The 70,601-nt window shown below is 50.9% G+C and overlaps 1 protein-coding gene and 2 long non-coding RNA genes across 4 annotated transcripts; all 3 read left to right on the top strand.

The window, feature by feature from the left end:
• Positions 1-12,123: 12,123 nt before the first annotated feature.
• LOC139358764 (non-POU domain-containing octamer-binding protein) lies at positions 12,124-13,823 on the top strand. The gene has a single exon (XM_071080776.1). The coding sequence runs from the start codon at positions 12,223-12,225 to the stop codon at positions 13,636-13,638; it is 1,416 nt and encodes a 471-aa protein (XP_070936877.1). The 5' UTR covers positions 12,124-12,222; the 3' UTR covers positions 13,639-13,823.
• Positions 13,824-21,232: 7,409 nt separating this feature from the next.
• LOC105489774 (uncharacterized) lies at positions 21,233-41,464 on the top strand. Of its 2 annotated transcripts, XR_003019881.2 has the most exons (4): positions 21,233-21,445; positions 21,532-21,597; positions 40,211-40,539; positions 41,068-41,464. It is a non-coding gene; the product is annotated as an uncharacterized lncRNA (long non-coding RNA). The 2 variants fall into 2 exon arrangements; XR_011614252.1 differs by lacking the exons at positions 40,211-40,539; positions 41,068-41,464 and adding an exon at positions 33,153-34,217.
• A 3,811-nt stretch (positions 41,465-45,275) lies between these two features.
• Positions 45,276-48,632, top strand: LOC139358968 (uncharacterized). Its single transcript, XR_011614469.1, has 3 exons — positions 45,276-45,340; positions 45,622-45,830; positions 48,427-48,632. It is a non-coding gene; the product is annotated as an uncharacterized lncRNA (long non-coding RNA).
• Positions 48,633-70,601: the final 21,969 nt, after the last annotated feature.

The raw sequence follows: 70,601 nt of genomic DNA, 5'->3' as shown, positions 1-70,601 counted from the left end.
GTTCTTCATGATAGATCACATACTAGACCACCAAATCAGCCTCACTAACTTTCTTTTTTTAATTTTTAATTTTGCTTTAAGTTCTGAGACACTGTACTTGAATGTGCAGGTTTGTTGCATAGGTATACATGTGCCATGGTGGTTTGCTGCACCTATCAACCCATCATCTAGGTTTTAAGCCCGCATGCATTAGGTATTTGTCCTAATGCTCTGCCTCCCGTTGCCCCCCACCCTCCAAAAGGCGCTGGTGTGTGATGTTCCCTTCCCTGTGTCCATGTGATCTCATTGTTCAACTTCCACTTATGCGTGAGAACATGTGGTGTTTGGTTTTCTGTTCCTGTGTTAGTTTGCTGAGAATGATGGCTTCTATCTGCATCCATGTCTCTGAAAAGGACATGAACTCATTCTTTTTTTAATGGCTGCATAGTATTCCATGGTATATATGTGCTACATTTTCTTTATTCAGTCTATCACTGATGGGCATTTGGGTTGGTTCCAAGTCTTTGCCATTGCAAATAGTGCTGCAATAAACATACGTGTGCATGTGTCTTTATAGTAGTATGATTTATAATCCTTTGGGTATATACCCAGTAATGGGATTGCTGGCTCAAATGGTATTTCTGGTTCTAGATCCTTGAGGGATTGCCACACTGTCTTCCACAATGGTTGAACTAGTTTACAATCCCACCAACAGTGTAAAAGCATTCCTATTTCTCCACAGCCTTGCCAGCATCTGTTGTTTCCTGACTTTTTAATAGTTGCCATTCGAACTGGTGTGAGATTTCTCTAATGACCAGTGATGATTAGCTTTTTTTTCATATGTTTATTGGCCACATAAATGTCTTCTTTTGAGAAGTGTCTGTTCATATCCTTTGCCCACTTTTTGATGTGGTTGTTTGTTTTCCTCTTGCAAATTTAAGTTCCTTGTAGATTCTGGATATTAGACCTTTGTCAGATGCATAGATTGCAAAAATTTTCTCCCACTCTGTAGGTTGGCTGGTCACCCTGATAGTTTCTTTTGCTTGCAGAAACTCTTTAGTTTAATTAGATCCCATTTGTCAATTTTGGCTTTTGTTGCAATTGCTTTCGGTGTTTTAGTCAGGAAGTCTTTGCCCATGCCTATGTCCTGAACAGTGTTGCCTAGGTTTTCTTCTAGGGTTTTTATGGTTTTAGGTTTTACATTTAAGTTTTTAATCCATCTTGAGTTAATTTTTGTATAAAGTGTAAGGAAGGGGTCCAGTTTCTGTTTTCTGCATGTGGCTAGCTAGCCAGTTCTCCCCAGCGCCATTTATTAAATGGGGAATCCTTTCCCCATTGCTTTTGTCAGGTTTGTCAAAGATCAAATGGTTGTAGATGTGTGGTACTATTTCTGAGGTCTTTGTTCTGTTCCATTGATCTATATCTCTGTTTTGGTACCAGTACCATGCTGTTTTGGTTACTGTAGCCTTGTAGTAAAGTTTGAAATCAGGTAGTGTGATGCCACCAGCTTCGTTGTTTTTGTTTAGGATTGGCTTGGCTATACAGGCTCTTTTTTGGTTCCATATGAGATTTAAAGTAGTTTTTTTCTGATTATGCAAAGAAAGTCAATGGTAGCTTGATGAGAATAGCATTGAATCTATACATTACTTTGGGCAGTATGGCCATTTTCATGATATTGATTCTTCCTATTCATGAGCATGGAATTTTTTTTCCCATTTGTTTGTGTACTCTCTTATTTCCTTGAGCAGTTGTTTGTAGTTTTCCTTGAAGAGGTCCTTCATGTCCCTTGTAAGTTGTATTCCTAAGTATTTTATTCTCTTTGTAGCAACTGTGAATGGGAGTTCACTCATGATTTGGCTCTCTGCTTGTCTATTATTGGTGTATAGGAATGCCTGGGATTTTTGCACATTGATTTTCTATCCTGAGACTTTGCTGAAGTTACTTATCAGCTTAAAAAGATTTTGGGCTGAGACGATGGAGTTTTCTAAATATAGAATCATGTCATCTGCAAATAGAGACAATTTGACTTCCTCTCTTCCTATTCAAATACCTTTTTTTCTTTCTATTGCCTGATTGTCCTGGCCAGAACTTCCAATACTATGTTGAATAGGAGAGGGCTTCCTTGTCTTGTGTCAGTTTTCAAAGGGAATGCTTCCAGCTTTTGCCCATTCAGTATGATATTGGCTATGGGTCTGTCATAAATAGCTCTTATTATTTTGAGATATGTTCCATCCATACCTAGTTTATTGAGAGTTTTCAGCAAGAAGGAATGTTGAATTTTATCAAAGCCTTTTCCTGGATCTATCGAGATAATCATGTGGTTTTTGTCGTTGGCGCTGTTTACGTGGTGGATTATGTTTATTGATTTGCATATGTTGAACCAGCCTTGCATCCCAGGGATGAAGCTGACTTGATTGTGGTGGATAAGCTTTTTGATGTGCTGCTGAATTCGGTTTGCCAGTATTTTATTGAGGATTTTTGCATTGATGTTCATCAGGGATATTGGCCTGAAATTTTCTTTCTTTGTTGTGTCTCTGCTAGGTTTTGGTATCAGGATGATGCTGGCCTCATAAAATGAGTTAGGAAGGAGTCCCTTTCTTTCTATTGTTTGAAACAGTTTCAGAAGGAATGGTATCAGCTCCTCTTTGTACCTTTGGTAGAATTTGGCTGTAAATCCATTGGCCTCATTAACTTTCAAGGGATTGAAACCATTCAAAACACAATCACTGAGTATAATGGAGTGAAATTAGGAATAAAACATAGAAAGGAACTTGGGAAATTCACAAATATGTGTACATTATGCAACACACATTCATTCCTAAATAACAAAACAGATTAATGACAAAATTACAAGGAAAATAAGAAAATACTTTGAGATGAATGAAATTGGAGATGTAACATACCAAAACGTATGGGATGCAGCTAAAGCAGGGCAGAGAGGAAGTTTACGTCTGAGAACACTTACATTTAAAAAGAAGAAAGCTCTCATATCCACAACCTAACCTCCCAACTTGAGACAGTGACAAAAGAAGAGCAAACTAAACCTCAGGCAGGACAAAGGAAGGAAATAGAAAAGAATAGAAAAAAGTTAGTGAAATATAGATTAGAAAATAGAGAAAATCAGTAAAATAAAAGCTGATTCTTCCAAAAGATCAGCAAAACTGACAAACCTTTAGCTAGACTAAGAAAAAAAGAGAGAAGACTGGGCTTACTAAAATCAGAAATAAAAGATGGAATATCATTTAAGAATACGTTTAACAAGACAGTGGAGACCCTAAACTCTGAAAACATCAAAACGTTGCTGAAAGCAATTAAATTAAACCTAAATAAATGAAAGACATTTCAAGTTCATGGACCATAAGATTGATACTGAATAGATGGTAATACTCTCCAAGTTGATCTGCAGAATCAGTGCAATCCCTATCCAAACCCAAGTTGACCTGTTTGCAGAAACAGAAAAAAATCCATCCTAAAATTAGTATGGAATCTAAAAAGACTCTGAGTATAACCTCAACACTCAAAACTTTACAAAGAACAAAGTTGGGGGATTCACACTTCCTTATTTCAAAACTGAATACAAAACACCAGTAATGGAGACAGTGTGACAATGCTACAAGGCTGGACACACAGATCAGTGGAATGGAGAGCCCAGAAATTAAACCCTTAGTTGGTTTTTGACAAAGACATTAAGACCATTTATTGAGGGAAAAGAATAGTTTTTCAACTAACCCTGTTGGGACTGCTGTATATCCATATGCAAAGTAATAAATTTGAGTTCCTACCTCACACATACAAAAAATTAAGTCAAAGCAGGTCAAAGATCCAACTGCAAGAGATAAAACTATAAGACTCTCAGAAGGAAACACACGTGTAAATCTTTGGATTAGGTAATGGTGTCTTACATATGATACCAAAACCACAAGCAACAAAAGAAAAAACACCTATGTTGACCTTCATCAAAAAAAATTTTTTTTTTTTTGAGACGGAGTCTCGCTCTGTCGCCCAGGCTGGAGTGCAGTGGCCGGATCTCAGCTCACTGCAAGCTCCGCCTCCCGGGTTTACGCCATTCTCCTGCCTCAGCCTCCCGAGTAGCTGGGACTACAGGCGCCCGCCACCTCGCCTGGCTAGTTTTTTGTATTTTTAGTAGAGACGGGGTTTCACCATGTTAGCCAGGATGGTCTCGATCTCCTGACCTTGTGATCCGCCCGTCTCGGCCTCCCAAAGTGCTGGGATTACAGGCTTGAGCCACCGCGCCCGGCCGACCTTCATCAAAATTAAAAACGTTTGTGCATCAAAGGACACTATGTCTATTATAGCAAATGAAAGACAACCCAGTGAATGGGAGAAAATATTTGCAAATCAAATATTTGATAATTTACATCTAGAATGTATAAGAATTATATATGGTACAATTACAGCAGTAATAGTTTCCATACATCTTCTGAAATCTAGGTGGAGGTTTCCAAACCTCAATTCTTGACTTTTGTGCACTCCCAGGCTCAACACCAAGTGGAGGCTGCTAAGACTTGGGGCTTCCACCCTCTGAAGCCACAGCCCGAGCTCTGCATTGGCCCCTTTCAGTGACAGCCGGAGTGGCTGGGATGCAGGGCACTAAGTCCCTGGGTCGCACACAACACGGGGATCCTGGGCCCAGCCCATGAAACGTCTTTTGCCTCCTAAACCTCCAGGCCTGTGAAAGCAGGGGCTGCCATGAAGATCTCTGACATGCCCTGGAGACATTTTGTTCATTGTCTTGGGGATGAACATTTGCTCCTTGCTACTTACGCAAATTTTTGCAGCCGGCTTGAATTTCTCCTCAGAAAATGGGATTTTCTTTTCTATCGATGGCTGCAAATTTCCCAAACTTGTATGCTCTGTTTCCCTTTTATTTTTTATTTTTATTTATTTATTTTTTTTTTGAGACGGAGTCTCGCTCTGTCGCCCAGGCTGGAGTGCAGTGGCGCGATCTCGGCTCACTGCAAGCTCCGCCTCCCGGGTTTACGCCATTCTCCTGCCTCAGCCTCCCAAGTAGCTGGGACTACAGGCGCCGCCACCACGCCCGGCTAATTTTTTGTATTTTTAGTAGAGACGGGGTTTCACCGTGGTCTCGATCTCCTGACCTTGTGATCCGCCCGCCTCGGCCTCCCAAAGCGCTGGGATTACAGGCGTGAGCCACCGTGCCCGGCCATCTGTTTCTCTTTTAAAACTGAATGCCTTTAACAGCACCCAAGTCACCACTTGAATGTTTTGCTGCTTAGAAATTTCTTCCGCCAGATGCCCTAAATCATCTCTCTCAAGCTCAAAGTTTCACATGTCTCTAGGGCAGGGGCAAAATGCTGCCAGTCTGTTTGCTAAAACATAACAAGAGTCACCTTTGCTCCAGTTCTCAACAAGTTCCTCATCTCCATCTGAGACCACCTCAGCCTGGGTTTCATTGTCCATATCACGATCAACATTTTTGTCAAAGCCATTCAACAACTCTCTACGGAGTCTGAAACTTTCCCACGTTTTCCTGTCTTCTTCTGAGCCCTCCAGACTGTTCCAACCCCTGCCTGTTACCCAGTTCAAAGTCACTTCCACGTTTTCGGGTAACTCTTCAGCAATGCCCCCCGCCACAGGTACCAATTTACTGTATTAGTCTGTTTTCATGCTGGTGATAAAAACATACCCAAGACTGGGAAGCAAAAGAGGTTTAATTGGACTTACAGTTCCACACGGCTGGGGAGGCCTCAGAATCATGGTGGGAGGTGAAAGGCACTTCTTATATGGCAGTGGCCAGAGAAAATGAGTGCTAAGCATAACAGGTTTCCCTTTATCAGACCATCAAATCTCATGAGACTTATTCACTACCACGAGAACAGTGCGGGAAAGACCCACCCTCAAAATTCAGTCATCTCCTACTGGGTCGCTCCCACAACATGTGGGAATTATGGGAGCTACAAGATGAGATTTGGGTGGGGACCTACTGGGTCGCGTCCACAACATGTGGGAATTACTGGAGCTACAAGATGAGATTTGGGTGGGGACACACAACCAAACCACACCAATGACCAATAGGGACGTGGACTTATGCTCAACATCAGCAGCCCTCAGGAACAGGCAAATCAAAGCCACAAAGGGGCAGTGCTTCACACCCACTGGGACGGCTGTCGTCTAACGGGCACAATGACAGGTGTTGGGAGGATGTGGAGAACCAGATCCCTCATCCGTCACTGGCAGGAGTGGCAAATGGTGCAGTCACTGTGGAAAACAGTCTCGTTTTCCCTCCAATGTCAAATGTAGAGTTACCAGATGACCCGGGAATTCTACTCCTAGGCATTTACCCAGGAGAAGGGCAGGCGTGTCCACGGGCAAAGCTGTACATCCGTGTTCACAGCAGCATTGATTACTGATAGCCAAAAAGTGGAAACGACCCCAATTTCTGCCAAGGGATTAGTGGTTACACAAAATGTGATGTAATCCATACGATAGAATTGTATTAAACCCTAAAAGGCAACAGAGGTCTGAGTTCAGTTGTACCATGGATGGACCTCGAGAGCTTCTTTGGAGATTCTAGCAGGGGAGTGTGGCTGCTCGGACATCCCGGACTGAAGAATGGTCCTTCTCTGTTTGGGAAGGTCATTTTCTTTGGCTGAGCACACAATTTTGGGAAGGAGGCACATGGAACGGTGAGGCGGGAAGGGAACAGCGCTGAGCTGGCCACATCAGTGGAATCAACCCTGGTAATCAATGGGGTGACAGATGCCGCAGCCAGATCGCTCCCACAGAGTCTCGAAAGCATCACACTGAGTGAACAAAGCTGGTCTCCATGGACCACGTGGTGTATGACTGAATTGATGTGAAACGTCCTGAACAGACACATCTACAGAGACAGAGAGTGGCTTCATGATGGACAGGGGCTGGGGAAAACGGGGGACTCAGAGTGATGGCTGGGGGAAGCAGGATTTCTTTTCTTTTTGAGGTGATAAAATGTTCTAAAATTGTGGTGATAGACGCACAGCTCTGTGAATATACTAAAAAGCACTGAATTGGACACGTTAAGTGTGTGAGTTTGAGGATATGCAAATGATATCCCCATGCAGCCCTTAAAAAACCTGGCAGCTCAAAGATGATAACCAGAACCAACGTCCTTTATCCATTCACCCCACTGAGGAGGCAGGGCAGGCGGGGTGGGGATGCGAAGGGGTCGCTGCCTCGGGCCGGGGTGAAAAGTGGCACTGACGGCTGTGGGTGCCTCCGAGGCAGGTTCTCATTGCAGGTGTCTCCCGGGCAGGTTCTCACCATGGATGCCTCCGAGGCAGGTTCTCACTGCAGGTGTCTCCGAGGCAGGTTCTCACTGCAGGTGCCTCCCGGGCAGGTTCTCACTGCAGGTGGCTCCCGGGCAGGTTCTCACCATGGATGCCTCCGAGGCAGGTTCTCACTGCAGGTGGCTCCCGGGCAGGTTCTCACTGCCGGTGCCTCCCAGGCAGGTTCTCACTGCAGGTGGCTCCCGGGCAGGTTCTCACTGCAGGTGGCTCCCGGGCAGGTTCTCACTGCAGGTGCCTCCCGGGCAGGTTCTCAGTGAGGATGACTCTGCTCAGGTTCTCACAGCAGCTTGAGCCAAATCATCGCTTTTAGGGAGTGGCTTTTCCAAGTATGGCCATATTCGTAATTAGTTTGGAAATCATTAAATGACTTCTTACTCTTGTTTTTTTAAGAAAAAATTCTGTGCTAATTACTAACCATAATTTTAAAGACAGAAGGGACATCGCTGGAAAGAGCTGCGAGTCACTTACTGCCCGTGCACATGCACGCCCGGGGCTTCTCATCAGCATGCAATGAGGTTACGCATGTGCGCGAAGGGTGCACTCTCCTCTTTGTGTATGCGGGAACGGAACCCTCTCCTCTCTGTGTATGCGGGAATGATACAGTCTCCTATCTGTATATGCGGGAACGGCTCGCTCTCCTCTCTGTATATGCGGGAATGATACAGTCTCCTATCTGTATATGCGGGAACGGCTTGCTCTCCTCTCTCACATATGCAGGAGCGCAGTCCAGGGGTGATGGTCCTCCTCCCACTCCCAGCTCCGCTCTGACCCACCTCCAGGAAGCCCTCCTAGGTTCGGTGCCCTCCCCAGGGCTCTGCCAGTCCTTGTCATGGGTGTAGGGCCTATGGTAGATGCCTGGCGGGGTTGACCAGCAGCGGGAGGGAGAGACCAGCGCAAATGCGCTGACTGACGTGTGCAGATGCGACACCTGGGGCGGGAAGAGGAAGGTGTGGACTGAGAGGCACCTGGACACCAAGGAAACCTTCGGGGAGGTGACAGGCGAGGAGAGACCACCAGCAAGTGAGGAACTGGGGGACCGACATGAGGGAGCCCGCAGACACCTGGGGTCTTCAAGGGTCCTGTGGGCAGGGTGGGCATGGCACGGGGGGCGTCAGACTTGCCTCTGAGGCCTCTGAGGCCATGATGTAGGGGAGGCGGCTCAGGCATGATGTAGGGGAGGCGGCTCAGGCATGATGCAGGGGAGGCGGCTCAGGCATGATGCAGGGGAGGCGGCTCAGGCATTGCCGAGCAGGGTGGGCAGAGCGAACTCGGGCATTGCTGCGGCGGGGGGAGGGGGCACGTGGGAGGGCTGTGGGAGGCAGCAGGTGGGTCACCCGATGGTGGGGAGGCGTCACCTGCCCGGGGGTGTTCCCTTTAACCTCTACATGAGGCTGAGCGAGAGTTAAAGGGAAATGTGGGGTGGGGGACAAACCGGGGATGGGGGACAAGCCAGGGATGGGGGACAAGCTGGGGGTGGGCAACATGCACCTCCCTGGAAGGCTTCAACGGCATGGCTGGGTTTCCAGGTTCCCAGGGGAGGGTGAGGATGTTTGTCTTGCTATGGGGACCCCGGAACCTCTACATCCTACTGCTGGGCCAGTGCACCTGAGGCTTTGGTCAGGGTGGAGGTGGCGTCCCCCCTGCCACCATGGCAGCCAGCCTTGCCCCTGCCACCAAGCCTGTGGCCACGGAGCTGTGTCTGGGGACTCCACTGCACCGGGCCTACGGCGTCAGGGTGTGTCTGGGATGCGAGCACTGCCTCCCCCACAGGTAGAACGCCCACTGAGGGCTTTGAAATCCCTCTAGAATTTGAGGGGAAGAAATCTGTCAACACACAGCTTCTTTTTACAAAACAAGACATTTTCTCTAAATGATATTTGCAGCTGAAAGTGAACTTGGTTTTTCAGATCTGTAATCTGTAATCCTATTCAGAAACAGACTTCCATTTGGCCTCATCCTGTGTTTTATGAAATAAAGTCAAAATTGCTAACACATTTCCTTATATTTCCGTTTGGGAAGGAGGCATATAAATAACTGGGCTTGGTAGAAGTGGCTTCCGATATAGACACACAGCTGTGAGCTATTCCCGTCAAGAGCAGAAAACCAGGCCCCTGGCGTCAGGCCTGGCTTCAGGGATCAGCACGTCTGACTTTTGGGATGAGGGCTTAATGGCTTGGAAGGGGCCTAAGGTCTCCCAGTGGGGCCCGGGTAGGGGGTCTGGGTGCCACTCCACGTGGAGACCACACTTCTCTGTCTTCTGACTTGGGTATATCTGCCAGCTTGGGGAGCCACAGAGCTGACGGGGAGCCCATTCCTCCAGGCAGACGCCTGGCCCGTTTGTGGGCAGCCTCCCAGGGGGCTGAGTCTCCCAGAAGGCTGAAGTGCAGCCGGGCCGCCAAGCCCAGTACTCCTTCCCTCCGTTCTGGACCCCAGGCCGCTGTCACGTCCCCGGCCGGCCGGCTCTCCTCCAGGAGATAAACCCTTTCTCCTTCCAAGGCTGGTGTCCCTTCCGTGTCCACCACCACTGGCCTCTCTGGTGGGGGCTCTGTCCAGTCCTGCACTGCCCCTGGCCGGAGCTCCAGGTTGGGTTGACTCACACCGCGTGGGGACTTGTGAGTGCCGTGGGTGGAGGCAGCCCTGAGGCCGCTCAGTCCCTAGACCTGGCCAGATCCCTGAACCTGTCTTGACCCCATGGCCCCTGAGTATCAGAGATGCCCAGGAGCCCCGAGTCTGCACGACAGGTGCTGCTGTGAGCCCCATCTGCCCCGTCTCTGCCACCTCGGACCCCTCTGTTCTCGCTGCGGCACAGGTCCTCTGAGTCCTGAACCTGACATAGACAGGTCCTCCAGGGAGGGTCAGGACCTCGGACAGCGCCCCACATTTCCCCTGCCGCCCCCTCATTCTGGAACTGGTGCTCACCAGATCTCACCAGGCGCCTCCTGCCACCGTCCCCTCCCCAGAACCCTGGAGGAGGCTGATCCTCTCTGCGGGCAGTGGGCCTCCGTCCGAAATGGCTCAGCCCTACCCAGACTTTGCAGTGAGAGTATGAGGGCAGGGGAAGTTTTCTCCTCTTGGGTGCCCTGAGGGAGAATAAGCCCTGGAGGGCAGGGACAGGCCGCCAGGCCGCAGGGGTGTTCCTGGCCACATGGCGGAGCTGGGACTTGCTGCATACTCTCCTCTCCAGTATTCTCCACCACCCCCTCCCTGGAACCTGCTGCTGGTTCCTCCCTCCGGGTCATCCTGGCCTCCCCTGCAGCCCCAGCAGCCGAGCCGAGGCTGAGCTTTCTCAGTGAGCCTGAGACTTCACGTGTGGATGTGGCTTCAGATGCACTGGACCACACAGGTGACCCCTGGGTCCTCGGCTGAGACCTCTGAGGCCGTCACGTAGGGGAGGCGGCTCAGGCGTCCGGAGCAGGGTGGGCAGAGGGGTGTTGGGGGTGTTGCTGCAGGAGGGTGCGTGGGATGGGCTGCCCGGGTTCACCTTCCTCATCTGTAAATAAGGAAAATGACATCTCCTCAATTCGTGGGAGTTGATATTAAAACAGAGCAGTTGTGGAAACTGCAGCATTATTATCTCTGGGTGAGTCTTGCAAGCGCCTTCCTTTGTGCTGCTGTTCAGGTTCGGCCCCTGTGTGGAAGCAGCACCTGGACTTTTTCTAGAGGCTCCGCCGTGTTCCCTTTTCTAGAGGCTCCGCCATGTTCCCTTTTCTAGAGGCTCCGCCGTGATCCCTTTTCTAGAGGCTCCGCCGTGATCCCTTTTCTAGAGGCTCCACCGTGATCCCTTTTCTAGAGGCTCCGCCGTGATCCCTTTTCTAGAGGCTCCGCCGTGATCCCTTTTCTAGAGGCTCCGCTGTGATCCCTTTTCTAGAGGCTCCACTGTGTTCCTTTTCTAGAGGCTCCACTGTGTTCCCGTGGGGCAGGTGTACAACCGAAGGGGTGGGGTGGGTACAGTAGCGGGGAGGTGGGAGAATGACTGGGTCCCCAGAGGCGTGAGGCTGAGTCAGTTCCCCAACGTTTCTCCACCTGAGAGACTGAGGTTCCCCTTCTCCTCTGTAGCCCTGGCCTTGGGACACAGCCTAGCAGGCAGCAGAGCCAGGCGAGAGGGGACAGGGAGGTCAGAGTGTTTCAGAAGGAAGAGAACTGAGAGGCCAGAGTGCTCCAGAAGGAAGGGCCAGTGCAGCTCAACACCCAGAGATGGTGGCACGGATACCTGGGTTAATACCTCAGTGAGGATAATAGAAAACCCTAACAATCTCTGCTGCCGCACACAGTCAAGTGTATTTTGCTCTTGAGTCCAATTCTGCTCATGGATGGCTCTGTTCCTAACGGTCAGGAACGGGATTCCTTCTCCTAGGGTTCCTCCACCTTCTATACGGGGTTCCAGACATGGCCCTGGGATCACCTTGGTTCCAGACAGAGGGGAAAAGAACCTGGGGGCAGCTTCCCAGGGTGTCCTGGAGACCAGGCTGGCACACCCAATGCCCATACTCCTTTGCCAGAACTCAGTCCTGTGATAATCTTCAAACTCAAGGGAGGCTGGAAAACATAGTTTGGTTGTGTGCCTAAGCACAACAGGAAGTGGCTTTGGTGACACCTGCCAGCTCCTGCCACCCACACTCTTCTGATCATCAGATGATCAAGTCGTGGCTTCACCACTTTTCCCATACGTGGAACCCACAGGACCCCATCCTCACCGCCACAGGACGCCCCAGGGGCCTGGCCAGTCCTGCATCCAGCTCAAAGCCCTGGGTCTCCGGGGATCTCTGCCTCTCTGTGACTCTCTCTTGCTCTTGGTCACAGGGATACCGAAGACACATATGAAAGGGATTCCAGGTCGCCGTTACTCCGAGGAGAGACCAGTCGGTAGAGGAGAAGTCGAGGTTAGAGAGAACTGGGAGGCACTTTGCTGTCTTTAATCGAAGTTGAGGGTGCAAAAATGCAGAGTAATAAAACTTTTAACTTGGAGAAGCAAAACCATACTCCAAGAAAGCATCATCAACACCACCACCAGCAGCAGCACCACCAGCAGCAACAGCAGCAGCCGCCACCACCACCAATACCTGCAAATGGGCAACAGGCCAGCAGCCAAAATGAAGGCTTGACTATTGACCTGAAGAATTTTAGAAAACCAGGAGAGAAGACCTTCACCCAACGAAGCCGTCTTTTTGTGGGAAATCTTCCTCCCGACATCACCGAGGAAGAAATGAGGAAACTATTTGAGAAATATGGAAAGGCAGGCGAAGTCTTCATTCATAAGGATAAAGGATTTGGCTTTATCCGCTTGGAAACACGAACCCTAGCGGAGATTGCCAAAGTGGAGCTGGACAATATGCCACTCCGTGGAAAGCAGCTGCGTGTGCGCTTTGCCTGCCATAGTGCATCCCTTACAGTTCGAAACCTTCCTCAGTATGTGTCAAACGAACTGCTGGAAGAAGCCTTTTCTGTGTTTGGCCAGGTAGAGAGGGCTGTAGTCATTGTGGATGATCGAGGAAGGCCCTCAGGAAAAGGCATTGTTGAGTTCTCAGGGAAGCCAGCTGCTCGGAAAGCTCTGGACAGATGCAGTGAAGGCTCCTTCCTGCTAACCACATTTCCTCGTCCTGTGACTGTGGAGCCCATGGACCAGTTAGATGATGAAGAGGGACTTCCAGAGAAGCTGGTTATAAAAAACCAGCAGTTTCACAAGGAACGAGAGCAGCCACCCAGATTTGCACAGCCTGGCTCCTTTGAGTATGAGTATGCCATGCGCTGGAAGGCACTCATTGAGATGGAGAAGCAGCAGCAGGACCAAGTGGACCGCAACATCAAGGAGGCTCGTGAGAAGCTGGAGATGGAGATGGAGGCTGCACGCCATGAGCACCAGGTCATGCTAATGAGACAGGATTTGATGAGGCGCCAAGAAGAACTTCGGAGGATGGAAGAGCTGCACAACCAAGAGGTGCAAAAACGAAAGCAACTGGAGCTCAGGCAGGAGGAAGAGCGCAGGCGCCGTGAAGAAGAAATGCGGCGGCAGCAAGAAGAAATGATGCGGCGACAGCAGGAAGGATTCAAGGGAACCTTCCCTGATGCGAGAGAGCAGGAGATTCGGATGGGTCAGATGGCTATGGGAGGTGCTATGGGCATAAACAACAGAGGTGCCATGCCCCCTGCTCCTGTGCCAGCTGGTACCCCAGCTCCTCCAGGACCTGCCACTATGATGCCGGATGGAACTTTGGGATTGACCCCACCAACAACTGAACGCTTTGGTCAGGCTGCTACAATGGAAGGAATTGGGGCAATTGGTGGAACTCCTCCTGCATTCAACCGTGCAGCTCCTGGAGCTGAATTTGCTCCAAACAAACGTCGCCGATACTAATAAGTTGCAGTGTCTAGTTTCTCAAAACCCTTAAAAGAAGGACCCTTTTTGGACTAGCCAGAATTCTACCCTGGAAAAGTATTAGGGATTCCTTCCAATAGTTAGATCTGCCCTGCCTGTACTACTCTAGGGAGTATGCTGGAGGCAGAGGGCAAGGGAGGGGTGGTATTAAACAAGTCAATTCTGTGTGAAAAAAAAAAAAAAAGAAAGGGATTCCATGTGCATTTTCGGTATTTTCCGAATAGGAGAATGAATCAATGAAACATAAAAACGCTTTATTTTGAAATAGAATGGAAAGTTCAATGAAATACTAGCAGAAACCCAATTCAGCGGTGTGTTAAAAGGATTCTACTTCAGGACCAGGTGGAATTTGTTCCCGAACGCAAGAACGGTTCAACATACGAAAACCGATCGATGTTGTATTCCATGGTAACCAAATGAAGGAAAGAAATTGCGTGACCTTAATCGATGCAGAAAGAGCCTTTGAACAAACTCAACACCCTTTTGTGATAAAAACATGGAAAAAACCAGGCTAGAATGAAAGGACCTCAACATAACAATGGCCATGTGGGAAGAACCCACAGTGAGCGTTGTACTCAATGGTGAGAGGCAGAAAACTTCTCCTCTGGGACCAGGGACAAGACAAAGATGCCCATGCTCTTCACTGCTGTTCAACACAGCGCTGGAAGTTCCAGCCAGAGCCGTCGGACGAAACACACAAAAGGCATCCAGCATGGATAGGAAGATGTAAAATTATCTCTGTTCACAGGCAACGTGATGGAATATGTAGAAAATCCTAAAGATTCCACCCCAAACCTGTGAGAACTAACAGAACTAATAGGTGAGTTCAGCAAAGTTGCAGGACACAAAATCAATGCACAAAAGTCAACTGCATTTGCATATGCTAACCATGAGCTATCCAAAAAAGGAATTTAAAAATTCCATTCATAATGGTACTCCAAGGAATAAAATATTTAGGAATTAACTAAGGAAGTGAAAGACATGTACGCTGAAAAGTACAAAACATTGCTGAAAAAATAAAAAGACATAAATACATGGAAAAACACCCCATGTTTATGAATTAGAAGACTTATTAGAGTGAAGACAGCCATCTTGTCCAAAGCAATTTGCAGATTCAATACAATTCCTCTCAAAATTCCAACGACTTTTTTTTTTTTTCCCCCAGAAATAGAAAAACCCATTCTAAAATTCATGTGAAATCTCAAGGGACCCTGACTAGCCAAAACTGTCTGGAAAAAAAAAAAAAAAAGACCAAAGTAAGAGAACTCACACTTTCTAATTTCAAAATTTACTACAATGCTGCAGTCATCAAAACAGTGTGGTACCGGCATTAACACAGACATGTAGACCAAGGGAATAGGATACAGCCCAGAAATAAGCCTTCAGATGTACAAATGATTTTTGACAAGGGTGCCAAGACCATTCAATGGGGAAAGAACAGTCCATTCAACAAATGCTGCCGAGAAAACTAGCTATCCCCATGTAAAAGAATAAAATAGAATTTTTACCTAGCACCAGACATGAAAAGTAACTCAAAATTTATCAAAGAGTTACCTGTAAAAGCTAAAACTCTCAGAAGAAAACATAAGGGAAAAGCGTCATGATACTGATTTTGGCAAGGATTTCTTGAATATGACACAAATGCACAGGCAACAAAAGAAAAGATAGGTAAATCAGACCTTATCAAAATTAAAAATCTTCCTTCCTTCCTTCCTTCCTTCCTTCCTTCCTTCTTTCCTTTCTCTTTCTTTCTTTCTTTCTTTCTTTTCTTCCTTCCTTCCTTCCTCCCCTCCCCTCCCCTCCCCTCCTCTCCTTTCCTTCCTTTCCTTCCTTTCCTTCCTTCCTTTCTTTCTTTCTTTCTTTTTCTTTCCTGTCTTTTCTTTCTTCTTTCTTTCTCTCTCTCTCTTTTTTTTTTGGCAGAGTATTGCTCTGTCACCCAAGCTGGAGTGCACTGGTGCGATCTTGGCTCACTGCAACCTCTGCCTCCCAGATTCGAGCTATTCTCCTGCCTCAGCCTCCTGAGTAACTGGGATTACAGGCGCCCACCACCACGCCCGGCTAATTTTTGTATTTTTAGTAGAGACGGGATTTCACCATGTTGGTCAGGCTTGTCTCAAACTCCTGACCTCAGGTGATCCGCCCACCTCAGCCTCCTAAAGTGTTGGGATTACAGGTGTGAGCCACCGCGCCCGGCCCCAAATTAAAAACATTTGTGCTTTGAAGGACACTATCAAAAAGGTGAAAAGGCAACACATGGAAAGGGAGAAAATATTTGCAAATAATAATATACCCGATAAGGGATTAATATATTGAATGTGTGAAGAACTTCTGCAACTCAACGACAACAAAAACCAAACAACACAATATAAAACGTGGGCGGAGAAGTTGAGTAGCCATTTCTTCAAACAAGTTACACAAGTGTCCAAAACGCACATGAAGAGACGCCCCACATCACTAATTACTAGGGAAATGCAAGCGAAAACCACGGTGAGACCCCACCCCATGCCCATTAGGATGGCTCTTACGGAAGCCAGAGAAAATAACAAGTGTTGACGAGGACAGAGGGAAATTGGAACTCTGTGCACTCTTGGTGGGGCCGTAAAACGTTGCAGCAGCTATGGAAAAACGGGATGCTGGCTTCCCAAAAAATCAAACTGAATGACCGTGTAATCCAGAAATTCCATTTCCAAGTATACACTCAAAATAACTGAAAGCAAGACTTGAACAGATATTTATACATTTATGTTCACAGCAGCTAAAAGGTGGAAGCAACGCAAGCATCTGTCAGTGCATGAATGGGTAAACAAAATGTGGTCCGCGCGTCCTGTGGGATATTATTCAGCCTTGAAAAGGAAGAAAATCGGCTTGGGCAATGTGGCGAAATCCTGTCTCTACCAAAAATACAAAAAATTAGCCGGGCGTGGTGGTACACACCTGTAGTCCCAGCTACTCGGGAGGCTGAGGTACGAGAATTGGTTGAACCTGGAGCTGGGAGCGGGGAGATTGCAGTGAGGCATGATTATGCCACTGCACCCCAGCCTTGGTAAGAGAGTGAGCCCTCATCTCAAAAAAAAAAAAAAAAAAAAAAAAAAAAGAAAATTCTGATATATGTTACGACATAGATGAACCTTAAAAATTTACTAAGTGAAACAAACTGGACACGAAAGAGAAATGCTGCATAATTCCGCTCATGTTAAGGAAGGAGACCACTGCTACTCCTGCTGCCCTCCTCCCCCCACCTTGCCTAGTTCACAAGACAGGAGGAAAGAGAGAAAGCAAAAAGTTGGAAAAAAACAAAAGTAAGATAAATAGCCAGACAACCTTGGCACCACCACCGGGCCCTAGGAGTTAAAAAAGTAACAATAATAACATCAACCCCTGACCTAAATGACTTGTGTTATCTGTAAATTTCAGGCACCGTATGAAAAAAGCATTGTAAAACTTTTTGTTCTGTTAGCTGATGCATGTGGCCCCCAGTCACGTTTCTCACGCTTGCTCCATCTATCACGACCCTTTCACGTGGACCCCTTAGAGCTGTAAGCCTTTAAAAAGGCCAAGAATTTCTTTTTCTGGAAACTCGGCTCTTAAGACGCGAGTCTGCCGACGCTCCCGGCCGAATAAAAACCACTTCCTGCTTTAATCCGGTGTCTGAGGAGTTTTGTCTGCGGCTCGTCTTGCTACAACGTGAGGAGCCTAGAGTCACCAAATACACAGACAGAAAGTAGAATTTGTGGGGAAGGGAAATTACAAGTCAGTGTTTAATGGGGACAGAGTCTCAGTCTGGGCAGATGACAGGTGCTTGAGATGAATGTGGTGATGGCTGTAGAGGGATGTGGGTGTACTTAACACCACAGAAGCACACGCTTAAAAGTGGCTAAGATGGTATATTTTATTTATTTGTTTATTTATTTATTTATTTATTTGAGATGGAGTCTTGCTCTGTTGCCCAGGCTGGAGTACAGCAGTGTGATCACGGCTCACTGCAAGCTCCAACTCTTGGGCTCAAGTGATCCTCCCACCTCAGCCTCCTGAGTAGCTAGGACCAAAGGCCTTCACCACCATGCCTGGCTAATTTTAAAAATTTTTTGTGAAGATGGGGTCTAGCCATGTTGCCCAGGCTGGTCTTGAACTCCCGGGCTCAAGAGATCCTCCCCCCTTGGCTTCCCAAAGTGCTGGGATTACAGTGGGATTACAGGCGTCTCTCCTAAAAATACAAAAAATTAGCCAGGCATGGTGGTGCACACCTGTCATCTCAGCTATTCAGGAGGCGGAGGCCTGAGAATCGCTTGAACCTGGGAGGTGGAGGTTGCAGTGAGCCGAAATCACGCCACTGCACTCCAGCTTGGGCGACAGAGCAAGACTCCATCTCAAAAAATAAAAAAATTAAAAAAAAATTATTTGCTGGGTGTGATGGTTCGTGCCTGTAATCCCAGCACTTTGGGAGGACGAGGCTGGTGGATCAATTGAGCCCAGGAGCTCAAGACCAGCCTGGGCAATGAAGTGAGACCCCATCTCTACAAAAAACACAAAAATTAGGCAGGCGTGGTCCCAGTGACTCGGGAGGCTGAGGTGGGAGGATCACCTGAATCCAGGGAGGCTGAGGCTGCAGTGAGCTGAGATTGTGCCGCTGCAGTCCAGGCTGGGTGACAGAGTGAGACTCTGTCTCAAAAAAACAAAATTACTGAGGACCCCAGCAAGCTTCCGTTTATGTGGCTTAGGTCTACTGATATCTACACTATCGAAATTAAAACCAAGAAGTTAGACAGTATTCATTCATTTCCATATAACAAAAGTAAACCTATAGCATTTGAACGCAACACATTTTTGTGGAAAGAACAATATTTCAATATTTCAAAAAGAAGTTGGGTGCCAAGAGTGGCCGTATTTCCCGATTCTGAGATCTCCTCTGTGTAGCCAGAGCCCACACCTGCCCCCGGGGCCAGGCTGCGTCTGCCTTTGCCTGCCGTCCTGGGAGCAGCCTGTGGGCTTGTCAAAGACCACGCTCCCTGCCCTCAACCGCGGAGAAGCCCCTCGCTGTCTGGCTTTGGGGACCTGGCGGGTAAGTTGGCCCAGTAGACAAGGTCAGGTGAAGCCACTCAGGCTCCGTTGGGCCAAGCGTGATGAGTACGCAGGGCACGCAGCCACCTGGAGGCTGTGCACTTACTGATGTGAGGCGGAACTGAGGTGTCACCGTGGCTGGGCTGTGAGGAGGACACTTGAGTTCATGGGTGAGTAATGCAGTGGTTCCTCCCCCAGTGCGGGGACTTGTTGGAGGTGTGGAGCCTTCTCCCTGGACGTGGGCTTGTCCTGCCTTCAGATTCGGACCAGGCCTGGAGCTGGCAGTACTGGCTCTCCCGGGTGTCCGGCTCCCGGGTGTCCGGCTCTCCCAGGTGTCCGGCTCCCTAAGCTTTCCGGCTCTCCTGGGTGTCCGACTCTCCTGGGTGTCCGACTCTCCCGGGTGTCCGGCTCTCCTGGGTGTCCGGCTCTCCCGGCTGTGTCCGGCTCCCTAAGGTGTCCGGCTCCCCAAGGTTTCCGGCTGTCCGGCTCCCTAAGGTGTCCGGCTCCCTAAGGTTTCCGGCTCTCCCGGGCGTCCGGCTCCCTAAGGTGTCCGGCTCTCCCAGGTGTCCGGCTCTCCCGGCTGTGTCCGGCTCCCTAAGGTGTCCGGCTCTCCTGGGTGTCCGGCTCCCTGAGGTGTCCGGCTCTCCCGGGTGTCCGGCTCCCCAAGGTGTCCGGCTCTCCCGGGTGTCCGGCTCTCCTGGGTGTCCGGCTCCCTAAGGTGTCCGGCTCTCCCGGGTGTCCGGCTCTCCCGGCTGTGTCCGGCTCTCCCGGGTGTCCGGCTCCCTAAGGTGTCTGGCTCTCCTGGGTGTCCGGCTCCCTAAGATGTCCGGCTCCCTAAGGTGTCCGGCTCTCCCGGCTGTCCGGCTCCCTAAGGTTTCCGGCTCTCCCGGGTGTCCGGCTCCCTAAGGTGTCCGGCTCCCTAAGGTTTCTGGCTCTCCCGGGCGTCCGGCTCCCTAAGGTGGCCGGCTCTCCCGGGTGTGCGGCTCCCTAAGGTGTCCGGCTCTCCCGGGTGTCCGGCTCCCTAAGGTGTCCGGCTCTCCCGGGTGTCCGGCTCCCTAAGGTGTCCGGCTCTCCCGGGTGTCCGGCTCCCTAAGGTGTCCGGCTCCCTAAGGTTTCTGGCTCTCCCGGGCGTCCAGCTCCCTAAGGTGTCCGGCTCTCCCGGGTGTGCGGCTCCCTAAGGTGTCCGGCTCTCCCGGGTGTCCGGCTCCCCAAGGTTTCCGGCTCTCCCGGGTGTCCGGCTCTCCTGGGTGTCCGGCTCCCTAAGGTGTCCGGCTCCCTAAGGTGTCCGGCTCTCCCGGGTGTCCGGCTCCCCAAGGTTTCCGGCTCTCCGGGTGTCCGGCTCTCCTGGGTGTCCGGCTCCCTAAGGTGTCTGGCTCTCCCGGGTGTCCGGCTCCCTAAGGTGTCCGGCTCTCCCGGGTGTCCGGCTCTCCCGGCTGTCCGGCTCTCCCGGGTGTCCGGCTCTCCTGGGTGTCCGGCTCCCTAAGGTGTCCGGCTCCCTAAGGTGTCCGGCTCTCCTGGGTGTCCGGCTCCCTAAGGTTTCTGGCTCTCCCGGGCGTCCAGCTCCCTAAGGTGTCCGGCTCTCCCGGGTGTCCGGCTCCCTAAGGTGTGCGGCTCCCTAAGGTGTCCGGCTCTCCCGGGTGTCCGGCTCCCCAAGGTTTCCGGCTCTCCCGGGTGTCCGGCTCTCCCGGGTGTCCGGCTCCCCAAGGTTTCCGGCTCTCCCGGGTGTCCGGCTCTCCTGGGTGTCCGGCTCCCTAAGGTGTCCGGCTCTCCTGGGTGTCCGGCTCCCTAAGGTGTCCGGCTCCCTAAGGTTTCTGGCTCTCCCGGGCGTCCAGCTCCCTAAGGTGTCCAGCTCTCCCGGGTGTCCGGCTCCCTAAGGTGTCCGGCTCTCCCGGGTGTGCGGCTCCCTAAGGTGTCCGGTTCTCCCGGGTGTCCGGCTCCCTAAGGTGTCCGGCTCTCCCGGGTGTCCGGCTCCCTAAGGTGTCCGGCTCCCTAAGGTGTCCGGCTCTCCCGGGTGTCCGGCTCCCTAAGGTGTCCGGCTCTCCCGGGTGTCCGGCTCCCCAAGGTGTCCGGCTCTCCCGGGTGTCCGGCTCTCCTGGGTGTCCGGCTCCCTAAGGTGTCCAGCTCCCTAAGGTGTCCGGCTCTCCCGGGTGTCCAGCTCCCTAAGGTGTCCGGCTCTCCCGGGTGTCCGGCTCCCTAAGGTGTCCGGCTCTCCCGGGTGTCCGGCTCCCCAAGGTGTCCGGCTCTCCCGGGTGTCCGGCTCTCCTGGGTGTCCGGTTCCCTAAGGTGTCCGGCTCCCTAAGGTGTCCGGCTCTCCCGGGTGTCCGGCTCCCTAAGGTGTCCGGCTCTCCCGGGTGTCCGGCTCCCTAAGGTGTCCGGCTCTCCCGGGTGTCCGGCTCCCCAAGGTTTCTGGCTCTCCCGGGTGTCCGGCTCTCCTGGGTGTCCGGCTCCCTAAGGTGTCTGGCTCTCCCGGGTGTCCGGCTCCCTAAGGTGTCCGGCTCTCCCGGGTGTCCGGCTCTCCCGGCTGTCCGGCTCTCCCGGGTGTCCGGCTCTCCTGGGTGTCCGGCTCGCCAGCTGCAGATGGTGAGCTCTCAGTTTCTTAACCATGGGAGCCAATCTCTAATAATCAACCTCTCCCTGCACACGACCCCCTGGCTCTGTCCCTCTGGAGAACTCTGACTAACACAGCCAACAACTGGAGAGAATGCAGGGCCTCCTCAACCCCAGCCAGGTTGGTGTATACTTTTCTTTTGAAGGTTTAAATTTACTTTCCCGTGTAAGTGTCCATTTTACATGATTCTTCAACAAATTCCACAGAAAACAAATCAACAGCCGCTGAGCAGCCCGTTTTGTGCCCCGTGCAGAGGAAACCGACGTTAAAGGGTGAGTGGAGGCCGAGGGGTGTCTCTCACCCGGGGGAAGCTGCTCACGACTTGGGGCTGTGGGGAGCGGGGAAGGAGGTGGGGAACTTCTTCAGAACAACGGTTCACGGGGCCGGGGAAACCTCTCGGGGTGAAGCAGGACCTCCTCCAGCCTCAGCTGTTGCCTCTGATGGCTGAGCTCTGCTTGATGTTCTGGAATTACTGAGATGCTAGAAGCGGATTCAGACAGGCCTGTGTTTTCTCTGCTCTGGTTCCTGTGAGGCGTCCCTTCCCCTGGGGTCTCAGGGACTGTCCCCACTGCGTCTCCAGTTAACGGAGGAATGGAGACCCCTATTCCAAACACACGGTCCCCTCGGCCACATCCGAATTGCCAGGTCAGAGTTCACAGACAGCTGTTGGTTCCCAGGAGGGAGGGCTGACGACTCCAGAGCCAGGGCTGCCACAGGCCTCCCAACGAGGGCTGGGACCACTCCCAGCTTCCCCACACCTGCCCCGCAGAACACTCGCCCTGCAGAGGCTGCCTCAGACGTCTTCTCCTTTTCCTCCGAAGAACTCACTCGCTCTCTAAACGGGCACTGGGGGCCACCGTGAGAGGGCTGAGGTCGGCTTTGGGCAGGCGTCTCCTCGGCACTGTGGGGATGGGCACAAGCAGGGCCCGGGAGGACCGGGCTGGGGCAGTGCTGGACAAAATTGGAAGGAAGGGACCGGATGGCCGACGGGCTGCGGGCAGGGAGCCGGAATCTCACGGTGGCTGCGGTTTCTTGTTCCAGGGTGGAGGGCAGTGGTGCCTCCTGGGAGCTGGCCTGAGCTTGGTGTGAGAGGGCTGGCTCAGGCCTGGGACCAGGGCTACCTGGAGAGTGCGTCCTGCGCTGGGGCTTACGGAGGCTGTTACATGCTGCTGAGCCACGAGGTGTCTGGGAGGGCAGTGAGGAGGACCAGCCAGGCTGACCGCGGCCGTCAAGCCTTTACTCACCACTGTGGCCACAGACCAGAGGCAGAGGGAGGCACCGGCTCCCGTGTCCCGTTCCCGTTCCTCCCACGGAGGGGACGGGTGAGGGTTGACCGGGTGCAGTGCAGATGTGGGGGTTGCCTCAAGAGGAGGAGCCGCCAACTAGAGGCTCCTGGCAGAGCCGGGCACAGTGGCGGCTCACGTCTGCAATCCCAGCACTTGGAGAAGCCAGGCGGGAGGGTCACTGGAGGCCACGAGTTTGAGGTCAGCCTGGGCAACACAGCAAGACAGTGCTTCTAAAAACACACATTCTGGGGCCAGGGGCAGGAAGGGTGTGAGGGGAGGAAAGTGGCTCAGCTGCCACCCCCACCCCGCTAAGGAGGCCTCTGGATGTTGGTGCCTGGCCTAGGACTCTGGACGTGAGTGGGAGCCTGGCCGGCTGGGGCTGGGGTGGCCGCTGGGCCCGGGACTGCGGCTCCCTGCAGATGCTGTGATGCGCTGGCTGCTGAAGCCTGGCGTGGGGAGGGCAGCTTCTCTGAGGCCTGCCGGGCAAAGCCTCATCAGGCCTGTGGTTGGGGCCAGATTCTAATCAGGAACCAACGCGTGAAATCCTTGCAAAAGCCCAGTGCTGAGTAACCTTTCCACACAGCAGACTACGGCGGACTCGAAGGTTAATCAGGTGGCCTAGCACCATCGTCCGAGACGCTGACCTCCCCCGGCCCAGCCTGCCCAGCTGTCGTGGGCATCGGGTGGTGGGAGGCAGGCGGTGGGTGTGAGGGTCCGTCACTCTGAGCCGTGCCGCCCCTTCTTGCTGAGTTGAACTCTACGCCGTGTGTTTCTTGCATCCCCCCCAGGCGCTGGGGTACTGTAGACTCTGGAGTCTCTTAGATCTTTGCCTGAAGTCTTCTTTTTTTTCATGAGGGCAGCTGCGCTGCACTCACGCCGTCATCACAGGACCCCCTCGCCTCCTGGTCCCAGGGGCCACCACTTGGTCCATGGCTGGCCAGGGAAGGTGCTTCATCTTCCTGCTCCAGCAGGGCCAACTGGGGAGTCTGCATGAAGCTGGCTGTGGGGAGAGCGTCTTCCTCATGACTGTGGGTCAGGAGGGTCCAGGGGCCTGGCCTGACTCAAAGAGAAGCAGGTTCATGGGCACTGATGGCGGCGGGCAGAAGGGGAGACAGGGCGAGAGGAGAGACAGAAAGAGAGAGAGATCTGATAATGTCACATAAGCTCCTGGATCCAGCCATTCCTGAAGCCTCCAAGCCACTTAGCATTGGGTCCACCCTGGACTTCCCCTTCAGTTTCAGACACTAGTAACTTAGGACCATTCCTAATTAATTCTCAGTTTTCAGCCTCCTCATGACATTTACACCAGAGACAAAAGCAAATAAACAGACGGAAAGCCAAACCCAGCCAATAAACCTTCTTTTGTCTAAGCTCATTCTGAACCAGGAGCCCGTGCTCCTCATACCCAGCTGTGTCCTTGGTTTTCTCCCGGACGGTGCTCTGGGGATAAAACCAGACCACCCGCCTGACATGTGGAGTTGCAGGGGGTCAGGGGACAGGGCGGCTGAGCTCCGAGCCCAGATGATGCCCTCACAGCTGGGCTCTGTGGCCTCCGTCCTTCCCACACCCAGGCCGTCCCTTTGGCTGTGTGTGACCCCCGGACCCGGGTTCCGGTTTTCAGGAGTGATTCCTGGTCAGCGGTTTGGATCCCTCCCAGGAGGGCCTGGGCGGCCGAGGCAGCGGGGGGAGTCCTGCGGTGGCACAGAGGTGCCATCTCCACTCGCGGTTCAGGTCTGGGACGCACAAGCTGTTGCTCAGCTGGAGACGGGGCATCCCGGTGACGGTCACCCTGCAAGGACAGGAGAGACCCCTGCCCAATGTTCGTTCGCATGTCAACACTGAAGATGCCACCTGCACACCAGGAGGGTGAGGACGTCCCATCCCCTACACCACTGAGGTTTCCAGGGAGCAGGAGCCCCCCCGCCCCGCCGGAGCCGGTCCAAAGGCCGGGGTTTATCGCGGTTGGGGTGGGGCCGGGACGGGGCGGGGGGTCCCCGGGATGCCAGGGGCTTCTGTACTTGGAATCTTTCACAGGCACTAAAGGGAGCCCCGCCCGGTGTGGGGCCCAGGGAAGAGGGAGAGGGGAGCCTTCAAAGCCATCAGCAGCCAGACCTCAGACAGTGGAGTGAGGTCCTCCCCCCACTCCCTCAGCCAGGCAGTTTCCAGTCCTACAAAATCCCCCCATAAATCAGGACCTTTGACTGGGACAGGCCAGGGAGGCGTGGGGACCACCTGGCCGGGCTCCCAGGCGATTCTCGGGGCGGGCCGGCCTGGGTGTCTCTGCAAACAGCACCCAGCGCCTCGGTGCAGGGAGAGGCCTGGCCGGCGCAGTCCGGGCCCAGTTCCCGGGGAGCCCGGAGGAGGGAGCAGGAGCTCCAGGAATGAGCGTCGGGCCGGGCTCGGCTGTCTGCGGCGGCGGCTGGTGTGAGGCTGCAGCTGCCTGGAGCAGGGGACGGGCCCGGGTCCCGGAGCTGCGACGTGGGAGGCCGCCCTCCCTGCCCCCTGCGCGGTGGGGGACACCAGGCGGGCTCCTGCTCCCGTGGAGGGGGAGAGAGCGGCGACGGTTTGCAGGTGCAGGTCCCTGACTCCTGCTGTTTCTGACAGGTCTCAACTCCCGTTTCTCCTTCTCCAAAATGCCCTGCATATATTTTTTGTTCTGGAGTTTCTCTGGAAAATGCTGGTTCTGCTGATGCACAAGTCTCTTTTCTCCTGGTCACTGGGGTCCCGAGGTTGCGGCGCCTGATGTCATGCGAGTTGCTGAAGCTGCTCTGTGGGGACAGGGACCAACTGTGTTGCCACAGGGACCCGGTCAGGATCCTTCAGGACAGGACGGGCGGGGCAAACACCTGGGCACAGAACCGGGGGGACAGTGCTGCCCTCAGGCAGGGTGTCCACAGGGTGCGGGTGGGACAAACGCCTGGGCACAGAACGGGGGGGGGGAGGGTCAGTGGCGCCCTCAGGCAGGGTGTCCATAGGGTGCCCCGGGGCTGCCGGAACAAAGACCCCAATACTGCGGGGCTTAAAACTGCAGAAACATGTTATTCTCTGCCAGAAGTCTGACTTCAGGGCAGGGCTGCGTTCCCAGCGGTTTCCGGGAGAAGCTCCTTCCTGCCTCTTCCAGCTTCCCGCCCCGGTGTCCCCAGGTGTCCTCGTCTGTGGCTGCATCGTTCTGATCTCTGTGTCTGTCTGCACACGGCCGTCTTCCCGGGCACCTGTTTCCTCTCTGTGTCCCCTCCGCTTCCTATATGGACACGAGTCATAGGACTGTAGGACTGTGGGCCTACCCTGCTCCTGTGTGACCTCATCTAAACTTAATCACTCGTAGCTGCCAAGAATCTATTTCCAAATACAGTCACAGTCTGAGGTTCTGGATGAACATCTTGGAAACTATTCAACCCACTGCGTTACCAGCTGTGGCTACATTTATATACACATATATACACATATATATATGTGCGTGTGTGTGTGTATATATATATATATATATATATTTCTTTTTTAGAGACACAGGCTTGCTGTGTTGCCCAGGCTGGAGGGCAGTGGCTCTTCACAGGCACAGTCACTGTGCGTTACAGCTTCCAACTCCTGGGCTTGAACCATCCTCCTGCGTCAGCCCCATGAGTATCAGAGAGCACAGGTGTGTGTCACTGTGTCCGGCTGTGGTGACAGATAGAGCCCCCGACACAGGTTTGTAACTCAAGGCACTGACATCCAACCTGAAGGGCAAGAGCAGAGCAGTGAAAGTGCTGGAGACAGCGGCCTCTTCAAGCCTGGGCACGTGCGGGAGAGAAACCCCAGGAGCCAGGATCCCTGAACATCCAAAGAAGTCCCGCTCTGGAAAGAGGCTGCTGCCTCAACAGACAGGAGGAGTCACAGCTGAGAAACCAGAGGTAATCAGAGTAGTCAGAGCTTCACAGTGAGTCCGCTCAAAATTCCATCTTCAGAGAGATGAAAAAAGATTTCATTCATAAAACAAGAACAGAGTATTAGGAACAAGAACAACTGGCTAGACAAAGAACAAAGTAGAAATCATTTATTTATTTATTTTTGAGACAGGGTCTCACTTTTTTGCCCAGGCTGGAATGCAGTGGTGTGATCACAGCTCACTGCAGCCTCCACCTCCTGGACATTCTCCTGCCTCAGCTTCCGGAACAGCTGGAACCACAGGTGCATGCCACCACACATGGTTAATTTTTTCTTTTTCTTTCTTTTTTTTTTTTTTTTGAGATGGAGTTTCACTCTTCTTGCCCAGTCTGGAGTGCAGTGGCTCGATCTTGGCTCACCACAACCTCCACATCCCGGGTTCAAGTGATTCTCCTGCATCAGCCTCCTGAGTAGCTGGCATTACAGGCATGTGCCACCACGCCTGGCTAATTTTGTAGTTTTAGTAGAGACTGGGTTTTGCCATGTTGGTCAGGCTGGTCTCGAACCCCCAACCTCAGGTGATGTGCCTGCTTTGGCCTTCCAAAGTGCTGGGATTACAAGCGTGAGCCTGTAATCCCAGCCCGTAATCCCAGTAATCCCACACCCGCCTCCCCCCAACGTTTTTTGTAGAGATGGGTCTCACTGTGTTGCCCAGGCTGGCCTTGAACTTCTGGGCTCACTGATCCTCCGGCCCCAGCCTCCCAAAGCATTGGGATTACAGGTATGAGTCACTGCGCCCAGCCAAAATGTTAAAAACAAAACATAGTAATTTAAATTAAAAGCTCATATGTGGCTAAATAGAGGACTAGTGTCAGTGAAAGAGTATTTGTTCAATATTGGAAAAATTAATAAAGAAAAGACAAATAATTTAGCTGCAGTTCAAGATCCTTTAAGACATCACTGGGCCCGGTTGCTGACACCTGTTTAGATTTGCACGTCTGCTCATGAGGGCTGGCCCCATAGCCACTTTTCCTTTGGTCAGCTTTTGGTACCAAGATTACACTGGCATCATTCAGTGTGTTGGGTTTACTTCTTTCTTGAATGTTTGAAAAATTTCACCAGGGAACCCACCTGGCCTGGAGACTTTCTGTGAGAAAGTTTTAGGTTGAAGTTTCTCTTTCTTTTCTTTTCTTTTCTTTTCTTTTTTTTTCTTTTCTTTTCTTTTCTCTTTTCTTTTCCCTTCCCTCCCCTCCCCTCCCCTCCCCTCCCCTCCCCTCCCCTTCCCTCTCCTCCCCTCCCCTCCCCTCTCCTCCCCTCCCCTCCCCTCTCCTCCCCTCCCCTCCCTTTCCCTTCCCTTTCCTTTCCTTTTGGAGATGCAGTTTCGCTCTTGTCACCCAGGCTGGCATGGTCTCAGCTTACTGCAACCTCCGCCTCCTGGCTTCAAGCGATTCTCCTGCCTCAGCCTCCTGAGTAGCTGGGATCACAGGCAGCTGCCACCATGCCCGGCTAATTTTTGTATTTTTAGTAGAGACGGGGTTTCACCATGTTGACCAGGCTGGTCTCGAACTCCCGACCTCAAGTGATCTGCCCGCCTCGGCCTCCCAAAGTGCCGAGATTACAGGTGTGTGCCACCAAGCCCAGCCCGAAGGTTCGTTTTCTTTAACAGATAAAAGATCATTGAGATGTTCCGTTTCTCTTGTATCACTTTTGTACATTTTCTCTATATTTGTTCTTGCTATCTAAATTTTCACATTTATCGGTTAATCAGTTAGCTTTTGTTGTGTAGGACTCGGAGGGCTGGCACTTTGGGTGGGTGAGCCAGGTCGCTCTGTGGCCCCCGTGGCAGCGAGGCAGCTCTGCTTCTGGGAGTCTCCAGTTGTTTTTGGCAGAGCTGGGGGTTTGAGCCCTTAGTTCTCCACCCGGGAGTCCAGTTGGGGCTTCTTTGCACCATGGCCCTGGGGTCCCAGGATGGGCAAGCAGAGGCTCTGGGTGCCCTGGAGTCCAGGCTGGGGGCCCACCCAGGAGCACGTCTGACCTGGTGCCCCAGCACGTAACCCACCCAGATTCACAGAGAGGAAATAGACAGACTCATCTCCCTCATGTGGCCTCAGGTGCCCACAAGCCCTGCTTGCTTCCTTTGGGGCCGTTGGCTTTACTCCCGATGTGGGCACTCAGTGCCTTGTCTTCATGTGAGTGGGCGACCATCAGAGGGACTTTTAAAAAAATGGGCACTTGGCCGGGCGTGGTGGCTGACGCCTGTAATCCCAGCACTTTGGGAGGCTGAGGCAGGCAGATCACGAGGTCAGGAGATCAAGACCATCCTGGCCAACACGGTGAAACCCTGTCTCGACTAAAAATACAAAATAGTTGGCCAAGTGTGGTGGCATGTACCTGTAATGCCAGCTACTCAGCAGGCTGAGGCAGGAGAAGCACTTGAACCCGGGAGGCAGAGGTTGCAGTGAGCCAAGATTGTGCCACTGCACTCCAGCCTGGGCAACAGAGTGAGACTCCGTCTCAAAAAAAAAAAAAAAGAAAACAGGGCACTTGGGCATACCTCTGCTGCAAAGACTGGGCTCATTATGACTTTTACAAATTCTAGTAAAATACATAAAATTCCCCATTTTGCCCATGTTTAGGCCTCCATACAGTCAGTTGGTGCCAGGTGCAGGCCCGTCATTGTGTGGTCATCACCACCCTCTACGCAGAGAACTTCTCATTGCACAAGAGCTAAACTCTGCCAAGAAGGACCTTGTGTGTCACTGCCAAGCTTGATGAGAGAGAACTTCTTGTTTCTGCGTTTAATCCTCGCCTCCTGTTCACACGGCAGCCTGTGCTTTGGAATTGCTCCAACCACAGCGTCTGCGTGGCAGCCTCCCTACCTGCTCAGCTGGGAAGTGCAGGCCCCTGGAGGGGTCCAGTCCTGGAGGTGGGGGCTGCTGGGTTCCACCCAAGGACAGGAGCCTGTGCCTGGGCCCATCCCCCAGCCATGCCCAGCCACACCGAGCCGGGGCCTGCGGGACCCTGGGCACAGGCAGGACTCACGCCTGGAGCCGCGCCACGGGCAGAGGGGCCACCTGAGGCCAGTTCCCCAGAACAGTCACTGCCGCAAAGGGAGGCAGAGGCGGAAATCCCTCCTGGACCTGGGAGCTTTGTGAAATCGACGCTTAGTCAAGGTGATTCTCCCAGGAGCCCGTGTAGCTACCGGCAGATGCCGGGCGCACTCCTGCTACCTATGCTCAGAGCTTTCCCCACTATTATCCAGTCAGCTTCTTAGAGTCGTCACGTTCTCCGAATGTGAAAAACCACATACGTTTCATGCGTCTCTTTCTCGGAAATACCTGACTGCGAGGTGGCGACTCTTTCCCTCTCAGTATGTTCATCCTCGTGACAACGCCCACTCCTTGCCTTCGTGGTCAAGCAGGCAAATGTTAAACACACACATCGAACCTATTTACAGACATTTCATAGAAGAGCCCTCAGCCACGACGCTGATTCTGTGGGTTAATTTAGTTCATGCCCCTCTAAGTGGCAGCGATGTTCAGAGGCGACGCTCGTGTTCCTGTCTCATGAAACGCGGGCAAGACGGATGCCCGCAGCCTGCTGTTCGCGTGAGTTTGGAAATTAACTTTAAGTGCAGGGTTACTGATGGCCCATCGAAGAGAAGGAATTCCTTATTCCCTGTAATACTGAGACCTTTCCGGTTTATACCGTCAGGAGGCTCTGGAGGACACCACCGTGGATAGAGCCGAGACTGCTGTTGACCTCCTGGGTCTTCACGGGGAGATGTGTTTAGCAGATCAACTTGTTAAAAGCTTGAGGCCCTGGCTTTGAGCAAGTGGAGGATTTAGAGGTGGACCAGAGTGGACTCACTGTTCTTCCCCAGGCAGTTTTGCCACTTACAAGTATTTGCCTTGAGATGCCTTTAATCAGCCGCTTCCCTGTGGTTCCTGCGGGATCAGCCAGCCGTGAGCATCGCCACGTGTGCCAGGCGGGATCAACCAGCCGTGAGCATCGTCATGTGTGCCAGGCTGGCTGGGCTATGATGCCATCTTCTCCAGCGGCCCCAGACTCAGACGTGCGGTCTGGGGAAGAGGCACCAGGGTGGGCAGTGGGGCAGCAATGGCTGTTCTGCTTTTGAGGCCAGGGGACGCAGCTCTGGGGCCCACTGCAGTCACTCGGCTGTGGAGGACAGAAAGGTCTCCCAGGACCCACACCCTCTGTCCTGTCACCTTGCAGCTCTGCCCCCCAAAAGACACGGAGGCTCTTTCATCATGCCTTGAATCTGGGCCGGACCTGAGGCTTACTTTGGCCAATAGATTGTGGGGGAAACAAGAATGTGCTGTCGTCTGGGGCCTCAAGGGGACCTGCACGTCTCTGCTCTCTCAGACCCCTGCCAGACCCGGGGGCTGGCCTGCTGGAGGATGAGAGAGGAGAGAGGAGTGCCCATTTGTTCCAGTCGAGGCCATCCTAGGCAAGCTGGCACCCCGCTGACCCCCAGACGTGGGAGAGAACCGCCTTGGGACCCAGGACGGACCTCAGACACGTGAGTGGACCCAGCTGAGACCACACCTGCCCAGCTGTCCACAAAGGTGTGAGCAGGACTCCCTTTTTGATCACTTCAGGCCACTGAGCGTGGGATGCTTGTTACACAGCAGTGGCTGACGGATGCAACCGTCCACCGTGAGTGGCTGCACAGATAGGAGTCCAGGCCTAGCTCATAGCAAGGTATTTCTGCAGTTTGCCAGGAAGAAGAAAGGAAGAGAAAGGAGAAGAAGGGGAGGCGGAGGGGAGGTGCAGGCTGGGCTTCTGGTTGAAGGCCACAGGCACTGTCCTCATGGGTGTTCTGTGGCTCCCGAGAGGGCACAATGGCTCTGCCGGGCTAGGAACTGAGTGAGAACTTTCCTGGTGCCTGAATATTAGCAAGATTCCTTCCCAGCACTGACTGCAGAGGGTGAGAGCTGGAAACTGCAATTTGGAAATTTAATTATATCTCCGGAAGAAATATATGCTTCTTAGAATGATTTTATTCAAAAAAACCTTCAAAAAATAGAACCTACTTTTTCCCTATTTTGTGATTAATTCGAACCAAATAAAAGGAACCATTGAACTCTTATTGACACCCTGTGGGGAGTTTTCATTTGCAATACCTGTAAACCCTGAAATCTCAATTTGTGTCAAATAAGCTCCTACAGGTGCGGTCCCGGGTTCCAGCGATAGCGTGTCACGTTTTGTTCCATTTAAATAAATTACATACTCTATTGCCTGGCATTATTCTGTCTCCTAATCAAATTGCCAATCAGGTGGGTCCTAGACCTGATGGGGAGGAGACGGTCTGCGTTCCCTGGGGCAGGGCGCACGACACCGGCCGTGAGTTATGCAAATGCCGGCAGCCGCGGCTCCCAGAATGAAATCAAGATGTAAATAGGACTGTGGATTATGGCGATCGGCCTCGGCCTCCAGGGACAGGCTTGCTGGGCTCCAGGTGGCTCGGCTGCTGCTTCTCGTGCGCAGAAGGTTTTCATGAGCACTTCCGAAAGCAGTGACCGTGGCTATGTGGGAGGGCGGACGGGCAGCGTCCACCCTCAGGTGGACCCCAGGGCACAGCCAAGTCCCCGGGTCTGCAGGGCGTGTGTGTGTGTGAGTGTGGACACATGTGTGTACGTGTGTCATGCTGTTTGGGTGTGTGTGTGAGTGTTCATGTGTCTGTGCATGTGCGCACATGTGTATACGACGGCCCCTCCACATCTGTGGGCTCTTTGTCTGTGGATTCAACTAACTGAATATCAAAAAAATTAAAAAATAACAAAACAACAATTAAAAAAATACAAACAAATTAGAAAACCTGTGCCATATAACAACTGTTTACATAACATTTACATCGGACTCGGTGTCACAGGGGGCCTGGAGATGATTGACAGCATCCAGGAGGATGTGCCTGGGTTTCAAGCAAATGCTGCACTGTTTTCTATAAAGGACGTGAGCACCTGTGGATGTTAGTGTCTGTGGGGGGTTCTGGAACCCGTCACCACGGATACGGAGGGATGACTGTATGTCTTGTGTGGTGTGAACATGTGTACCACATGTCCTCGTGGGTGATGTGTGCCTAAGTTGTGTGCATGTGTCTCCTTGTGTGTGTGTGTAGACATGTCATATTGCGTGCATGCCTGTGTGGTGTGTGTCTGTGTAGTGTGTGTCATACACAGGGGTCATACACTACCACAGGTATGTGTCATACATGCATGTGCCTAAGTGTTTCTGTGTGAAGTGTGTGGATTTAAGTGCGTGTGGCTCCTGCCCACTCTGGCACCTGCCCGGAGCCCTCGTTCCTGTGTCTGGTCTGGTCGCACACCTGCTCAGGTGGCATTGCTGGCCCTCCCTTCCTGACCCTGGGTCTTCATGTTCTTCCGTTCTAGGCCCTTGCCATCGTCCTGGCTCTGGTCACTCGGGGCTGCCGGGCCCCACCTGACTGGGCCTCCTCTTCCCTGGGCCGGATGCTCCTCTGAACCTGCCCAGAACAAAGGCTCTGTGCTGGGGCCGTTCTCGCACTGGGGAGAAAGAGCTGGGGACAGGGCTTGGCAGTGGGAAGCGTCACAAGCAGCGGGCCCCGCCCCTGGGGCACTCCCCTCCCCTCCCCTGTCCTGAGATGCTGCTGCTAACGCACGTCTTCCTTCTCAAAGGTGCTGGGAGCCCAGCAAGGGAGCCCAGAGTGTCTGCCATTCACAGAGAGCCTCCCCAGAGCAGCAGGTGTGCCGAGGATGGGGACTCAGGGGCGCCCCAGGTTTGCAGCACCAGCAGCAGCGATGGAGGAAATCGGAGACTTCTGGGAGGAGGAAGGAGGGCTGTTCTGGGAGACTCAGTAAAGGAGACGTGAATGTCAATGGATTCAGGCTCATCTCTGTGAGGGTAGAGAGGGCCACGGCCGGACACGGCCTGATGTATTTCATGCGGATGTTCAACCGGGTCACAGTGGGATCCACCCTCTGCTGGGGCCCTCCGGGCAGATGGCGCAGACGGCATCTGGTGACCTACGTGGTGGTGTCTTCTCCTAAACCACAGGCACTGCTTCCTTCCCTTTACAGGTCAGTTCTCTGATAAAATCAAAAAGCTGATGGCCAGGCATGGTGGTGTGTGCCTGTGGTCCCAGCTACTCGCAGGGCTGAGGTGGGAGGATCGATTAAGCCCAGGAGGTGGAGGCTGCGGGAAGCCATGACTGAGCCACTGCACTGCAGCCTGGGCAACAGAACGAGACCTGTCTCTAAACAACAACAACAACAACAACAACAACAACAAATTAAAAGCAAGCAAGGGGAGACCGAGGACTACCCAAACGCCTGGGAAAATAAAACGTCGGATTCCAAGCACCTTTCTCCCCAGCCGGCTCTGAGGTGTGCTGGCCTCTCCTCTCCAAGCCTTGGGGACGAGGCCTGCAAGGGGTCTGGGGCCACCTTCAGGTGAGGTCAGGCTGTGGGTGCTGGTGGGAGCCTGAGGACCCCAATGACACAGGCCACCCTTCATCGCCAGCATAGGGCTGCGCTGGCCTCTGCTGCCCGGCCAACCCTGCTCCCGGAACCGCACACTCCGTGCTGGGATCCTGAAAACACAAAACACAGAACAGCCTTCCCTAGGGCTGCAGTGTGACTTTCACCACCCACGGTGCTTTGGCCACTGTGAGCTCCTCGCCTCAGAATAGTATCAACATTAAAAGTTACTTTGGACATAGCTCAATCTTTGGACATCTTATTTTTTCCCCGTTATAGGCAGAATTCAACAGATTTTCATGGGCCCTGAAGTTTTCATTTTGTTTTCCAATGTGAGAAAAAACTAAAACACTAGCTTTGAATCTCCCAGGTCACACTCCCCCACATTTTAAAACACTTGCTTTGAGTCTCCAGGGTCACACTCTGCCACCTTTTAAAAGAAATGAAAACATTTTCATGGATCCCCAAAGCATCTGGGATGCTGCTGGTGCCCTGTGCCCAGTGAGGAGTCGGGTCTGGCTTTATCCGTGTGTAGCGGACACGCAGGAGCTGCTCAGGACTGAGCAGGGTGCACTTTGATAAGGCTGGACGTGAAACCATGCCCACCACTGGAAGAACGAACAGGTCGCCCCCTGAAGCTTCTCTGTGCCCCTCTGCAGACGCCCTCCCTCACCCACCCGCCTCCCCACACCCCTCCCCAGGTAAGCACTGCCCTAAGTGCAGGGTGTAGGGCCCCCCCAACCGTGTTTTTTGAGACAGAGTCTTGCACTGTTGCCCAGGCTGGAGTGCAGTGGTGCAATCTCAGCTCACTGCAAACTCCACCTCCCGGATTCAAGCAATTCTCCAGCCTCAGCCTCCCAAGTAGCTGGGATTACAGGACTGGCCGCCACGCCCAGGTAATTTTTTGTATTTTTAGTAGAGACAGGGTTTCACTATGTTGGCCAGGCTGGTCTCAAACTTCTGACCTTGTGATCCACCTGCCTCGGCCTCCCAAAGTCCTGGGATTACAGGTGTGAGCCACCATGCCAGGCCGTGTAGGGGCCTTTTCAGGGCTTTATGCAAATGGAGTCGTGTGCCTTGCAGGGTTTTAGTTTTTCCATCCGGCTTCTTTCACTCAGCCTAATGTTTTTGAAATTCATGGATGTCATCTTGTGTATCAGTCATAAGTCTTTTATTTCTATCTCTGAGTGGTATTCCACTGCCTGGCTGTAGTAAACATTGTTTATGATTTTCCCATTGGGAACATTGGGCTATTTCTGGGATTTGGCTATTACAAGGGGAGCTGCTGTGAACACGTGCGTGTCTTCAGTTGGACACATGCATTCACCCCTCTTGGGAGATCACTGGCCACGGGATGGCCCGGTCCTATGGGTGCGTCCCCCCCACTTCTGCAGAAACCACGAAACTCATCTCCGAAGTGCTGGAGCGGCAAGCAGGGTATCTGCCTCTTGATGCCCCCAGTTCCCACCAGCCCTTGCTACAGCCCGTGTCGGAGTTCTGGGCATTCGAAAAGGTGTGGTCTGGAGATACCTCATAGTTTGTATTTCTCTGATGACTCAGTGTTGAGCATCTTTCCACGTGCTTGTTGGCCATTTGTATATCTGGTGACATATGAGTTCAAACTTTTTGTGTGTTTATTTTTCTTACTATTCCTTTATCAGATTTGTAATTTACAAATATTTTCTTCTGGGCTGTGGATTGTCTTTTCAATGCTTAAAAATGTCTTTAAAATTTTTATGAATTTATTTTTGTTTTTTTTTTAGAGACAGGATCTCAGTATGTTGCCCAGGCTGGTCTCGAACTCCTGGGCTCAAGCGATCCTCCCACCTTGGCTTCCCACAGTGCTGGTTATTTGTTTTCTCTCTCTTTTCTCATTATTAATTGGATAGAGATTTACAATTTTATCGATCTTCTCTGAGACCTTGCTTTTGGTTTTACTGATTTTCTCTATTGTTTTTTCTTTTTTCTATCTCATTGATTTTCTCTCTGATCTTTTTCTTTTATACTGAATACTTTTAATTCATATGTTAGCTTCCTGCCAGCTCCCTGGCCCTGGTTTCTTAAGGTAAAACCTCAGGCCATTGATTTGAGGACTTTTATATTTTCTAATACATTTAGTGCTATGAACTTTTCTCTGAGTAGCTTTAGCTGCATCCTACACATTTTAATATGTTGTATTTTCATTTTCATTCAGTAAAAAATACTCTTCAATTCATGGGTTATTCCAAAGTGGGTGTTACTCAATTTCCACGTACTTGAAGGTTTTCTAGATATCTTTCTGTTATTGATTTCTAATTTAATTTCAATATGGTCACAGGAGAGACTTAGAATGATTTGCATCCTTTTAAACATGTTGGGACTTATTCTATGGCCCAGAACATAGCCCACCTTGGTGAGTGTTCCATGGTTCCTGGAAAGAATGTAATTCTACACTTGTTGTGGAATGTTCTAGAACTGTTATTTCGGTTACATTGTTTGATAGTGCTGTTCAAGTGTTCTTTATCTTCACTGACTTTTTTGGTCTACTTGTTCTCTCAGTAATTGTGAGGGCATGTTGAGAGCATGTTGAAATCTACCATAACTGGGGATTTGTCTGTTTATACTGGAAATTAGATCAGTTCCTGTGTCAGGTGTTTGTGGTCCTGTTACTAAGTGTGTGAGGTATAGCATTGTGACGGCCTCTTCAAGAGCTGGCCTTTTTATTGCTCGGGAAAGACCCTTTTGAGCCTTCGTTAGCTATTGTTCCCATTTTCTAGATGAGAAACCTAAAATTCAGAGAGGTGAGACTTGCCCACACTCACAGTCACTCAGGAGCTAGAGACAGAGCCTGTCCCGGAAGGAAGCCACCACGTCCAGGCCTCGGAGCCTCACGCCAGCCCAGCACCTGCAATGGGAGCAGGTGTCTCTCACTCCACGACAGGCTTTGGCGGCCTCAGGTGAGGCTGGTCCTGATGGTCTCAGCAGAGACAAGCGCTGGGTGTGGCCCTGGCTTAGGCCCCACCCCAGCCCTGCCTGCTCCTCTGGCATCCTCCTGGGCCTCTCCAGAGGCTTCTCCTGCACTCGGGCTACTGCCAGGCTTCGACGAGGGCTTTCTTGGGGAGGACAGGCCTCTCTGGGGTGCTAGACTGAGGGTTGCCTGCCTGAATCCTGGCAGCCTGCACCCCTTGCCCCGAGCCCTCCCTACCTTGGTGCAGGCTGAACTTGTGCTGAGGAGCTCTGGCTGTGCCAACCTCGACTGCCTCCTGGATGCCCTGCGCTCCACAAGCCAAGATTCCAGCGTCTCCAACCAGACCACATCCCACGGCAAAGTGGGCCTTGCAGAAAGGCACATGCGCCTCACACTGAATTCAGGACAGTGGCCTCCAGGGAGGCCCTTGGGGCAGGTGGACTGGAGCATGACGCTTCCAGGACCTGGCCAGGGTGTCTGGCCTGAGCACCCACCAGGAGGAGGAAGGCCCCGGGGACCCCTCCGCACTCTCCTTCTCTGCGCCCAGCGAGTGGTGACTGGCTGTGGGTGGGATTTGGGGATTTCTTTCCTCCAGTGCCCCTGGGTAGTGGTGGGTGCTGGTCTCTGCCTTGGGATGGGTCACCAGGGAATGCATCTGTGTGGCTGTGTGGTCAGTGGCTGAGGGAGGAAGCACCTGAGAGTGCAGGGCCCTTGGGGAAGGGAGGGTTGGTGGAGTCAGCAGGCGTCTGATGCTTTACAAACACACCCTCATCTGCCCCTTCAGACTTCCCTCCACCTGCAAAGTCTGACTCTCAGGATTCCGCCGGCTGTGCTCTCCCACTTCTCTTGCTCCCTGGGGGCTCCATAACTCCACGGCTCCCTGTGCTTCTTAGTTCATTGCCCCTGGGATTAGGGAAGATGCCCTTTGGGGTAGCTGAGACTATGACCTGGAGACTCACGCCTCTGAGCAACAGAGTCTTTCTCTTTGACAATAGAAAACCTTCCAGCAAGGGAGCAGATAGGCTGGGGGCTCGATCACCCGAGGTGTCTTTGATAACACAGGGCGCCCTGTCCACCATGCCCCGAAAATCTCAGGCTGCCTGCCCGTCTCCTCCCATCCAGCAGGAGCTCAGTGATTGAAAACTCCAAAGGCATCTCTTAGGGAGAGGAGGGGCGGGGCTGGGAGGCCGCTGTCTGAAATGGGATGTCAGGAGGCCTGGGACTCTGCAGGCCCTGATAAGTGGGATTTATCCTCGGGAATGTAATGAGAGCTGACACCTATTTCTGACGCGACTGTATCATAGATTGCCCGGGCAGGATAGCGTCCCATTCTGACCTGAGCAGGCAGAGATGTATTTGCTGAAGGTGAAAATGTCATTTAAACTGTTGATACCTTTCAAATTGTCTTGGCAGGATGCCACAAGTAGCCCAGGCCTTTTCCAAATAAATATATACAATCTCCAATTCTCCGCCGAGGATGGGGTATGTGATTGTCGTGTTGACTCTGTGGCTCTTCCCGGCAATTCAAGCTCTCTGTGGAGGGAATTTGATTTCGTGTGATAAAGATGCATAATCAATATTGCCTCGAGTCTCTGGCCCTTAACTCAGACATCCTCGGCCTCCTCAGCCTCCTCGGCCTCCTCCCGCAGACCAGACCCAGAGCCCCAGCCTGGGAGCTGGCAGCTGCCTCAGTCCTGGTTTCAGAAGCCCTGTCCTGGTGTCCGAGGCCTCTGGGAGGAGGTGCCAGGTGACCCGGGGAGGAAGAGGGGGCTTTAGTGGAAGCAGCTCTTGGTATCCGTGAGGATTAGAAATGAGTTCAGTAAAAAGACGTTTGCAGTTAGGAAGTGAGCTTTCTGAATTCTCTCTCAGGGCAGCCTAGGCAAAGCCCTGGCCCCAGCCACGGCTCAGAGCCCACTGGGTCTTGCCACGGTGGCTGCCACGTTGCTGTTCTGAGCCGTGCCCCGCTCAATCGCTCTCTGGGAAAAGCCCTTCTGACCATGTTATCCGAATAGGGGGCTGTGTCTCCCCATAAATTCTTTCGGAATCCCGAGTTTGAGAAAACTCTTGTTTGGGAAGGCTGGAGCTGGCCGGGGAGCCGTGGCCTCCACGTCGAAGGGGCTCCTCCTCGCCGCCCGGCCAGAGCTGTCCGTGGTGCTGACTTCAGGCCCAGCCTGGCGGGGCTCTGGGGTCGGCCTGTCTGCGGGCAGGGCTGACCTGTGTTCTGCCCGGCCACAGAGCATGGGCCAAGAGGGGCCCGCATCCCAGCTGGGCTGGTTTGAGCCCCTCCTGGAGCTTTGTCTAAAAAGAGCCTTTTATTATGAAAAAATTCGAATGTATTTAGAAAAAGCATTGCACCATCACCCGCTCTACCCATCCCCCTCTGACAGGGCCTTCGGACGCGCTCATTTCAGAGCTCCTCTTGTTGGAACATCAGGAAGCATCAGAGCTCAGCATTTCATGGGTGGGGCATTCCAGTTTGTATCTCTGAAAGACAAAAACTCCTTTTTAAAAGCAACTGCAGTATCACTCCCACCTCTAAAATTGCCCACAATTTCTTCCTATCAACAAATATCCGGTCAGTGTCCACATTTCCCCAGGTGTCTCCCATCTCATGTGCTGGTTGGTTTGGTCAGGGCCCAAGCCTGGCCTCGGGCTGCCTTGGCAGGCGGGTCTTGGGTGTGTCTCAGAGTTCTGTGGAAATAGCTCTCTTCCTTCCTTTTTCTCTGGAACACGTTGAGGAGGCCGCGTCGCTGGGCCTGCTGATTTCTCTACATTGAGGATTTTGCTGGTTGCATTCTGTGGTGCTGATTTCAGATGCATTCTTCTGCCCTGAATTCCCTGTGAGGTTACAGTCAGATCATGGGCCTGGTGGGCTTCAGGATGGCTTTTTTTGGGGAGCAGCATGGCCCACGGTGGTCCTGTGCTCTTCATCAGGGTGCACTCAGTGCCCGGCAGGCCCTTGGCCACATGACTGCTGTTGATGGTCAGTGTCCAGACCCACCATTGCTGCTGGAGTTTGTAAAGGGTTGAGCAATGATTCCACTGCTCCTTCCCCATGCAGGGCTGCAATTCTTCTCTCAGGAGACTCTTTCCCTCCTTGACCACTTGACTACTTCAAGATATCGTTTGTGCAGGAAAGTCAGGTTAGGGCTTGATTCTTCCTTTTTATTTACTGGTTTTCAAAAAACTAGGAACAGTGGGGTTTCTTTCTTACCGTTCTGAACTAGCAGATTTTACAAGATGGAGTTTTGAATCCTTTTGATGTGATGCAGCTGTCACTGAAGGCTTCTTTTCTCTCTGCTATAACAAGATGTTCAAGGCGCCAGGTCTGTATCCTACCCCAGGCCTGCAATCAACCATTTCTCCAAGGAGCCTCATCCCTTCCACTATGGGAAGACACAGCAAGAAGATGTCATCTATGAGCCAGGAAGTGGGTCCCCACCACACAGAGCCTGCCGGCCACCTGTTCTTGGACTCCCAGCCTCCAGAGCTGTGAGCAATGAACGTCTGCTGTTTATAAGTTATGGTAGTTTGCTGCTGCAGCCCAAACAGATGAGGACATCACATATGTACCCAGCACTGGGGATGCAAAACCGAGGTGCGGTGCCAGGACTGGAGGAAGAGCTGGCCTGAGAACAGGTGCTGGGACACAGTGGGGCCTAACACAGGAGGGTGGACATGCAGGGCACCCAGGGAGGGCAGGATTGGGCTTGACTCAGAAGAGAAATATGTGGGTGTCGGGTGAGGCAGGAGTGTGAGAGGTGGGTGTGCGTGATCAAAGTTCCCAAGGACATGAGTGTTCGGGGGGTTGAGGGTCCACAGGTAGACAGGTGGGTAACTCTGGAGGGCAGTGTAGTGCCATTTTGCCGAGGGTCTTGGAGGCCGAGTAGGATTTTGGGTTCATCCTCTGCAATTAAAGTTTCACTCAATTGGGAAGTAACCTGATTACATTTGGGCTTTAAGGGTAATGTTGCTGCTGAGGAGACAGGGGTCTTGGGGACCAATGCCCATGGTGGGAGGTGTGGGTCTTGGATTCCCGGCTTGGGAAGCATTTGGGAGCTTTCCTGAGATTTAGAGAATGCCTCCTCCTTGTCTCCCTTCTTCTTCCTCTGGCCATTTTTTCCCCAGTCAACCAAGCCCACCAGTTTCCACCTTGCTTCTCCACAGGTTGTTGGCCGGTTGATTGCCATCAACATCTGTCAACAGAGTGGGAGGCAAGGAATGTTTTCACCTTCCAGGAATCTTTTCATGTGGTGAACCCCTCAGCTCAGCATTAATGTGACAAATCCCACGGATCGATTTTTAAATGTTAAACCATCCTTGCATTCCTAGATGAACACACTCCCAGATGTATTTGTGATACATTCCTGTTTGTCTATATTAGTAGGTCTGGTTTGCTAATATTTTGCTGTGGAGTTTTCATCCAAGTTTATGAGGAAGATTGGCCTTTATTTCAATTTTCTTGTAATTTCTTAGTCTTACTTAAGTATCAATGACACAATAGCTTCAAAAATGACTTGTAGCATTTTCATGCTTCTAAAATTCTCTGTAAGAGTTTGGATATGATCAGCATTTTCTTCCTTAACTATTTGGCAGAATTCATTGAAGTCCCTTGGGGCTACAGTTTTCTTTGTGGAAAGGTTTTAAATAAGATATAATATATTTAATAGATAGATATCGGGCTACTTACATTTTCTTTTTCTTATGTCAGTTTTGGTGAGTTATCTAAGACATTTTCTATTGCATGTAAATTTTCAAATTCATTGTCGTGACATTTTAAATAATAGGTTTGTAACCAGAGAAAAGACCCTGTTCTTAGTCCAAAGTGAGCTGTTGGCGATACGTCATCACTCTCAGGTTCTTCTATTCCTTCCTAAGAATCTGTGACCTTAGTTCTTTACCTGATTATTCTTGATGGCAGCTTCCTGAGGTCCAGTCAATGCCTGATTTCAGGCCTCTGACTAATTTCCCCAAGTGAAAGAATAATTGTACCATGTGATTGGAAAACTGTGCAAATGTGGGGTCAGCCCAGCCCCTTCCTGGCTGCCCTTGGAAGGAGGTAGCAGCAAGGACAGCTCCGGGGCCAATGCCTACTGAGATGGCCATTCTTACTGGGCACATGGGATCTTCTGGGGACAGGTGTCCCTCCTCCTACTAGGGACAACCTGGCACCTCTTATTCCAGTGGCAGCTGGTAAGGGTAAGCTCTTCTTTTCTTTGCAAATCCTAGAAAAGAAAAGGGACCATTGACATTTGGACTGGGGTCTGAGTCCTAGGGGAACACCTTTATTCCTCTGGGAAAGCATGGGCTCAGGGCCTGGGCCTGGGAAGGACGGTGGGGAGTGGGTGGTGGTGCTGACCCTGCTGAAGGCTAGATGGGCAGCTCCCAGCGGGATTTTTGCCTCATGGTATCTCCAAGTTCAAATTATCTGATGCTTCCTCCAGGAAAACATTCCCTTATCCCAGGCTGTGACACCATGAAGTGTATATTTGATCTCCATCTAGTTTCCTGGCATACAAGTCCTAAAATCCTTGGACTTTCCAAAGTGATGAGTGTGTTTTTGTACGTTAATGAATTGACGGATGTCTGGCATCCCCTAGGTAGCTTCAGGATGGCTGCTGGTGACTGGAAAGACCAAGGCAGGATGAGAGTTTGGGAATATCAGCCCACCTCCAATCTGCGGGAAGGGGAGGGGCTGAAGTTGAGCTAATCACCAATGGTCAGTGATTTAACCAATCATGCCTAAATAATGAAGCCTTCAAAAAAACCCAAAAGGACAGGTTCTGGGAGCTTCTGGACAGCTGAACACATGGAGGTACCTGGAAGGTGATGTGGCCGAGGAGGATACAGAAGCTCCACACCCCTTCCCCCACAACTCGCCCTACGCATCTCTTCATCTGTGACCTTTGTAGTATCCTTTATAATAAACCGGGAAATGTAATTAACTGTTTCCCTGAGTGCTGTGAGCCCTCCAGCAAATTTTATTAATTTTCTTAACCCAAGGAAGGGATTTGGGAACCCTGATTTATAGCCTTTCAGTCAGAAGCGCAAGCAAAACAACCCAGGGCTTGTAACTGGCATCGAAAGTGGGGAGAGTCTTGGGGACTGAGCCCTCAACCTGTGGCTCTGATGCTATCTCCAGGTAGACAGTATCAGAACTGAACTGAAGGCCGGGCATGGTGGCTTGTGCCTGTAATCCCAGCACTTTGGGAGGCTGAGGTGGGCAGACCACCTGAGGTCAGGAGTTCGAAACCAGCCTGACTAACATGGAGAAACCTCGTCTCTACTAAAAATACAAAAATTAGCCGGGACAGGGTGTGAGTGTTGCATGGAGAAGGACATTCTGACTCTGAGACGAAAACAGGAGCTGCTTCCTCTGCCAGGCTCGGGCCCTGGCTTGGTCCAGGCGCGGGCCCTGGCTTGGTCCAGGCGCCTCCAGATGGTTGAGGCAACGTGGACTTAGGTGGCCCCAGAATCATCAGAGGCCTGGAGAGGCTGGCCCAGCAGCGCCATCTAAGAACTTTTTAGCTGCTTTTGTAGAGTACTTCTGACTTACTTTGGTAGTTCAAATGATTTTTCTTGAAATTGGATTTATTCTTTTGCTGTCATCTATCCTGGGGGGGCTTGCACCTGCAGCCTTAGCTGATGGATTTGCTAAGCCAGATTGCAGATATCCAGGGGCTGCTCCGGTCTGGGTTCTGCCTTCTTAATAGTATTTCTTTTTTTTTGAGACGGAGTCTCACTCTCTTGCCCAGGCTGGAGTGCAATGACTCGATATCGGCTCACTGCAACCTCCGCCTCCCGGGTTCAAGTGATTCTCCTGCCTCAGCCTCCCGAGTAGCTGGGATTACAGGCATGCGCCACCACGCCCAGCAAATTTTGTACTTTTAGTAGAGACGGGGTTTCACCATGTTGGTTAGGCTGGTCTCAAACTCCTGACCTCAAGTGATCCACCCACCTAGTTAACAGTATTTCTTAATCTAACAAGGCCTGGCTCCAGCAGGCCCTCAATAACGCATTCATTTATTCAGCTCCTGTTTCCCGGAGCTACCAAATTTCAGGGGCCATATCCGGGACAGACAGGGGCAGGGCTCCCCTCCTGCAGAGCCTCGCACAGCCCAGGAAGCCTGTGCCTGAGGAGGAAGGGAAACAGGTTTCTCCCTTGCACTTTTCAAATGCATCAAAAGAATAAAAATCTTGGATCTTAGAATACTTACCATCCCAATTCTGTCTGCCTACATTGAAAATATGTACATTACCATATTATAAAGGTAGTGTGTGCTTATTTAAAATAATTTGTAAAATACTTGAACTTAGAAAAAAATTTAAAAGATCATCTTTAGATTCATTGACCAAAGATGACTTCTGCTATAGTTTGGTCTATTTCAATTGAATGGGTTTTTTTTTCCTCTATGGGCTTTAAAACACACACACACACACACACACACACACGGAGACATGCTCATGTTTTAAAGACACTGTCATTTTAAATTTACACTTTATTGTAAATAAAGTGTATTTACATATACACTATGTAAATAGTGATATAATAACATAGTGTCCATGCTATTTTAGCCACTCGGAGATCCTATCTGTGCCTATGTCACTGGGCAGATGGATATATAGTAATTTTCCTATTTCCTTATTGATGGACACTGAGTTTTTTTCTGAATTTTTATCTCGTGAATGAGACTGCAACTAATATCTTTGCGCATAAGGATTCTTATGATCTGGATTAGTTATTTTAAAAGGCGGGTTAATGGGCACACGCACACACGTGATTTAGTCTCCAATGTTTCTAGCAATGGTACCGAATGCTCCCCACCTGCTCTTCTGGGACAGCCTGGGAGCTGCGCACCTGGAGGCAACACGCCTCACCTGCGCCTGGTCCGCGTGTGCGGCTCTCGCCTCAAGCTGGCCTGATGGTTTCCCCTTTCTCCATCTTAGCCTCGGCCTTTTTGTTGCTGTTTCTCAGCTGAGCAAAATCTTTCCCCTGCAAGGCTCCATGCTTGTCTGTCTTCTGTTTCCCCCATTTTCTCCCTGAGGTTTTAGATCTCCTGGGCTGTGAGTCAGCCAGTGCCCTGAGTGGAGGGTGTGGGGAGCTGGAGGCCGAGCTGCTATGCCGGCGCCAGTGCCTGCGCCCAGCTCTGAGGCGGCCCCTCCCATGCGGGTGCAGGAAGAGACCTGAGGGGTGCTGGTCCCTCCCCTGGGGCAGAGCGGCCCTTCTGTCCTGCATATCCAGGGCTGGTTCCCTGCGTGGCCTCCTTGTCCGTTAGCAGGTTGGATTCTACTTGTTGCTTGAAATTAAGGCAGTGGTGTTCATCAGCAAACTACTTAATTCAGAAAATACACCCAAGTAGGCAAAAGAGAAAAAAGAAATCTAAAGGGATGCAAAATCTCAGAAGGGAACAGAAGCCACCGTAATGCAGATAAGCCTTCGGTGAGTGAGAACTGATTGCTGATTGCCCTCAGGTGCCTGGGCTGAGCCAGTTTTCTCATTAGGAGAACGAAGCAGCCCTTCTCACTCCGCTCCGCCCTCTCGGCCTCTCTGCTCTGCCTGGGCTGGGGGGCCCCTTGCCCCACACACTCCCGTCCTCCTCGTGGTTCTCCTGGGGGCTCTGGGCAGAGAAACCCCTTCCCCGGGTAGCTGCCACAGCTGGAGCTGGGGCCTGCCCTGCACCCCAAAGGGAAGGTGAGGAATGCCTCCTCCATCCCACTTAGCAACCCCAGCACCTGGCTGGCGCCGGAGCTGGAAGCGGAGTCCGCAGGACAAGGAGCCCCTGGCCACCTGTGCAGCGTGGGTGGAGCATGAGGCACCTGAGCTGGAAGGGCTGGAAGGCGATGGCGCGAGGGTGTCTCAGGCCTGGAGCTGTATTGAGGACGCACTCATGGAACCTTCCTTTTCACGGGAGTCTACGTGGGCACCGCAGGTAGGAGCTCTGCCCTCCACCCCAGACCAGCCCCGCCAGACCCACGCTGTCTGTTGCCCCCGCGTCTGCGCTGCTTCCTGCTGTGGGCCTCTCAGGGGCCGGGGTCCCTTGGCCTGCTGTCTCCCCAGCAGGCACCTCCCTCTCCCAGGGCCGGGAGTGGCCCCAAAGCAGGCCCCTGGGGCTGGGGTGGGGAGTGGACGCAGCCCCTCCCAGGAGTGGGGAGCCCTGAGTGGGGCTGAGGTGCTGAGGCCCGGCTGGGCTGGGAGCAGCTGTTCTTGCTGATCATCTTCCTGGAAACCGTTCTCTGGCCTCCAGAACCTACCGGAAATGAGGCTGGGCTGGGGGCAGCAGCGGAGATAATCAAGACAAATGAGCTGTCTGGAAGCCGGGGGCTGCGGGCTGCCTCGGCCTGGAGCTGCTCTTTCTCTGTGTGAACCCCGGTCTGGCGGGAGGAGGTGGGCAGGGCGGTTGGCAAGTGTGCTGGCTGCCCAGAGGCCACAGGGGAAGCCGTCTCAGCCCTCACCCCACACGCTGGACCTCACAGCTCGGCCCGCCGGTCAGTCTGCACCATTCCCTGCCTTGCACCCGGGTACTGCGGCCACTTTCTCACCCAGCCACTGTGATTCCCGGGATGTCCTCTGGTCATTCAGACCCTGTACAGTTCACGGCCCTATCTGTAGGGTGTACCTAGAACTGAGGGGCCAGCAGGGACCTTTTGAGAAGGAAAGCAGGCCCCGCTGGCCACACGGGGAACGTGGGTACAAATCTGGATGGAGTAGCGCCGTTTATTCACCTGTTCAGGACCCAGCCCCGTAGCAGGCCAGGCACCGGGAAAAATTCAGCCTGCTCAGACCAGGCAACCCCTTCCCTCGGCTCAGTGACCTGGAGGCCACTCTGCCTGCTCCTTTTCAGGACTTTACTGCTTGCTCAGGAGAAGAACAATGATAATGATAAATAACGCTAATGATGCAGACTCTCCTTGAGCTTCCCCCTGGCTGCACCCCTTCTTCTCTCCTAGGGAGTCTTTTGAAAAAGTCAGTATTTTCTATAAGTAATTGTTATGTGTGTTTAAATTGGTGTGTAGTTATACTCAAAACAGAAGTCGCAATTCTCCACAGAAATACATTTTTATGCATAAACAAAATAAATCATGGGCTGTAGCGAGCGCGGCTGGAATGGGGGGATCGTAACGATGTGACGAGCGTGTGGTGACCCTGATTATCCTGCCTGCGATTCTGTTATGTCAGTAAGAAGCAGGGGCAGATTATTTGTGAATGCCGACACAATGACTCACAAAAGGGGCTGTGTTTCTTGAGTTATTGGCGGCACTGATGCGTCTGATGACAATTCACATGTGAGGAGAATGAACTGCAGGGAAGGGGCTGATGCTGGGACCGGCCCAGGCCTGTGGCCCCTCCCTGCCGCACCTGACCCCAGGCCTTGGGAGTGGTGCCCCCCTTCAGAGCCTCAGTGTCCTGGTGACCCCTGACCTTGAGGTCAGACAATGGGAGAAAGGGCAATGTGGCCGATGACTCTGGTGCCCTGGGCTGCCGTCCAGCCCTCTTCGTCCACCCAGGGCTTTGCTGTTGACTGAGGCTCCCCATTTTCACAGTGGAGACTCCAGACAGCCACTGAGGTCAATGTCCAGCCCATCCCTGGCCTCTGCCCACAGGGTGCCACTAGCACCCCCAGTCCTGACATCAGAAATGGCTCCAGACACTGTGAACTGTGCCTGGGGCGGCATCTCCGGTTGAGGCTACGCCTCTGCATTTCCTTCTGTTTAGTCATCCGGGAGCCTGTAGCCAACTGACCTCTCTGACCACAACTTCTGGTGAAGGGTCAAGAGGTTTTGGTGGCAGCTCTGCTGGCTCCTGAGCTGGGGAGGCCTCACAAACATGAGAACACACATGTACACACACGTACAAACACCACATACACACAGATACACATGTACATTCACACACACGGACACACGTGCAAACACCAAACACGCACTCACATGTACACACACCAACATACTCAACAACACATGCACACTACAAGCACACACAGACACCTTCAACACACATGCACCAAAATATGTACACACAATCGTGCACACAAACACGTGCACACACATGCATGAGCATGGAGACACAGAACACATGGAGCCACACAGGCACATCCAAACACACATGCATGCAACACACACACGAACACACCACACGCACACACACACAGGCAAGTGTATTGCACACATAGACACACACGTGCTCACACATGCACGTATGAATGCATGCTCAAGCACATAAATACACATATGCACACATGTGCATATACACCCCAGAGACCACAAGGAGACCCGGTGGCTGAATGCAATGTGGGATCCTGGACTGGATCCAGGAACAGACAAAGGAAATTAGTGGGAAAACTGTTGAAATCCAAATACAGTCTGTCATTAGTTAATAGCAGTGTGCAGCAATGTTGGTGTCTTAGTTTTGATAAATGTGTACACATGCACAAATGCATGCACACACAAATACATCCACACATGATGCATGCATGCACATGCACGCTGCTCTGCAGTGACCCCCATGCCGCTCCCTGTGTCTCACAGGTGGCTTCTGTGGTCTCCTGGTCTCTGTTCAGGGCCACCTCTACCTCTGGGGATCTGTTGTGGACCAGAGAAGACAAAGAGAACTGGTGGCTAAATGAAATGTGGGATCCTGGACTGGATCCTGGAACAGACAAAGGAGATTAGTGGGAAAACTGGTGAAATCCAAATAAAGTCTGTCATTTAGCTAATAGCAGTGTGCACAAATGTTAGCGTCTTAGTTTTGATAAATACCTCATGGTTATATAAGATGTTAACACTAGAGAAAGCTGAGTGGAAGAGATACAGGACCTCTCTGTAATATTTTAATATATTTTTAACTCTTACGTAAATCCATTGTTTCAAAATGAAATGTTAAACAGGGAGGATACTTAGTGAGTGAAATGACTTACTGATTTTTAAGAAGAACAAACTTCACTTACCTAAGAAGCTTCTAAGCAGATATTGGAGTCTTTCAAGATTCCAATTGAATTCTCTGAAAATGTGAGTGAAGTTTGTTTGTTTGTTTGTTTTTTTCCCCTCTATAGAAATCAAAGGCCAGGTGCAATGGCTCATGTCTATCATCCCAGCACTTTGGGAAGCTGAGGTGGGCAGATCACCTGAGGTCAGCAGTTGGAGACCAGCCTGGCCAACATGGTGAAACCCCGTCTCTACTAAAAATACAAAAATTAGCCAGGCACGGTGGTGGGTGCCTGTAATCTCAGCCACTTGGGAGGCTGAGACAGGAGAATCACTTGAACCCGGGAAGTGAAGTATGCAGTGAGCTGAGATCACGCCATTGCACTCTAGCCTGGGCGACAGAGCAAGACTCTGCCCCCAAACCTCCAAAAATAAAAAAGGCATATGAAACTGTAAAAACATAATGAGCAAAAATATTTAGGAAATAATATAAAAGACATAAGAGACTGCAATTTATTTTTCAGATTCTGCATCTAGGGAAACTGTTTTCCAAAGAGAAGAGATGTCAAACACAAGGCATTTTAAAAAATCTAGGGGAGAGCGACTGATTTCTTAAGTAAACTGGGATGTGAAGTCAACGCTCTAGAAGTTGCTCTGTGCCAGGACTCAGGGGCTGTCAAGACTGAAGCCCAGTGCCAAGACCTGCCCCACCTTGCAGGGAGAGCAGGAAAGACAGGTCATTTTGTTTTAAACCCAGGGCTTAAGGTAGATTCCCTGCTTGTAATGAGATCAGAACATTTCACAAAAGCAAGAGTTTCAGTCATTCTCAGAGAACAAACTGAAGTTTATCTTTAACCTCTGCTTGTCTTGAATGTTGGCAGGGAAACTAATTTTAAGATGGGAAAAGAGGTTCTAATTTCCACAAATGTCTTCATCTTAGAAATGCAGCAAATTCTTCCTGATTCCACCCTACCATGTTGGGGTTTGAGGATATTCATCCTGGAGGAACCGAAATTCCAAAAGCTCCTAAAACTGTTGGTTGAACCAATGTCACATGTAGCAAGGGGACAGCCTGCACTGCAGGAGGGCCATCACACCCATTCTGGGGACTCCCTTCTCAGCAGCCTCTGGCTTCTCATGCTTCAGGGATAAAGCACTGCAGTGTCTTGTTGAGCCTTGAGGGGCAGGCGCACACCTCCCCAGACCTACTGTTTGGTGTCCAGCAGCCAAAGGCCCCTCCTCTGGTTCTCGTTACAACGACCACCATCAGTTAGTGCTGTTCAGATGAAGCAAATGAAAAAGACAGAGGGCAAAAGAACATTAATTCCCTGTATTGCTATATGTTGAGATGTGCCATTCAGTACTAACAAAACAAAACAAAACAACTCTGCAGCTATTTTCTTTCTTTTCCTGCATTTTGGATCTCTTGCCACCAGGAGGCAGTGTTGAAGTCTGAACACCAACATCTGAGCAGTGAGTTTTAACCCTACGTGTAAGCTTGTAGTCTGTTATTGACGGGGTTAACAAAAGCACCATTACCTGGAGTAATGGCTACAGGGGGCCAGGGCAAGCCTTGAGTCAGCATATACCCAAACACCTTTTTCCTCAGCTTCCTGTGGCTTTGAGCTCCAGATCTCCCATGATTCAAATACATTTTTTTTCCTAGCTCTGCCTCCTCATCCCGTGACTCTCAGTAGATTCAAAGTGCTGCACACAGCCTCAGACTTTAAAAAAAGATAAACTTCCCTTAAGTTGTTTTCTTAAAGGGCCAATTTCCCTTACACAGCACATTGTGAGAAAAATGTAAATGAAGTTTTTGAGGATAGATTCAAACTGGTTACAAGATAATTGCTAACAACAAAAATGTACAACATTGCAGTTGAGTCCTCAGATTCTAATTTTATACAAGAATTAATTCACAAATATATAATTCCAGCTAGCATATGTTGTCATTTTTATGTCTGTGCAACTTAGACTTTTACCTCCAAAGTTGTTTTAAATCTGTCTTGGAGGATGTTTAATATGAGTTTGGCAAATGACATTTCTATGGACACCTCTGGGGATGACACTTGTCAGGAGGATGTCTGAGGTAATTTGTGTAATTTGCTGGGGTTCATTATTGCAGATATCAGCAATCAATATTTTTTCCCTCAGAAAGGACATCAGTTGGTTCTTAAAAGCACATGGGAGCCTTCTCCTCCTCTATAACCCATCCTGGAGCGTCCACAGCAAGGACACTGGTCACTCCTCTGGGGGACAAAAGATAGTCAGGGCTGTCAGACCATGGGGGCTGAGGGTGAGAGGGGGCCTGAGAGGAAGAGAGAGACAGAGATAGAGACAGCAGCAGACACAGAGAGACAGACAGAGACAGAGACAAAGAGAGAGAGACAGATAGCAACAGAGACAAAGACAGCAGAGAGAGGCAGAGACAGAGAGACAGAGGCAGAGAGAAAGCAGAGACAAGGAGAGAAAGAGACAGAGACAGAGAGACAGACAGAGAGCAGCAGAGAGAGGCAGAGAGGCAAATAGAGAGACACAGCAGAGAGATAGACACAAAGATAGCCCGGTTTCCCATTCCTATAAAGGAATACCCGAGACTGAATATAAAGGAAAGAGGTTTAATTGATTGACAGTTAAGCATGGCTGGGGAGGCCTCAGGAAACTTACAGTCATGGAGGAAGGCAAAGGAGAAGCAAGTACTTTCTTCACAAGGTGGCAGGAGAGAGAAGTTCAAGCAGGGGAAATGCCAGATGCATATAAAACCATCAGATCTCGTGAGAACTCACTCACTATCATGAGAACGGCACGTGGAAACCGCCCCCATGACCCGATCACTTCCACCTGGTCCCTCCCTTGACACATGAGAATTATGGGGATTACAATTTGAGATGAGGTTTGGGTGGGGACACAGAGCCAAACCATGTCAAAGAGAGACAGAGAGAGTGAGAGACAGAGTGAGAGTGACAGTGAGTGCTGTGGTGCAAGAAGGCAGGCAGGACAGCCCACAGAAGTCCACAGTCCTCCCTGATGCGGCCACTTGGGTGGGCTGAGGACACACTGAGGAGGGACGGGGTTTCCTCCAAAGGCTCCGTGACTTCAGAGCAGGCCTGAGTGGAGGGCTGGATCCTGCAGGCTGCCAAGGCCTGGGGCTAAGTGTGGACCGATGTGGGCAGCAACTTCCTCCAACCCATGGGGCTCAGGAGAGGCTGCAGGAACTGGGGCCAGACCGAGAGGGTACCCCTGAGACCTTCAGGGGGGACCTGACCTCCAGGGTCTCCCTGGGGCCTGGTGGCACACGTGGATCCAGCGGTAGGCAGGAGAGGGGGAGCTTCTCTGCCCAGGGATCATGCATCAGAAACGTGGTGAGACCCAGATGCCTCTGAATCTGTCCCCCTGACTCCAGGCTTTCAGAGGGGTGTGAAGCCGCCTTCATTCTTTGCAGCCCTTCCCATAAAAAGGTGGACTCTGCTTCTTGTCTACTCCCTCAGCCAGGGCTGGTCTGTGGCTACTTGGCTAAGGGAATGTGGTGGAAGCATCACTGTGAGGCCCAGCCGGGGCTTGAGAGCCTCCTGCTCACTGTGGGATCCCTGCTGAGCTGCCTCGTGAAGGGACCCAGGCCGGTGGAGCAGCAAGGACCCCAGCCGGGGTCTTCACACCAGGCCTCCACCAGCACAGCCCCAGCCATGCCGACCACTGACCAGCGATATGTGAGGGTCAAGTTGAGATCAGAAACCACCCCGCCGAGCCTGGCCTGGGCTGCTGGCACACGAGGGGGCTGCAGGTGCACAGCTTCGAGAGTCCTGATGGCTGCTGTGAGAAGCCGCTATCTTGGGGGTGGCTGTGCAGCCAAGGGAGACTGACTGGTGCAGGCGTGTGGCGTGTGGATTCACTCTTTCTTCTTCAATAGATGGAAGGCTGTTTAGATTAAATGCATGGCACCTATAAGAAATGCAGACCAACCTGGACATCTGCCACTCAGCCTCAAACAGTCAGAAAAACCTAAGAATTCCTGAAGAGTGCTGTGGGGGCCCTGCTCAGCTCCATCTGTCTCCCACCCCCATGGGGAAAATGACACCATGAATTTTGTTTCCCATTCCCTGGTTTTTAAAATAATGTTTCCACATTGGCAAGGACCCCTAAGCAATGTCTTGCCGGATCGTCTAGTCCTAGATGGATCACTGGCTGGGACTTGTACCTCTACGTTCTGCTGACGTTATCTCTCCTGGGGTGATGTCCCTGAGAGCACCTCACGCTGAGCACCTGCCTGGGGTTCCACCCTGTTCACAGCTGCCTGTGGTTCTGCCCTGTCCACAGCCACATGGGGTTCTGCCGTCTCGATGAACCACAGCTGATGTATCTAACCTACCACTGCTAGGAGCTTGGGCTGCTCTCATTTTTGACAACATTACAGAAATTGCCACGTTGAGCATTCTTGCACACACCCTCACATGCCCAGAGTGGGAGTTTCTCTAGTGCTTCCCACAGGTGGGCAGGGAGGTCACGATGCCCCCCATTTGACCTGCAGGGTGACTTGGCCAAGCCTGGTGCCCCTCACCACTCCCCTCACTCTGCCCTTTTCCACCTGTGCTACAGTGAGAAACATGGGAAATTGCTTATGGGGCCACATGTGCCCAACATTCCAGCCGCTCAGAGGAATGCACGTGCAATTGTGCAATCTCAGCATCACTCAATTTCACTTAGTTTTCTTTAAAATGACCCAAACTGATGTTCACTGCCCTAGGGCACCTTCTTCTTATTCTCACCAACACTTGATATTTCCAGACTGTGGACAGTTCTGTAACACGTTTTTAAATGACGGTTTTAATTTGCATTCACCTGAATACCAGGTACTTCTTAACTGGACGCTTCTATTCCTCTTCCACATTCAATTTTGATTGTTTCTCATTCATTTGGTGGAGTTAGTTATGCATTCTGGACACTAGTTCATGCCAGCTAAATGCATTGCAAGTATCTTTTCCCAGTTGGTGGGTCTACATCCCATCTATTTATGCTGCCTTTGATGAATTTTAATGTTGCAGACTTTGTCAATCTTTTCTCTCAGTATTTGCACTTTTGGGGTTTTGTTGAAGAAAGTATTCCTTAGGCCATGGTCATAAGTATGTTCTTCTATGTTGACCTTCGAAGTTTTGTAAACATTTTTGTTGCCAGTTTAAGTATTTGATTCATTTGGAACTGATATTTATGTATGAAGGAGGTAGAAATCAATTTTCCTTATTTTTTTTAGATATTAACCTATTTTCCCAGCATCAATTATTGAATAACCTTTCCTTTTCCCTTTAATCTGCAATTCCAAACTCTATTAAAATCCTGCTGATGGGTATATATACTTGTTTTATACCGATTACGCACATATAAATTGTGTGTGCACATGTATGTGTGTATACGCATTTTCATGAATACACTTACATTGTGAATTTCCTCCTAGACCCTCTCCACATCGCCAAACCTGAAGTCTGGTCACCAGAGCTCTACCCCTTCCTCAGCAGGGAGCCTATGTTCAATGTGAATTCACCTGACAGGATGTCCTCTTTCACTGTGGTTCTGGACTCTGAGGATGTCTTACTTTCCAGATAGTTTTGTGATTTACTGAAAAAGATCTTTAAAGCATATTAAATCTAGCATTTATAGTTCTTTTTAATTGGTTCATATTATGTACTTCATCTGCCATACTGCTGGATATAGAAGTCCTTCACTTCTATATTATGCACTTTGTTTACACTCAATACTTAGACTTGCTATCAAGTTTACCAATTTATCTGATCATGATCATTTCTTGAATCCTATTTCTTCATTTAAAAATATATCTATCACGTTCTTTCACTGATAGTAAACTTTTGATCTTGGTCTAAAACTGCCTTTACCTTCACTCTTGAGTAATTTAGCTGGGTGTAGAATTTTTGATTGACAGTTGCTTTCTATCAGCACATTGAAGATTTGAAGATATTATCCCACTGACCTCAGCAATCACTGTGGTTGATGAGAAGTCTTTCATTTCAGTATGATTAAGGCATGTATTTGCTTTTATTTATTCTCTAGTAGAAAATGTTTTCTTCAGCTGGACGTGGTGGCTCGTGCCTGTAATTCCAGCACTTTGGAAGGCTGAGATGGGTGGATCATTTGAGATCAGGAGTTAGAGGCCAACCTGGCCAACATAGTGAAACCTCATCTCTACCAAAAAATACAAAAATTAGCCAGGCTTGGTGTTGCATGCCTGTAGCCCCAGCTACTCTAGAGGCTGACGCATGAGAATCACTTGAACCCAAGAGGCAGAGGTTGCAGTCAGCTGAGATTGTGCCATTGTACTCCATCCTGGGCAACAGAGTGAGACTCTGTCTCAAAAAAAAAAAAATGTTTTCTTCAATCTTAGAAAACTTCCATTGATTCTTTCCAAACATTGCCTGTGCACTCTTTTCTTTCTTTTCCCTCTTTTGGAACTCTTAGTAAATATGTGTTGAATTTTTCATTCAATTTCCCTTTCTTGTTTTCGTTTTCCTTTTGAGAAAGTGACTTCCTCAGATCTACCTTTAAATTCACAATTTTTCTCTTCAGCTGTGTCTAATGGACTATTTAGCCTATTAGTTCTTACACTCAATATTTTTATTTCTGTAAATTCTTTCTGCTTCTTTTTCATTTGCTTACAATCTACCTCCTTTATTTATTTATTTGTTTATTTACTTTTGAGACAGTCTCATTCTGTCACCCAGGCTGGAGTGCAGTGGCACGATCTTGGCTCATTGCAAGCTCTGCCTCCTGGGTTCATGCCATTCTCCAGCCTCAGCCTCCCGAGTAGCTGGGACTACAGGCACCTGCCACCATGCCTAGCTAATTTTTTTTTTTTGTATTTTTAGTAGAGATGGGGTTTCACTGTGTTAGCCAGGATGGTCTCGATCTCCTGACCTTGTAATCTTCCTGTCTTGGCCTCCTGAAGTGCTGGGATTACAGGTGTGAGCCACCACGCCTGGCCTACCTCCTTTATTTTTAATGTCCTTTTTTTTTCTGAGGCAGGGTCTTATTCTATCATTCAGGCTGGAGTGCAGTGACACAGTCATAGCTCACTGCAGACTTGACCTCCTTGGCTCAAGTAATCCTCCTGCCTCAGCCTCCTGAGTAGTTAGGACAACAGTGCATCTACCATGCCTGGCTAATTTTTTAAAACTAACTTTTTTTTTTTTTTTTGTAGAGACGAGGTCTTGCTTTTTTTCCCAGGCTGGTCTCGAACTCATGGCTTCAAGCAATCCTCCTGCCTTAGCCTTCCAAAGAACTGGGATTACAAGCATAGTGTCCTATTCTTGCCTTATTGTTTCTATATTTTTTTCTTTAAACATTTTGAACATATTATTTTAAAGTGTCTCTTAACAGTTCTGTTTTCTCTTGCCTTTGGGGTGCACATTCTCCAGTTCTTTGGCCAGTCCCTAGGGCTGCCTCGAGTAGTCACTGCCTAACCTGGTTTGTGTATTCACTGTGAGAACACCCCATGGGTTCTCTTCATGGCAGCCTCTTGTGCCCTGATTTGTGGAACTCTCTTCTTACATGATTGAGGGGTTTCCACTAGATCTAGGTGTGTTTGCATTTTAATTTAACTAGTTCTTCCCATGGAACAAGGAGTGTAAACCCCAACTTTACACACATCCGTGGTTCAGGCCAAGGCCACCCATTTTCATTCCACTGATAAATATTAATACTTGTTGAGTACCTGTCCATGCCCAGCAAAGCTCTCGGCTGGCTTCTATTTCCAGTCCAAGCCCTGGCAGTTGACTGGCTGCCTTGCCATTTCCTCAGACTGGCTGTGAGGTTTTTAATCTTTTTCACAAGAAGGGATTCTTTGGGACTCCCAATCTTATGTAAGGAGTGCACTCACCTCTGCTCCCCTCCAAGCCCAGTTGCATGGCTTGGCTGTGGTGCCAGTGTGGGCCTCAAGCCCAGCCCCTGAGGCCCACATCAGAGTCTTTGCTGCTTCTCATCCCTCTCCAACCCCCAGGCCAGCTTTGAGCTCTGGATCCTGGCAGCTCCAGTCTCCTCCATGTGTCCCTGCAGTTGTCATGCCATGGTCAGCATTTCTATGTGTCTGGACCAGGGAGGGGCTGGAGGGAGCTGGCAGCTGGATGGGATGTGGACCCAGTCCTGGCCACCTCTGCTGACCATCACCCTCCCCTTCCTGTCCCATAGCTGCCAGGAAGGTCCCCTCTGCCCTGTACCCCTCCTTCCACCCCACTTGCCTGGAACAGCTAACTTGGATCTGGCACAGGCACCCCCTGGAGCACCCTGAGCACCCCTGTCCTCTGTATTTGGGCTGAAATGTCCTCTGTGCTCCAGTGGCTCTGGACCTGCCCACAGCTGCCCAGATGCTGGCACCCCAGACACCCCAAACACTCCAGGCACCCCAGACACCCCAGTCACCCCAGGCACCCCAGACATGCCAGATACTCCAGGCACCCCAGTCAATGCCAGGAACCCCAAACACCCCAGAAACCCCAGATACCTCAGGCACCCCAGGCACCCAGGTCACCCCAGACCCACCAGGCACCCCAGGCACCCCACTCACACCAGGCACCCCAGTCGCCCCAGGCACCCCACTCACACCAGGCACCGCAGACACTCTGTGTGCCTCCCTCCCCCTGGCCACAGCCCCATTGCTTTTCTGCAATATCTGATTAACTCAAGCATTCAGCTCTTCCCACCAGAAAAGGGAGAAAAACAGCTCAAAACCGGGAAAGGTTTCTAAACAGGCATCTGTTGGAAGCACAAGGCAAGCAGACTCCATTAGAAGCATCTCCAGAAACTGCAGAAAAATCAATCTTCTTTCATCATGGAAATAATGCAATTTTCCACATTCCTGTCCAAACATGGTGCCCACGGGCCAGGTGGCAGCTCCACTCCTGGGCACGAGGGGTGTGCTCTGTGCGGGCGGTGCAGGTGAGTGCAGGGGCTGAAAGGCTGGATGGGACCACAGCCTGGGGGACAAGCCAAGCCCCGTCCACCTGAGCCCCCCAGTTCCTCCTGCTCAGAACCAGCTAGCTTGAGCTCCACGCTCTGGGCAGCCAGGGTCCAGCTGCCCTGTGAAGCCTTTCTGTCCACGGCGGGCCCTCGCTGGAGGCCACTTTATTAATGGACATGAGTCACAGTGGCCATAACACTGCTTGCTTATGACGGCACCTGCGTGGTCCTCAGGGTAGAGCGGCCCCCTCCATGTTCTGTGGTTTTTCTGTTCCACACAGAGGTTCTTCCTGGCCAGGCATGGAGAAGATGTGGAGATGGGGGTGCTGGAAGGATGGGGTTGGTTGACGCTGGTTTCCTAGAGGGTCCCCCTCTTCTTCCCAGACCTCCCCCCGCCATTCCCTCTTCCCTCCAGGGATTTGTATTCACTTTTCAAACCTCCACAGCCCTCTTGCACATGGGCAGCTGCACCCCCCCGGCGCTGGGAACCTAGGGGCCCACGCCCTCCAGGCCTGCCTGGCAGCATTGAGGCTGATGTGGTCCTGAGCCTGGGCCTTGCCCTGTCACTGCCTGGGGTACAGACAGGGTCCGAGGCTGCTGGGGACGGAATGTTCGTGCTCCTCAACATTCCTGCTGAGCCCTAACGTCATCCAGTTGATGGTGTTAGGAGGGAGGGCCTTCGGGTGGTGATGAGGTCGTGAGGGTGGGGCCTCCTGAAGGGGTTATTGTCCTTATATCAGGGACCACAGGGACACCCCCATCTCTGCGACCACGTGAGGACATCTATCAGGCAGAAGAGACCCACACCAGACCCCAGGGAGGCCTGTTCCTGCCTCTGTACTTCTTGCTGTCAGAGATGTAAGAAATAGCATGTTGTGTCTGTGAGTTCCACAGGCCGGGTCCTCTGCGAGCCCCCCAGGCCAGCTCCTCTGTGACAGCAGCTCAGCTGAACCAGGGGCCCAGCACCACCATGAGCTCGCCACGTCCTGCAGCTGCAGGTGACAGAGGCAGGAACAGGCCGTGGGGCTGTGTCCACAGGGAAGGGCCTGGGCTGGACCGTGAGTCCCCTGGAGTTGCTGGCGCTCCCCTAGTCCTGCCAAGATGACCCAGACCCACCTGGCTGTGCAGACGTCCAGTGTCCGGTGGCAGATGCTCCCTGGCTGGCTGGGTTTCCACCCCTGTCCCCTCCGTCATTTTGAGCAGTGTCAGACCTCGTGGTCGGCACCTGCTGACCTCGCCTCCAGCTGACCAGTCATTAACTCACACCGTGGGGGTCATGTGACTGCTCGACTCAGGGGTGACTGCAGGCTTGCCCATGGCACAGTCTGTATTTATGTAAGCAAGTCCCTAAGCCTGTCACCCAGGGAGGGGAGTTTAGCTCTGCCAACTAGACGGAGGCATATCCAGGGATTTGTGTTCACTTGTTCAAACCTCCACAGTAATTAATAACAACTTTAAGAGACACTTCCAAGCCATATAACTTTCTCCTCTTTCTCCTGTACTTCTGCCCCCCAATCTCGACCTCCAGCACAGGGTGGCTCCCATGGCCGTTCCTGCTCTGTGCTCTCACTGACTTTCCGTTTCCCTCAGTCCTTCTATGTGGGTGATTTGGAATTCTATAAGGAAGACTTCTCTCTTCTCTCCCATTTATCTATTTGTTTATTCACTAATTTATATCAATAGGGCTCTTGGATACATTTTCTTTGGGTATAATCTAATAGGGTCGTTGTTTATTTTATGACTGCAATGTTCCACCCTTGACCACTGGGGTCTCCTGTATGTTTCTGACATGTCCCAACATCCTTTTTTTTTCCCCCTTGCACTTCCCAACTTTGTGGTACTACCAGTTGCCACAGGTTCATCTTGTATATTTCCTGCTGTAGACCCAGAGTCAGAGTCCTTCTAAAGAGCCCTGGTTCCTTTCCCTAGAGAATGGGATTTAGAAGCCACAGTCTGGGTGCTGGCTGTGCTCGAGGCTTCTGGGGTGTCACTGCTTCTAGGCCTTCTCAGGGGCAGAGTTGGGAAATACATGTGTGTCCACTAGCCCATGTCCACACACATCTGATTTATTTCTGTATGCATCTAACTGTAAATAGATACTTATTAAAATAAGCTCAGCCTCGTGCTGACATCTCAGACTCGAATCCACTACCTCAAGGCTCATTCTGCCTCCCCCTAGCTTAAGTGTAACTTTTCTCCCTGCACTGACTGGTTCTCATCTCTACAATGTATGTGCTTGTTTAACTCTAGGGTACACAGTGTCAGAATTGCTCATCTGTAACTCTGCTGGACGCTAGAGCAGACTGTGCACTGGAAGCATCAGTTGAAACACCCTATTCTGGGGTTACTTACTTACTTACTCAGCTCCTCTCCTCCCCACCCTGTTGGGTGAGATTATTGCTTCTGTCTTTAAATACAGGTGGATTCATTTGTTGGGTGCCACATGCCATCCTGGGACCCCCACCTCCTGGCTGATTTCTTGGTTTGCATACTATACCAGTCAGCCTGGCTTGTCCTCACAGAATGCTATGGACTGGGCCACATACACAGTGGACGTTGATTTGCTCACAGTCCTGGAGACAGGAAGTCCAAGAGCAAGGTGCTGGCGGGTGTGGCTCTGGGCAGGAGTTGTCTGCCTCGCTGTGTTCTCTCGTGCCTTCTTCTTTGTGCGTGTGGACCTCTGGCATCTCTTCTTAGGAGGACGCCGGTCCTGCTGGGCCAGGGCCCCACCCATGTCAGCTCATTTAACCTCTGTTACCTCTAGGACCCATCTCCAAATATACTCCCACTGGGGCTTAGGGCTTCAGCATCTCAGTTCCGGGGAAGATACAATTCAGTCCATTGCACATGCAGTGACGTGTTTCAGAGTGTTGACAATGCCTGGAACCACTTATCCACCACCAGGGCGTTACACAGAGCAGCTCCACTGCCCTAAAAACCATCTTCTGTGTCTGTTTTTAGCCAATTCCGCCCCCTCCCTCAAGCCCTGGCAGTGGCTGATATGTTTTCTGTTCTATAGTTTTGCTTTTTTCAGAATGTCATACAGATGGGACCACCCACTGTGTATCTGCTGGGGTCTGTTTTTTATCTCTTGGCAAAATGAACTTAGGATCAGTGCGTGTTGCTCTGTTCCCCAGGCTCGCTCCTCCAGTGGCTGAGTGGTGCTCCTTGCGTGGTGCTGCAGTGAGTCTGTCTGTCCGTTCCCAGGCTTGCTCTTCCTGTGGCTGAATGGCAGTCTCTCTGTCCGTTCTCCAGCAGGACACTTTGGCGTTTCCCGGTTTTTCAGTTACAGACACAGCTGCCCTGAGCAGTCATCACGTGTGGTTTCTCGTGTGAACAGTTCTCAGTTTGCTGGACTCAGTGCTAAGAGGATGATTTCTGAGTTGTATGTTTAGCTTTGTCAGAGGCTGTCAAACCATTTTTCCAAATTTTGTGTCCCCACCAGTGGCCAGTGAGAGTTCGGCCCCCGCCCTCTGTCTCCTTCCTGTTCAGCCAGGAAGCTGCCCCCTCTGGAACAGTGGGGAGCTTTGCACGCCCCAACAACGGACTCTGGGCTGTGACAGCTTCAGGGAAGTGGATGGGCAGGAGGTGGCCAGGTTGCCCTTTACTGGTGTGGGCTGGCTGTGTCATTCTTCTTGGGCTCCTAGCGGGTCCCTGGTAGGACCTCAGGCAGGGACCACCCTGCCCCGACGCCTGCTACTCCTAATGCAACTCCAGGCCCAGGAAAAGTGGCTGTGGCCGACTGGTCACGCCCCCTGGAGTGACTGCAGGGGCCCTGGTTAGGAGCACGGTATTGTCTCTGCCAGGACCCTCAGTCCTGGGGTGATGGCACGGCCAGGAAGGCTGCGCAGGCCTCACCTCAGGTTTTGCCAGAGAGATCCCTGGGTGCTACTGACCCCCTTTCTTTGGGAAGTCCCTTCTCCCCTGAGATGTTCCCCCAGGGCTCCCGTGGTGTCCTTGCCACAGTGATCAGCCAGGCAGGGGCACAGGACTGCTGCCAGTGCATCCTGGGGGTTCCCACATGGGAGGTGGAGGGAGAGCTCCTCCCATGGCCGAGCTGGGCTAATCTCAACTCAGAGGAGCCCAGGTCTCCTGCTGGAACGAGGGACTGGGGGAGGGAGTGTGTGATGAGCTGATGGTTATTGAGACCCTCAGGCCCTGGGGCCTCAGCTTCAGTTTCCCTGTTCTTGAAGCTTTCCTTGTCCGTGCAAACTATGGGTGTCCTTCCAGGAACTCCCCTGCTGCGGACATCTCAGGCCAGGCCAAGTAGAGTTTGCCTCTTGGATCTGAGACCCTGCCTGTAAGGCCGTCTGGTCTACCACTCCCCGCAGTCGATGGGATGGGAAGGCACTGAGCACAGGGGGCCCTGAGGCCAGCTGCCCCTGCACTTCTCAGAGCTCTGAGGGACTGAGTCCCAGCACAGGGGCTGTGAAACCAGCTCCCTCTGTACTTCCTGGAGCTCTGAGGGCTTGAATCTCACAGACCCTCTCAAGGTGGCCCTGGAGGGGCCGTCACCAAGGGACACAGTCTGTGTTCTGAGATCACAGCGGGGGAGCCAGAGGTGCTTTGCAGCGCAGGGATACTTAGGGGTCTTGGGGACAGACAGGACTGTCGCAGGCAGTGATGAGGGCTCAGGGTGTTCCGCAGGCAGGATCCCTAGATGAGGATGAAGGAATATCATTGAGTCTGGAGCTTGTGGGGGCGGGGGCTCAGGCAAATTGGCAGTAGAGGGCATTGGGAAGGGGTGCGTTCTCGAGGGCCCACATCCTCTCCAACAGCGACTCTGAGCCCCTTTCTCTTTACCCACCCAGAGAAGGGCACAGAGCCGGGCACAGCCTCGGGCCCAGGAGACGCTGTCTGGCCCTGCCCTCTCCTCCAGGTGTCTGGCCTGAGTGTGTGTCCTTTGCTGTCAGACTTGCAGTGTGACAGGTTTGGTGCCCAGGAGCCAGAGCTGACTCGCATGTGGGGTGTGGGGTGGAGCCAGGGCCGTGCTGATTTAACATTCTGGAGAGCGCCGCCTCCTTCCCAACCTCTACGTCCTCTTTCCCAGGTTGAAAATCCCCAGAGCTTTCTCAAGAGCCCCGCCAGGCACCACTGCAAGGAGAGATCCTCTGGGAGGCCTTCTCCACCCTGACGAGGGATTTAGCACCTATGAGCTCCTGAGGCAGCTGCTGCCTTGATCCCACCCCCACAGCTATTCAGCAGCTCCTGTCCTTGCTCCTAAAGGGAAGGTGATTTTTGTAGGGCTCATGGTTATCGAAGAAGCCAGAACCCCTCCCGCTCCCCTCCCCCAGGACCTCCTTGGTCTGCACACCTGGTCCCAGGCCTGGCTGGTGTGGGGAAGGGCTCTGCACGGAGGGGTCCTGCTGCTCTGGGTCCTGGGCACCTCGGAGCCTGTCATCCACAGTGGCCGGGAGTGGAAGGCAGGGCCCCTGCCCTGGTGAGGCCGGTGGACTGAGCGTGGAATGGTGATTCACATGTGCTGGCTGCCTGGGGGCCAGTGGACGCCAATGGATCTGATGCACTCAGGGGGCCAGTGGATGCTGGCGGGTCTGACCCTGGGGGCCAGTGGACGCTGGCGGATCTGATGCACTCAGGTGACCCAGCTCCAGGCAAGTAGGGCTGGGTCAGGAAGCGTCTCAGGTGGGGGCCTGGGAGACAGACTCTGACAGGGCAGCTGTGGCCCAGGTTTCCTGCGGCTGCCGTTGGGGGCGGCAGAGGCAGGATCTAGACCCCATGCAGTCATAGCAGAGGCCTCCGTGGGTCCCATGGGAACGCCGGTCCTGGATGGCTCCCGGGTGTCCCGAATCTGGGGAGGGGCCGGCCCTTGCATCTGTACTGACAGTCCCTGGGTTTGGGCTCAGGGCAGAGGCCAGCACAGGATCTGGCTTTCTCCTGGCAGCTGCCCCCAGCCCTGCTGCGTGACCTTGGGGAGTTTGACAGGGGTCCCTGCAGGGCTGGTGGGAGACGGGCAGGGGTGGGGCCAGGTCGCCCACAGAAAGGAGTTGAGTTTGGGCGGTGAGTGTGGGAAAGTAGGTGTCTCCGAATGGTGGCCTGGGCTCGGCTCCTGGAGCAGCCCAGGCTGGGGTGGGAGGTGGGAGGTGGGAGGTGGGAGGTGGGGCTGCTTGCGCTGGGAGTGGAGTGCAACTCCACTGGGGTGGAGTTGGTGAGAACGGGTGAAATTGAGGATGTTTTTCCAGAGGAAGAGATGAGACACACCTGCTCCGTGGGGGTTCCCCACCTGCTCCGTGGCGGTTCCCCCCCTGCTCCGTGGTCCGCACCTGCTCCGTGGTCCGCACCTGCTCCGTGGTCCGCACCTGCTCTGTGGGCGGTCACCTCCTCTTCGCTGTGTGGGTCCGCAGGTGGAGGGAGCTGGACCATGTAGCACTCTCCTCGGCACCTCCCCACTTGCTGCTCCCAGGGCAGGAGGAGGCCTGGGGTGGGCCTGGAGTGCTCCGGATTTGTTCCCTGATCCCCCTCACTCCCATCCAACCCGACATTCCCAGCAGCCCAGCGTCCTTGACCAAAGGCTGGTGTCCAGGTCCTGGGCTCCTCATGCCCGTCCACGGGGGTCCTGTCCTCACCGGCTCACACCTCCTGTGGCTCAGTAAGAGCTGGGCCCTGAACTCTGTACAAGTTTGTTCTTAAAATTATAATCCCCCTGCTATCTAGGGACCTGGACTCTAATTTCCAGTTGGAAGCATCAGGTTTTTTTGGAACCGTCCATCCGCTCCTCAGCCTTGCTGATGAGCCCACTCTCTACGGGGTCATTCCCGCCACCAGCCAAGGGACAGGTGTGCCCACTGGAAGGTCCCGAGGAGGTTCCCTGCAGGTGCTTCTGGAAGTTGGAGACACCTGGGGTTTGGGGCACTAGTGGATTGTCCTTCTCACCTCTTTAATTTTCATTCTGGTATACGGAGTTAATGCTGGCTTTATTTTATTTATTTACTTGTTACAAATAAAGAACTTTGTAAGCAAGGGTTGAGAACATGTTATTACATGTTGCTTTTCTTTCTGTATTTTAAACCTCCTCTACCATGGTTTACAGTCTGTCACTAAAAGCAGACTCCTGGACGGGAGGCCCTAGAGGAGGCCTTGGCCACCTGCAGTGCCTGGGAGGGGTTTGCCCAGGTGAGGTGCTCCCTGGGCCACCGCCAGGTGAATGGGCACATGCCGGCAGCTGGTATCAGAACGGGACGCCGTCCTGCCCTGGCTTTAGCACCGTGCTGGCTGCTGAGCCTCCTCATGCAGAGGGAGTTCCCTCTCAGGTCTCCTTGGCAGTGCCAGGCCACGGTGGGTAAGTAAAGACACTCAGGGGCCCATCGTCTGGGTTTAGATTCCAGCTTTGCCAGCTACTGCTGTGTCGCCTTGGGGGTTTGATTGACGTCTCTCTTCTCAGTTGTCCCATCTGTGAAATGGGGTTGAAAATACTACCTCCTAGGCTTGGTATGAAAAGACGGAATTCATGTAGGGAAAGTGCTCAGAATGGTCCTGGATAGCGGGCAGCATATTTGTTAGTTGTTTAAAAGTTATTATTATTTTTAAAATTTAAGAATTGGGTATAGACATGTATCAGATGGATGGTCTGTTTGTCATGTGATCACACGATCACATGATCTCGCAGCACCAGGAATCTCGGGGGGATCTGATCTTCTTCCACGGCTGGCAGAAGAGTCCAGGTGGGGGTGAGGAGCATGGGCGCGGCAGCAGAAACACAGCTGCTTCATGCTTCTGGGTGGGTGGCTCCCCCCGAGGGTGGGAGAGATCTCGCACCTGCCAGCATGCCCGCTGCATGACACTCTGTGCCCTGGGGCGGGTGGCTCCCCCTGAGGGTGGGAGAGATCTCACACCTGCCAGCACGCCCGCTGCATGACGCTCTGTGCCCTGGGTCAGCCGAGTGTTCTGCAAATTGGATCTGGGGCCTGGAAATCCCGTCGTCCCTTTGGACCCCGTCCCTGTCCAGACTTGGGACTTGATCCTTGCAAGTTCCCTGCTGACTGGCCCATCTACAACAGCCTACAGCCACCGTAGCAAAGTTCAAGAACTTCACAGCCAGTGAGACAGAAGCAGTAAATATCTGGGTAAAGAGATTCTTCTTCCCCTCTTGCGTTTGAAATTATGCTTTGAGAATTACAGTTGAAAGTACAAAGTATAACTCTGTCTGATGGGGTTTTCAATGAACATACATATGTTATATAAGAGGACCACAAGAAGGGTGAGGATACAGGGGCCTGACTGGCAGTAAAGTCTCTGTAATACGCGTGAGGTGGTAAAATATGATTCTAAGAAGACTGTGAAAAGCTAACTGTGTGTGGTATAATTAATCCCTGGAGCTATCACTAAAGAGGTTATACAAAGAGATACACTCAGAAACACAACAGAGAAATTAAAACAGAATACTAAAAAAAGTCCAGATAAACCAGACAGAAGGAAAGGAGAAACAGAAAAATGAAACCAGAGGGAGGAAACAAAAAGCAAAGAAAATGATAGGTCTCAATCCAAATCTCAATGCAAATGTATTTTATTTGCATTGTATTTATTTGCATATCATATGTATGTATTTATTTGCATGTCGTAGCATGTGCCTGTAATCTCAGCTACTCAGGAGGCTGAGGTGGGAGGATCTCTTGAGTCTAGGAGTTCAAGGCTGCGGTGGCCATGATCGCACCACTGCATTCCAGCCTGAGCAACAGAGTGAGACGCTGTCTCAGAAAATCAAAAAACAAAATAAGAAGAAAGAAAACATGTCCTAATCATGTGCTATGTACAAGAAATTTACTTCAAATATAATGATAAAGGTGGGTTGAAAGTAAAAGATAAAGAAATACATATAATGGAAGCACTGAACAATAAAAGCTGGATTGGCTACATTAATATCAGACAAAGCAGAGTTTAGAGCAAAGAAAATTACAAGAGGGAAAAGAGAGATATTATGTAATGCTAAAAAGATCAATTCACAGAACACGTAATAATCCTACATGTGTGTGTACTTAACTAACAACAGAGATTCAAAATACATAAAGCAAAATAGACAAATGAAATGAGGAGGAGATAAACCCATACTTGGAGATTTTGGCGTCTCCTTGTACTGGACAGAATTAGTAGAAAGCCAGGAAGGATATAAAATAACTGAACATTATCATCAACCAACTAGATCTAATTAACATACTTTTCAAGAGTACATGAAACATTCACCAAGATAGACCATATTTTGGTCATAAAACAAACGTTAACACCTTTAAACGAATTAGAATCAAACGATGTATTATTTCTGAGTACGATGAAATTAAACTAGAAGGAAACAATAAAAGATAAAAAGGAAACCTTCAAACACTTGTAAATTAAATGTTTGAACAACACTCATCTAAATAATCCATGGATCACAAAGATGTCTTAAAGGAAACTTAAAAATACTTTGAACAAAAATTAAAATACAACATATAAAATACAAATTTTGTAGAGTGTGGCTAAAGCAGTGCTTAGAGGCAAATTTATAGCATAAACGCTTAGACCAGAAAAGAAGATGGCCTAAAATTAATAATCCAAGCTTCCAACTTTAAAAGCTAGCAAAAAATATTAAAAAGTCAAAAAATAACAAATGCTGGCGAGGTTACAGAGAAAAGGAGATACTCCTACATGCATTGCTGGTGGGAATGTAGATTAATTCAGCCATTGTGAAAAGCAGTTAGACAATTTCTTAAATAACTTCAAACAGAAATACCACTAGACCCAACAATCCCATTACTGCATACAGAGGAATATAAATCATTCTATCATAAAGTCACATGCACACATACGTACATTACAGCACTATTCACAATAGCAAACACATGGAATCAACCCAAATACCCATCAGTGGTAGACTGGATAAAGAAAATGTGGCACATATATACCATGGAATACTACACAGCCATTAAAAAGACAAGGTCCCTTCCTTTGCAGCAACGCGAGGGTTGCTGGAAGCCATTATCCCAAGCAAACTAATGTGGAATGGAAAACCAAATACCGCATGTTTTCACTTATAAGTGGGAGTTAAACACGGAGTATACATGGACACAGAAACGGGAACCAAGCCACTGGGCCTACTTGAGGGTGGAGGGTGGGAGGTGGGCAAGGATCAAAAAACTACCTATTGGGTACTATGTTTATTACCTGGATGACAAAATAATCTGTATATCAAGCCCCCATGACATGCAATTTACCTGTGTAACAAACCTGCACGTGTACCCGACCTAAAACAAAAGTAAATAAAAAAACTAATAAAAAAATAGAGCAAGGTAACCAAAGTCTGCAGAAGAACAGAAATAATAAATAGAAGAAACAAATAAAATTGAAACCAAAAAACAATGGAGAAAATGAGTCAAACTTAAAGCTGTTTCTTTGAAAAGATAAATAAGATTCGTAAAACTCTGTCATGACTGACAAAAGAAGAAAAAGAAAGAAGATACGAATTACGAATACCAGCAGTGAAGAAGTGGCTATCACTACAGGTGTTAAAACAACAATAAGGCAATGCTATAAACAACTCTACACACATAAATGCCACCACTTAGGGGAAACGAACAAAACACAAACCACAGAAATGCACCCAAGATAAAGTAGATGATCTCAACAATACTGTAACTATTAAAGAAATTGAATTTGTGATAAAAACCCTCTGGAGTGACTATTTTAAAAACTGAATTTTTAGTTAAAAATCTTCCTGAAAAAGAACTCTTTAGGCCCATATGGTCTCACTGGCAAACTTCGCCAAATATTTAAAGAAGGAATAACACCAATTTTATACAATTTCTTTAAGAAAATAGAAAAGCAGGGAACACTTTCCAACTCATTGAATGAAGCCAGCGTGACTTTGATGCCAAAACCAGATGAAAAGTTAAAGAAAACTATAGGCCAATGTCTCTCATGAAAACAAAAAGTCTCAAAAAATATTAGCAAATGGTATCTATCTATTGATCACAACAAGTGACATTTACCCTAAGAATACAGAATCAATATTCAAATATCAATCTAAGGCCGGGCGCGGTGGCTCACACCTGTAATCCCAGCACTTTGGGAGGCCGAGGTGGGTGGATCACGAGGTCAGGAGATGGAGACCATCCTGGCTAACACGGTGAAACCCCGTCTCTACTAAAAATAAAAAAAAAAAAAAAAAAAAAAAAAAAACGCCAGGCGAGGTGGCGGCGCCTGTAGTCCCAGCTACTCTGGAGGCTGAGGCAGGAAAATGGCGTGAACCTGGGAGGTGGAGCTTGTAGTGAGCGGAGATCCGGCCACTGTACTCCAGCCTGGGTGACAGAGCGAGGCTCTGTCTCAAAACAAAAAAAAAAAACAAAAAAACCCCACAAATATCAATCTATGCAATTCACCATATTAACTGTCTAAAGAAGAAAAAAACCACATGATCATATCAATTGATATAGAAAAAGTAACATTCTTAAATGGTAAAACTTCTAGAATAGAAAGGAACACCTTCACTTGGATAAAAGACAGTCATGGGCCAGGCACGGTGGCTCACGCCTGTAATCCCAGCATTTTGGGAGGCTGAGGTGGGTGGATCACCTGAGGTCAGGAGTTCAAGACCATCCAGCCTGATCAACATGACTGATCAAGACGGGGTGAAATCCTGTCTCTACTAAAAATACAAAAGTTAGCCAGGAGTGGTGGCGCATGCCTGTAATCCCAGCTACTCGGGAGGCTGAGGCAGGAGAATCGCTTGAACGTGGGAGGCGGAGGTTGCAGTGAGCCGAGACTGCGTCATTGCACTCCAGCCTGGGCAGCAAGAGTGAAACTCTGCCTTAAAAAAAAAAAAGAGATAACCGTGAAAACCTTTCAGCTAACATTATACTTCATCGTGAATGAGTGATGCTTTTTTCCTGAAGATCAGAATCGAGACAAGGATGCTCAGTCTCACTCTGCTTATTCAACATCATGCTGGAAGTCCTAGCCCAATGCAATAAGAGACACACGCGCACACACACACACACACACACACACACACACACACGCGACATGTCTTATACGTAAGATATATGTAATATGTATGTATGTATTTTTATATAAACATAGGCTGAATAAAGAATCCAGAAATAGACACACATAAATATGGCCAACTGAGTTTTGACAAAGGTGTAAAAGCAATATATATATATAATATTTTATATATGTATAAAATACACTAGAAAGGAAGGAGTAAAAATGTCCATCCCTAATCACAGATGATATGTCTACATAGAAAATCCCAAGGAATCTATAAAACAATTTCTATTGTAATTAAGTTTAGCAAGCTTGCAGGAGAATGGTGAAAATAAAAACCATCAATTAGATTTCTATATGCTAGCCATGAACAACTAGAAACAAAAATAAAAAATAAATCAATTTACAATGGTTCAATAAACGAAATATTTAGACATATATATATTAGACGGAGTCTCTCTCTGCCACCCAGGCTGGAGTGCAGTGGTGCCATCTCGGCTCACTGCAACCTCCGCCTCCCGGGTTCAAGCAATTCCTGCCTCAGCCTCCCGAGTAGCTGGGATTACAGGTGCATGCCACCACACCTGGCTAATTTTTGTATTTTTAGTAGAGACCGGGTTTCACCATGTTGGCCAGGCTGGTCTCAAACTCCTGACTTCAAGTGATTCATCCACCTTGGCCTCCCAAAATGTTGGGGTTACAGGCATGAGCCACTGCACCTGGCCAGATATAAATATTTTTGAAAAGTATGTTGTATGCTGAGAAGTACAAAATGTTGATGAAAGAAAGCAAAGATCTAAATAACTGGAAAGCCATGTCATGTTTTTGTATAGAAAATTCTGAAGTGGAGA

This window comes from Macaca nemestrina, chromosome 15 (assembly GCF_043159975.1).
Source record: "Macaca nemestrina isolate mMacNem1 chromosome 15, mMacNem.hap1, whole genome shotgun sequence".
Taxonomy (NCBI): Eukaryota; Metazoa; Chordata; class Mammalia; order Primates; family Cercopithecidae; genus Macaca; species Macaca nemestrina.
This window is presented reverse-complemented; position numbering and strand designations above follow the sequence as displayed.

What these genes read in the sequence shown, in the direction of transcription:
- LOC139358764 (XM_071080776.1), top strand. Translation starts at nt 12,223, where the DNA reads ATGCAGAGTAATAAAACTTTTAACTTGGAGAAGCAAAACCATACTCCA.